Source organism: Hypomesus transpacificus, unplaced genomic scaffold, assembly GCF_021917145.1.
Source record: "Hypomesus transpacificus isolate Combined female unplaced genomic scaffold, fHypTra1 scaffold_118, whole genome shotgun sequence".
NCBI lineage: Eukaryota > Metazoa > Chordata > Actinopteri > Osmeriformes > Osmeridae > Hypomesus > Hypomesus transpacificus.
The window spans coordinates 517420-589508 of record NW_025813701.1 but is presented as its reverse complement, the minus strand read 5'-3'; the positions used below and the strand labels follow the sequence as shown (position 1 = coordinate 589508).

Below are 72089 nucleotides of genomic sequence, written 5' to 3'. Positions count from 1 at the left end.
TATTCTTTGTAAGCGAATACCACTTTGTCAATATTACCCTTAGTATGAACTTGTACTATACGTTCCAAGGCGATACCATGTAAAACATGGCTATGTACTCAGTAAGTAATTTGAAACTGGACTGTAAAAGGAAGCCGTTTGTTTCCATGGTGTTACCAGGCTCTTACCATATTCTTTGTAAGCGTATACCACTTTGTCAATGTTACCCTTAGTATGAACTTGTAATATAAGTTCCAAGGCAGTACCAGGTAAAACATGACTATGTACTCAGTAAGTAATCTGAAACTGGACTGTAAAAGGAAGCCGTGTTTGTTTCCGTGGGGTTACCAGTCTCTTACCATATCCTTTTCAACTGTTCATTCCCTTTTCCATGCAATAAACATAAACTTGGATTATGTTACTAAGAAAAATGTGACACTTCACTCTGTAAATTGTAACATTATTTGAAATTAGAGCACTGTTTCCATGGCATGACATGAACAAATATAAACGTTTAATCACAATTGCCCCAATGATAGCAGTCAAAGCTATGTGCTCTTGTCGACATTTAGTTTTTGGCAGAGGGTCATGCTCCTAGTGCGCCGAACACGATAGCGGTCTCTTTCCAAAACTTGATTAGTTAATTTGAAGTGTGCTATTTTGGAACAACTTATTTTGTACTTAATATATTTAAGTTGTAATTAAATTGTACTAAAGCACAATTTCAAGTGTATTAAGTGTACTTTTACGTGCTGAAGTGGAACAACTTCAAGTATACTTTAAGTACACTTTAAGTATATGGGGAGTCAGATGGCTGAGCGGTGAGGGAGTCGGGTTAGTAATCAGAAGGTTGCCGGATCGATTCCCCGCCAAATGACGTTGTGTCCTTGGGCAAGGCACTTTGCCCTACTTGCCCCGGGAGGAATGTCCCTGTATTTACTGTAAGTCGCTCTGGATGAGAGCGTCTGCTAAATGACTAAATGTAAATGTATATGGACAAAGCCGTATACTTAAAGGGTACTAAGTATACTTGAAGTCGATAGTACATTGATAAAAATTAATAATACCCATCCCTAGTGCTCAGACAGGTGTCTCATGATCTTCCGGATGTTGTAGAGGGTGAATCTACACGACCGGGAGACCGCAGCAATGTGGGCCGTGAGGGAGAGCTCGTCATCCATGGTAAATGGTACGCCATGGATTTACAAATGTAAATGTAAGGGGTAACCCTTCCTTTTACAGTCCCTTAAATACTAGGTATTTACCTAGAATGTAAAGGGTATGTTTTGTGTTTTATTGGGTATTAGGGATTGGTACCAAGGTGGTAAATGCCTAGATAATTTGAAGTATTTAACCATTAACATCCTCTGGTCATTGCTGGGTATGTTTTCTGTATTATTGGGTATTACCAATTGGTACCAAGGTGGTAAATACAGAGATAATTGAAAAGTAGTGTAAAAGTATTTACCCATTAACTAATTACTAACGTGCTGGTTATAACTGGGTAATTTCCACTTGTTCTAATAGGACAGAAGACGAAACTAGCATATAGTATTTACCTGGAAACGTATAAATATTACTATTTAAATACTGCTGGTAGTAAGTTGGTAACTACAGGAGATATATATGGTAAATTATAATGTGTTATTGGGTAAATACCACTGCTACTAAGTAGGTAAAGACGGCCAAGCTCCAGCAGACTTACGAAAAAAATACTCTATTATTACCCTGCCGTTACCTAAGGTGAATGTCGGTGACAGTCCACGTCTAATGAGAATATAAGATAGTACTTTCCAATAAAATACCTTTTTCAGATACATTTATCGATGATGGTCTCATTTACTTGGCTGGTATACCTACCTCCGCGGGAAGAGTTTTCCTCTACTATCATGGTAAATCTTCTTTGATACTGGGTATGTTATTGCGCATGTTTGGACTATTTACTCAGTAAGTAATCTGAAACTGGACTGTAAAAAGAAGCCGTGTTTGTTTCCATGGTGTTACCAGGTTCTTACCATATCCTTTGTAAGCGAATACCACTTTATCAACGTTACCCTTAGTATGAACTTGTACTACACGCTCCAAGGCGATACCAGGTAAAACATGGCTATGTACTCAGTAAGTAATCTGAAACTGGACTGTAAAAGGAAGCCGTGTTTGTTTCCATGGTGTTACCAGGTTCTTACCATATTCTTTGTAAGCGAATACCACTTTGTCAATATTACCCTTAGTATGAACTTGTACTATACGTTCCAAGGCGATACCATGTAAAACATGGCTATGTACTCAGTAAGTAATTTGAAACTGGACTGTAAAAGGAAGCCGTTTGTTTCCATGGTGTTACCAGGCTCTTACCATATTCTTTGTAAGCGTATACCACTTTGTCAATGTTACCCTTAGTATGAACTTGTAATATAAGTTCCAAGGCAGTACCAGGTAAAACATGACTATGTACTCAGTAAGTAATCTGAAACTGGACTGTAAAAGGAAGCCGTGTTTGTTTCCGTGGGGTTACCAGTCTCTTACCATATCCTTTTCAACTGTTCATTCCCTTTTCCATGCAATAAACATAAACTTGGATTATGTTACTAAGAAAAATGTGACACTTCACTCTGTAAATTGTAACATTATTTGAAATTAGAGCACTGTTTCCATGGCATGACATGAACAAATATAAACGTTTAATCACAATTGCCCCAATGATAGCAGTCAAAGCTATGTGCTCTTGTCGACATTTAGTTTTTGGCAGAGGGTCATGCTCCTAGTGCGCCGAACACGATAGCGGTGGATATCATCCTCTGGACTGTGAACTACAAGACAGTTCATAAAAAGAAAATATACATGTTAGCAACGTGGATGAGCAACCAGGCAATGTCGACTGCTACAGTAACATAATAAATATTGTTGTAAGGCCACTTGTGCTAGCTAGCACTAGAGTTAGCTGTCTAGCAATGTGCTAACATTAACTATAGCCTAACTTTATTTTCAAAATACATGTTATTAGCACAAGATCAACATAAATCATTTAATATGCATTGCTATACTTTTTCTTGACAAATAAATGATGTAATTAGGCTGTGTGTTATTTTGTTGCTTACCTAGTAATGCAAGACTGCTGCTGGAGTTAGCTCACGAAACCAACCAACTGTCTAAACCACTCATTGATGACAGAAACTTTTCAGAATAAAACCCGGAACTTCCATACATTAGTTGGCAGGTGATTGGATGAACCATCGGCCTATTATCGTCCATTACCTACCAGTAGAACGATAATTGGTCCAGAACATACTTTGAGGCCAAAACTAGCCATTTAAATCTTTGCTAGCCATTTTAATCTCACGATGCGTGATATCTGCATCCACAGTTTTTCTCGCTAAGAAAACGAAGCTCCTGAGTGCTAATACAACTTAGACTCATTGAACTTCTGTTTTAGTAGTATGACATTTACAAAAATATTACTTTAGAGGGCGGCTCAAGGTGGTAAAAGCTTAATAAGAAGGCTCCAAAGGGAGAGGCTACTGGCAAGGAAAACGATGCCCAGTGTGCAACCACTTCTAAAGAACCAAAACTACCACAGCATCCTTGGCTACCACACAGGATACACTTAGATAAATGTGGCAATCGATTATTATAAAATAGGTAGAATCTTCGATATTTGTAGACTGTTTTATGTTACAGTAGCTGTAGAAAGACAAACCATAGGGGCCAAACTAATTCTGACGTGTTCTATGGTATATTGAATTTTGAGTTTTTATATGGAGGTTTGTATAGATTTAACCTTTGTATTTGTTCATGTTTGTTCAATAATGTTACAATTTTCAGAGTGAAGTGTCATGTTTTTCTTTGAAACATAATCCAAGTTTGTGTTTATTGCATAAAAAGGGAATTTACAGTTGAAAAGGATAGAGCCTGGAAACACCATGGAAACAAACACGGCTTCCTTTTACACTCCAGTTTCAGATTACTTACTGAGTACATAGCCATTTTTTACCTGGTATCACCTTGGAACTTATATTACAAGTTCATACTAAGGGTAACATTGACAAAGTGGCATTCGCTTACAAAGAATACGTTAAGAGCCCGGTAACACCATGGTAACAAACACGGCTTCCTTTAACAGTCCAGTTTCAGATTTACTTACTGAGTACATAGCCATGTTTTACCTGGTATCGCCTTGGAACATATAGTACAAGTTCATACTAAGGGTAACATTGACCAAGTGGTATTCGCTCACAAAGAATATGGTAAGAACCTGGTAACACCATGGAAACAAACACGGCTTCCTTTTACAGTCCAGTTTCAGATTACTTACTGAGTAAATAGTCCAAACATGCGCAAGAACATACCCAGTATCCAAGAAGATTTACCATGATAGTAGAGGAAAACTCTTCCCGCGGAGGTAGGTATACCAGCCAAGTAAATGAGGCCATCATCGATAAATGTATCTGAAAAGGCATTTTATTGGAAAGTACTATCTTATATTCTCATTAGACGTGGACTGTTACCGACATTAACCTTAGGTAACTGCAGGGTAATAGTAGAGTATTTTTTTAGTAAGTCTGCTGGAGCTTGGCCGTCTTTACCTACTTAGTAGCAGAGGTATTTACCCAATAACACATTATAATTGACCATATATATCTCCCGTAGTTACCAACTTACTACCAGCAGTATTTAAATAGTAATATTTATAAGTTTCCAGGTAAATACTGTATGCTAGTTTTGTCTTCTGTCCTATTAGGACAAGTGGAAATTACCCAGTTATAACCAGCACGTTAGTATTTAGTTAATGGTTAAATACTTCAAATTATCTAGGCATTTACAACCTTGTTACCAATCCCTAACACCCAATAAAACACAAAACATACCCTTTACATTCTAGGTAAATACCTAGTACTTAAGGGACAGTAAAAGGAAGGGTTACCCCCCAAGGTTCCTGGCAGAGGATGCGGGGGTCACTGTCGCAGATCCAAGGGTGATTGAGAGGTCTTGGAAGATTAAGGGTTTGGCCGGGATGATGAGAAGTTCTGTTTTGGCGCGGTTCAGCTGGAGGTGGTGCTTGGTCATCCAGTTTAAATTGTGATATGTTCTTTGGCAGTTGTTCTGGCAACATACAATTTGAAGTCTTGAGAATCTGATGAAACCTGAAAGGTTCTAAGATGCCGGATAAGCTTCCTGACTACTCCTCCAATAAAACGCTTGCCTTGGGCATACATACATGGCTTACTTATGATATAGCCTGGAGCTTGGAGATAAGCTCAACAACTTTGGATCTTTTGTTAACAGAAATGGGTATTTCATAAATATGCTCCAGGAAGGAGAACACAGACTGCAGTTGGACAGGGTACTTAAGATTGCAAACCCAATACATCTTGAAGAGCTTGTAAATTGCGCAGGTCAGCCCTTCATCTCCAAGTGGCACAGCAATCTTGTCACTTCTTGCGATGATCAGATACTGCAGGGAAGCTCCACTTGGGTGTCCAATGCACACGATGCAAGCCTGGTGGGCTCTAGATGAATCAGGATTCTCAAGCAATGATGAAATGCTTGTTCCAGGCTGTAACACAAAACATTTGAAATACTACATTAGTAAACCAGCATGGGGAGGAGACCACAGCACAACATTAGGAGGTTCAGTGAACAGTGATGCAACCAAAAAGTCATAAGACACAAACATACTGGCACGAAGTCCATGAGGTAGGAAATGGCTGATTTCACACTGCAGCGACTCCATCCAGCCCCTCGTCCTGATGCAGTTGGTGGAAGAAGATGCGTGAGCACCTGAAGTGCTTTGAAGCAAAGCATGTCTACAAGAAAATATTCGATTCCTAATTAAATATCTACCCTTAAGGCCACGTTTACACATAGCCGGGTATTTACAGAAACAAATATTTCTGCCCCTCAGTTTTCAAAAATAACGTTGTACACACAAGATCGTTTTCAAAAATGTTTCTGTTAACATGAACACACATAAATACGCCCCCAGAGCCATCCTAACTATGCCAAACCTGTAGGCGGCAGTGTAATGTGAACGATAAAGCCATGCAAACCAATCAGAATTCTCAAAATCAACAACAACTACGAATAACACGATCGACAATTGATTCACAAATAAATGTAAAGCGATGCACAAATGTATTTCGTGATTCACAAATGTAACGCAGTTCACAAATAAATGACCCCATTACATTACTACACACAGGACGCTCACATGACGTGATGCATTTATAGTCGCATACTGTGACGTTTGAGAACCTAAAACTCTGCTTAACATAGTGCAAGTGCAAATGCAAAAACTGAGTTTTCAGAAATCTCCACTTTGGCCGGAGTTTTTAGAAATGATAGTTTTCCGGGATAAAACCTCAGTTTTCGTGTAAATGAAAGGCCAAACCGCATGAAAATTCAGTTTTTCCTCCGTGTAAACAGGGCTTAAGTCATCTTGAAAAATGTAATTGGCTTAAGTAATTATCCATTGCATAAGTGCATTGTAGTGAGGTCAGCAAGACCACACGGAGCCAACCTCTTGCCACACCTGAAGAGTGATTCAATCACATCAGACAAACCTAATCAGCCTTTGTGACACCCTCAGTATGCTGATTACCCACCAAACGCCAATGCAAAGGAACCATAGAATTGGGGGGGACCTCCCCAATCTCAGCCCTCCTGCTAGCTTGCAAGCTTCAAATGGCCTGCTTGAGACAACACGTCTCCAGAAACCATTTGCATCCGTTTTGGCGGCAGTTGAACAAAGAACATACCTTAATCAGAATTTTTGAGGAAAGTTCTTCAGACTTCACCTTTACCACGAGAGTACAAGGTGGAGAATTATGAGAGGGATATTTGTGTCATGTTTGTTACTTTGTTGTGTTCACTGAAATCTTGATTCTAGTAACTAATCCTTCTTCCTGAAAGATAACCATGTCATTCTTGGTATCTACACAAAGCTCTCATAATAAAAAAACCATTCAACTATATTTTGTAACTGTACCAAGATGTCCAGAACAATATTTGAATGATCTTTTGAACCAGCCAGAGACCAGATCACACCTTTGGTAGGTGTGAAGGAAGGAGGGGGGAGTTGAGAACCCAGCTTCCCCCAATCAACGTCTGACCCCAGACAGGTCCTCCCTCGAACTCTGAACTGCATAAATATGTGAGATGACCATCAATCTCCGACTCCAGCAAAACCAACCATGGCATGAACGCCATCGGGATTGGCGTTCCAAAGGACGTCCCCAAGCTTCTCCTGAGATTCAACTTTATAGTAATTTATAACACTATCTGGATGTTTCCACAGAAGAACCAAAAACGCAATTATCATTGCGACTTGGGACTGAGATCCCGCAGATTCAGCCACACGACCCGGCAGCGCAGCCGCGCTTTCACTTCCGTTTCTTCAAATGGACCTTTGGCGCAAACCACCCTTAACCTCATTGATCAACCCCTGATCAAACGTAACTATGGCTAACGCTCTTTCCTCCCCGACTTGGCATTGGCGTGAGCTTTGTTTATGATTTGTAAGGATGTAATCATTGACTTACCATTTCTGTCTTTCTTTAAGTTAGTCCATGTCATTCTGTTCATTGGAACCAATAACTCATATCAAACCCATAATCTAACTTGTTCATAAGATCTGTTTACCTTACTTGAATAAATTCATTGTAAAGATATTTTGACGTGCGTGTTCACTGATGTTACGATTGGCTCTACACTTAGAACGAATTCATTCCTAAAGATGAGACTGATTATTACATGTTAAATATAGGATTCCCTAATGTCCTAAACCAATATTAGGGTGGTGCCATGAACTTTATGATAAATTAAGTATTTCTATTTTAACACGACGAGACCCCGCTACAGCATGTTCCCCACATCTTCCTGAATGTGACCCAACATACCATTATTGTTGTTCCCGGTGGTTTAAGGACTTTCCAGATCCTCAGACATCTCAAACGCAGGAACCTTCATTAGCTTAGGGATGATGTTCGTCTCCCATTTGCGAAGGAAAAGATCAACCTTCCCCTCAAACTGTTTATCGAAATTGAAATCAAACTAAGATGTAGAAACATAAATATTCAATCCAATTTATTCATTTGAATTAACAGGCTATATTTACTGAGGTATGCAGGGTTGCTTCAAAGGACAGATAAACTGTAACTATAAAAAAATTCTAATATTAAGAATTAGCTTAACAGGTGTGGCATGTCAATGAATCGTGGATAATGATGAAATATCTCAGCTAATGTTGGAGATTTTGTTGTAATCCATATTCTTCTGTGAGTGCAGGTCCGGTCCATAGCATGCTCGATTGTTGAGAGGTTTTCAGGTGAGGGCTTCATTCTCTTTGCCAGGGCTACCCACTCACATCCTCATCTGTGTTTGCCACAGACGAGGTCAGAGTTACAGTGCCCCCTGATTTGTTCTTCCGCCGATACCTTCTCTGGCTTTCTTCAATATCCCTTCTAAGGTTTCGTAGTTTCATTTCAATGAAGCCGCTTTGTGAGTCTGGATCATAGTAGTGTTCCTTTGCAAGGGTTGAAGGTAGAGCGTGGACATGAGGCGTCAGTCAATAATACCAGCAAAACAATGGCCCTCATTTCTGAAACCATTAACATTTGGTACATCAGTAAAATGTGGGGTGGGAAGGCAAACATAATTTTATTTTTAACTTACATATCCTTCATTGTGTTCCTGGATTTTCACACTCATTTTTTGGAAATGTGGTGACAACATTCTTGGCCAGACGCACCTTGTGATCACTGGATGGGTAACTGAAAATAAGAAAGCAACTACCAAACCATTTCTAAAGACAAATTAAAGAGTTCAGAAGTCCACTCAAACTTTTTTGTGGTAAATTGGCAAAAACCCAGCTGACATTTAAAGTGTTTCCACCAATAACTCTAGTTTTGTAATGGTGTGAGCGTGGGATTTAAAGGTAGCCTCTTTGATTATCGTATAGTAGGCACTGAGACCTTTCCCATTATATCATTATCTCATTTTTCACAGAAGTGGTTTTTGCATCCAAACTCTTCAATTAGTAACATGTATTGCCATCAGTTATGCTCACACTTCCCATTTACTGACTAAAATACTAATTTCAAGTATGATATGAGAAAACATTTCACTCCATTGTCAATACTTTTGTATCTCACACTTAATACAACTGTGTCAACTTACAATCCTTGATTCTCCACAAGATTGCTGACAGCAACCCTCACAAGTAGCATCCAGTTTTTTGTGCATAAGGTGCCAGATTCCTCATATTCTGTGAGTATGTTTGGAGCTTTTGTTTGAATTAGTAATTTGAGTGCCTCCAAAATCCACTGTCATCCAGCCTGTCATGGGCAGGTAGATACTGGGCAGGTAGAGATTGTGTCTGTCCTGGCAGGGGAGCAGGCTGGAGAAAAACACAAGCAAAAACAAAAATGCATGAGCCATCGGTACAGTTAAAAAATCCCCAAACAAACATTTAAAACACAATATTATCAACACGACTGCACAATTACTTGAAAAACTGGGAACAATTACTTGCATTCATTTTCACAGCCTTACTGGACATATCAGTTCAATTTCTGAATCCGCTAGCTCAGAACTCGACCGGAAAAATAACTGGAATTTATCCAGTTATTTGATGTCTGTGTTGCCATCTGTATCAATAAACTCTTTAAAGTCTGCATTATACTTGAGAAATCAATCTAAATCTACTACAGAGGGTAGGCTATCTTGATGTTTGCTTTCATCTAATCATTTTTAAGTTAGGCCCCATTTGCTGATAAAGAAAAGACAAAAAGGTTTTAGTCATTATTCACTACAGTAAAATAACATAAAACCACTCCTACCACTTACCACTTGTTTTGCTAGCTAATCAAACCATATATAGCATGGGTCAAAATGTAAGATTAGATTTATAGATAGTGCCGTATTTGAGTAGTGATACTTACCGAACTGTGTTTTATTTAAACCTTTCAACGCCCATCATTCTCTTGTAGCACTGAACAGAAACATTAAATTATACAGGTGAGGAACTGACAATACAATGACCAATACTCCTATGCATTCAAGTTCACACGAGATTGCTCTGTTCCGATTCCGTTGTGCCTTGTCTATAGGGGAAAAATCTCTCTAATATAGCTAAACTTAAAAGGCATTACACAACAAAACAACTCAATACACAGCAATAAATTGTCATGCTGGTTTGCCGTGAGATGTTTTCCTATAATACATAGCCGAAAAAGGTTGGGGTAAAAACTGATTTAACGCTACACCACTAACGTTGCACCAGCTCTATGGTTATAGTTAGACTAATACGAAAGGGCGCGAACTAGCCAACACCACATACAAAATAGCTAGCTTAAGCTATGACAAAAGAGTAAGTGCTTAAAGGGGCGATTGATTGCAAAACCGATTTTACCTTGTCATAGTTGAATAATGACAGTTCGGTGGGTAAAATGAACATACAGTGAATATCAAAGTCCATTGACACCTCTTTCCTATGTAAATCTCAAAAAGAAAAAATTGGGCAGAAAAATGCTAGCTTTTCAACAAAGCCACCGGTGTGATGTAGGATGGGGGATCGCCCTCTTTGGCTCTGGTCTGTATCTTTGTCACGCCCCAGAATGTACATTCATACCAGCCCGAGGTAGCGTCTATCTCCGATACTAGTTTAGCTGCGCGCTACTCTGTGTAGGCTACTTATAAGGAATTACAAAGAAGAACGTTTTGAATTATAACAAGGATATTGAAAATGGACCACGGTCGTAAATGCTGTGTTCCAGGCTGTACAGGGAAGGCTAACACTCACAGTCTTCCCAAGGAGCCAAACATTCGACAGGCATGGCTGCTGTTGTCTGAGAAGATCCCGGCGAAGTTCGACACTCTATCATTCATTTGCTCTGAACATTTCACCCAAGACAGTTTTGACAACCTTGGACAATTTCAAGCAGGATTTGCTAGGAAGCTGAAACTGGAAAGAGGTGCTGTTCCGACCGTATACTCATTGCAACCGCAAGCTATAAGGACAGTATGATGTTGTGCTAACAGGTATTAGAAATGCTAACGTGTCTTGTATATAGCATACCAGGTAGAATGCTAAATACGTTTCTACACACATCGAATGACTCTTGCTAGACTAGCTGTAGTCGGCATTAGAAGGGAAGCTTCCGAAAAAATAGCCAGAAAACGAACATCAGTCTGGCTTATTGCTAACGCCTGCCTAGATAATCTATTTGAAAGAACTGGAGAAAGGAAGGAGCTAGATACAGGATACGTTAGCATTGCTAGTAACTGTTACTAGTAACACCCAGACTGTAGGCATGTAAACTAGTTTAGCTTGCTAACGCAAGAGCATAGGTAGAATGTGTGATAATTTAGCCTAGTTTATTGGCAATGGGGCTAACGTTGTTTTGTGTTTTGACTGTGTTTCATTCAAAAAAAATTACCCGGGTTTTTGTAAATCTACAATTCAAGATGCATGTTTGTCCAGATCTTTGTCATGTTATTTTTCAACAAGATGTCTAGAGCTAGCTAACTGAAGCAGAGTAAAATCACGATATGGTTTGGTTGCTAAGCTGTAGCCTAACGTTCTACCCACCTAAGTCAATCCAGTTTGCTTCAACAACAGAAGTGGAAACAAGTAATGTTATCATCATTTCAAATGATATGTATTCAATCTGTTGAAAACAGTGTTGTGTAGACACAATAGATTCATTTGCGCGTTTTTATTTCAAGTCTCCACTTTCGGTGTTTCAGTGAGTGCTGCTGTTGGCCGTCTTGCGTTTTTGCTCCCCAGCTTCACTCATTGAAAACCAACCTATAAGCGCGCAGCTTATCTAAATATTAATGAGCATACGGCTTTAGCTTATGGATATTCGGCAGCGTTGCCGCAACGGACCGAATGTGGCTTCGCTCGCATCTTTCTCCGCCGCCATTACGCAACTACAACACAAACTAGCGCACCATCAAAGTCATCGTTCTCAGCTACTCCCTCTGTTCGCTGATTGGCCGGTTGTAAATCAACCTGAAAAATCTGACTTACGTACCTAATGGCCAGACCTAGTACGGAAGCAAAATCAAAATTGAGCGGAAGTAGGTAGGAGGGCAGAGCCAGGTTAGTAAAATGCCACACGTCAACGAATGGATCAAACGGGCGTCAGGTGTACAAGCACTAAAGTGCTAAACTGTAAACCACCAATCACAGGGCTCTCAAGTTTTGAAGTCAAAATTAATTAATTAATTGCTTTTTACCTGACATCTTTGAAAAGCAGCAATGATTAATGCATCCATGGCCAGGATATAATAATAAAATATGACATTATTTTAAAAGTCAAAGGAATCGGGCCTATATACATGCCGCACTGGGTTCGATCCTGCCACCTCTCACATCCCAAGCGCCGCCACTACCAACTACGCCAACAAAAAGCTAGATAACCATTGATGCGGGTGGCCTCTTAGTTACCTGATAAGTGAGTTTCACCAATACACTCCGGCTAAATCTATGAACTACTTGTTCTGAGCAGGTGTTGTCAGTGAACAAACTGTTGGTTAAGAGACTCGTGAAAAACTGAGGCTAATTATCTGGGAAACATTTACAGCAGTCAAGTTGTCATTGTTTGTGTCAAACAAGTTGTGAATTTGTTGTAACATTAACATTTGTTGTAAAACAGGAGATCATGACTGTACTCAGAGTGATGCTCGAGCTCCAGCGGTTTGCTTTGTAGGTGAACAACACTTTCGGAAGACATAGCAGAATCCCGAAAAGTGACAGGTTATGCTTTTTTTCCATTGGTTGTTGCATTAAATCTTACCCAGATACAATGGTGCTATTTTCCGATTGGCTATTGCATAGACCCTTTCTTTTTTTTGATTGGCTGATAAGTGGCAGGCTCGACTAAGAACTCCAGGGGAGACGCGCTTGACTGCCGGTTCCATAGTGAGAGTGGGGCGGCCAGAGGAATTTTGGTTGGGTGCTGCTTAAATATATTATAAATATTTTTTTTCGGCGTGAGAAATACAATGTGTGGCGGGAGGGCATGACTAAAGACCGAAATGAGTGACTGTCACTCTCAATGCGTGACACTTGAGAGCCCTGCAATCAGGTGTAAGCACTATAAAAAAGGCAACAGGTCAGTGTACTTCTCCTCATCAAAAATGGAAGGCAATGTTGCAGGAAGAAGGAGAGGTAGGATGAGAGGGGGAGCCTGTGGAGGAAAAGTGGTAGGGAGAGGGAGACCTGAGGCTGTGGAAGAATAGGGCAAATTTACAGTGTGTAATGACATTCGATCATTGGTTGACCATGTTGTGAACCATGGGGCAACATTGAGAGAGGCTGGACATATAGTTTAGCCCAACCTCAGCATATATACTGTTGCAACAGTAATTTGGACATTTCAACAAGAGCACAGAAAACTACTATTCTCTACTGTCTAAAGTACAATAACATGTAGCCTACTATATGCACTACATGAGTACTTTGTACACATTAAAGGCAGTCCATGATTGAAACAGTGTACTGTATTTCATTTGCTGAATACTTTCATTTGTCTCCACAAATGTATTTGCTGTGTTTAGAGTATGTAGCCTTCTATTCAATTTGAAATATGTTCAGATTTTCTGCACAAAACGCAACCTTTAGGTAGACAATGTGGAGAAATACATTAAATATTTTCAGCAGTATGCAGTACTAGTCTTGTGTGTTGTGTGGTCAACACATTCATGTACTTGTATGTACTCTACTGGAACAATATCTCTGACAAAAACAAGCAGGTTATATCATTAGAAAAGAATAGTTGCTGTAAAAGTGTTTTACATTTTTCACTACAGTGTGTAACTGATTCAAACAGAGTCCAATTTTATGAACCATGTGTGTGGCATACGGTGACAGAAATTAGTTTTTATACATTATTGTATAGTTTTGAACGAAGTGTTAAAAAAAAAATTAAGATTGGAGGAGGTCTGCTACTTGTGTGTCTAGTTGTGTGAATCGTGTGTTGTGTAGGGCTGTCCCCGACTAAGATTTTCTATGGTCGACCAAGACTAGACTAAGCACTTCTGAAAATCGACTAATCAAAATTTGAAACGTTTTTGTTTTCTATAAATGTCACAATGTCTTTCATCAAACCATTTTGTGTGATGTTTTACCTCACTGTTTTAAGAGATAATATGAAAGAAATACATACATAAGGGAGATTGACAACTAGACATACAAATGTACAAACATTTTCCCGATCTGACTCAATGTAGATGCTGGACATTCCAGATTCAGCCGCTATAAAATAAACTATTACTAATAATAAGCCTCATGTCACCAGTCCTGTTGTTACCAAATGCCAATATAATACAAATTGCCTGATGCCGGTTATTATTTATTATTTATTACAATGTACTACAAATAAAATATATTATTTGTTTAACATGCAAATCAGCGCCCTATTCACTGCCTGAAAAAGTGCAGAGTGGGTAACGGTGCAACAGAGAAAGATTGTGTTGTCTTGACCGGAGAAGATAATGGTCATTCAGTTTGGATGTGATTCTTATAAAAGGTATATTCATTTTTCAACCCAGCGCGTGTTAGTATGAGCGAAGTAGGCCAACTTATGGTTTTCAGGTGGTAGGCTACATCATATTCATCGTCAAACTATGAAAAATAAACCGTTGTTGGCAGAGTTTGCATTCCACGTTTTTTGAGTCACCCGGTACTTGTAATGTAAATGTACTGTAAATGAAATGCTGCCTTACCACAGATTTCTTTGCCATTTTGCCTAATAACACAGACAAAGTAGGATATGGCAGAGTATGTAGTTCGGCAGCCAATTGTGCTCGTGCCGTGTGCAAAAAACAAACAAAACAAAGCACAGATTAACGAAAGGGAAAACATTTACACCTTTTCGTTTAAATATATTTTTTGAGTTGCTTTATTTGTCTCAAATAATAAAATCTACAAATTCTGTAGAACATTTTGTTTAATTCAGCAATGGTGACAAGCGGGAATCAGATCTCACACTGCCATAAGGCAGCTCGACTCAAAAAATCTTAGTCGACCAAGAGCATATCGACCAGAAAATCGACTAATCGACTGAATGGGGCAGCCCTAGTGTTGTGTTTTGATAAAGAGAGCCCTGTTTTCAAAAAACTGTAATGCAGCAATGTACAGAGACATCCTTGATGAAAACCTGCTCCAGAGCGCTCTGGACCTCAGACTGCGGCAAAGGTTCATCTTCCGACAGGACAATGACCCTACACAGCCAAGATAACAAAGGAGTTGCTTTGGGAGAATGTGAATGTCCTTGAGTGGGCCAAGCCAGAGCCCAGACTTGAACCCGATTGAAAATCTCTGGAGAGATCTGAAAATGGCTGTGCACCGACGCTCCCCATCCAACCTGATGGAGCTTGAGAGGTCCTGCAAAGAAGAATGCGGGAAACTGACCAAAATAGGTATGCCAAGCTTGTAGCGTCATACTCAAAAAGACTATTATTGCTGCCAAAGGTGCTTCAAAGTATTGCGCAAAGGCTGTGAATACTTATGTACATGTTATATTTTTGTTCTTAATGTTTGCAAATCTATAAAAAAATATTTAAAACTTTTTCACATTGTCATTATGGTGTATTGTGTGTAGAATTGAGGGGGGAAGGGTTTTTGAATCAATTTTGAAATAAAGCTGTAACATAATAAAATGTGGAAAAAGTGAAGCGCTGTGAATACTTTCCGGATGCACCGTATGTCAGGCCAGGCCCGTTTGACAGATTGTTGCATAAGAATACAGTAGTAGAATACAGCATATATCCCATGTTTTTACACAGACAAACCAAAATATACTGGCCCTTGTGTGGTGGCAATCTCTGCTTCCATGGATGAGGAAATCGATACATGCTTTTGAATTTGCTGTCCATTGTACTCCCAATAACATTGTAAAACCAGGGTGGCCGCGAGTCCTTAAGTCTTAAATCACTTTTCCTAAAAATAAGGCCTTAAAAGTATTACATTGTCTTAAATTCAGATTGGATGGGTGTAATTTTTTTTGGTGTCATGTCACTGCAAAAATTCTGGCAATCTGTTCTGCCAGTTAGAATATTTTTTTTGTAGGCTGTATGCGCTGCGTTGTCTATGGTTAGGTCAGAGCGTAGGCTACTGCACAGATTTTGATGACGTAAAGCATCGGCAAAACAGGTAATACAGCAATGATTGATAGCCATTCAACTTTTTATTCAACTAACATGTGGAAATGAAAGTTCAATTACAAATGGCTTGAAAAGAACGAGTATTCTTGGTTAAGGTTGGTGCCTGGAAACATAGATATATATATAAACACTAGATGTCTCGTCCGCGTTGCCGGACAACGGAGTCGTATGTCCGCACATGGCGGCCATCTTGCTACAGGGAACTCGTTCACCCATTACACCGGGTTGGTGCCACATGTACTTAATGTACAATGTAATTTAAATAACCATAACTTGCTCAATTTTCAACCGATTTTTAAACGGTGTGGTTTGTTATCAACGTCAGAGATGTAGCTATGCCACTGCATACTTATGAATAATTATGTAATAAAAAAATAATTGAATAGAAGTATGCAGTGGCATAGCTACATCTCTGACGTTGATAACAAACCAAACCGTTTAAAAATCGGTTGAAAATTGAGCAAGTTATGGTTACTGCACCCGACTACATCAAGTCTCTCCTGCAGCCTTACACCCCCACCCGCCACCTACGGTCTTCTTCAGACAACCGCCTGGTGGTCCCACCACTCAAGACTGCCCAGTCCCAACACAAGCTCTTCTCCTGCCTGGCCCCCCAGTGGTGGAATCAACTCCCCACCTCCATCAGAGACACAGACTGTCTCTCCACCTTCAAGAAAAGGCTCAAGACGCACTTGTTCAGGGAGTACAACGGTACTTAGGAATGGTTTGCTGAACCCAATGCTAGTTTCCTCAAGGATCACATTGACTCTTGCTTAGTGACTTGTTGCTCTTGTTGGTTAGTGGTAGCTGATTTAAACAGCTGTATTCTATTTTTAGTTAATCTTATATTTGTATTTTATTTTACTGTTGCTTGTTTTTTCTACAGGTACACTTGCACTTAAAGATTCTTGTTGTTTAAATTGTAACTTGCTTACATTTTACATTTACATTTTACATTACATTTAGCAGACGCTCTTATCCAGAGCGACTTACAGTAAGTACAGGGACATTCCCCCCGAGGCAAGTAGGGTGAAGGACACAACGTCATTTGGCACGGCGGGGTATCGATCCGGCAACCTTCTGATTACTAGCCTGACTCCCTCACCGCTCAGCCACCTGACTCCCTGTCAGATGGCTGAGCTTGCTTAAGTACAACTACACTTATTTTTTGGTTGTTCACAATGTGTGCTTGTTTTGGCTACCCGCAATGCTTTGGGGCTATCTTGTTGTTATTATCAGTGACCTATGCACTTTGTAAAGCTCTCTCTTGGAAGTCGTTTTGGATAAAAGCGTCTGCTAAATGAATACATGTAAATGTTATTTAAAAAGTACATGTAGCACCAATCCGATGTTATGGGTGAGCGAGTTCCCTGTAGCAAGATGGCCGCCATGTGCGGACTTTCTAGACTCCGCCGTAAGACATCTAGTGTTTATATATATTTATGCCTGGAAATGCTTATGAAGCGAACTGCATATCGGAAGAATGTCAAACTTGGGACAATGGGGATCAGAGCGATGGAATCACACGTGCAGAGCAAAAAACACAGAGACTACGTAAAGACACGCCAGCAGCCTGCAATTGCTAGTTTCTAATCCACCATTTCCACCGCTAGCAACGATGTCAACACTGGATGTCACGATAGGAAATCCAGAGCCAACAATGCCATCTGACCTCTGAGCAATTACACACATATAGTCAATGTTCTTAAACTCAACCGATTATTGTCATTTTACCATACTGTTCATTTTGAACAGACATCAGTGTGTTTATTTGGAAAGATTACTGTATATTTCCACTTTTGATTTATATTTCCATTGTAAGTTTGGTCTTAAATTTCAGTAAGAAGTGGTATTAAAAGCTTTTAAAAAGTCTTAGATTGAACTTTTTTATAGTAGACACCCTGTAGACACCCTGAAAACATCATGATAGTATTTATGGAATATAGGTTTCTCAAAATCTAACATGTTCAAGAGCTCATTAATAGGCAAAAGTTCTCATTGCATACATGCTTATTGACACAGGTGTGCAATTTTTTTTTTGTCCTAGTTCCTCCCTTGAATAGTAACAAATGTTATGTTGTTGAAAATTGCACAGAATTATTGGACAAATATTGGCATTCCTCCCAGTAGAGTAGACTATAGGGAAAAGCTTCATGGACCAAAAGGTAATAGTCCACCTGACTTCCGGAAATGTATTGGTATAGATAAAGAAAAACTGTCAGACTTCTGCTTGTGTTTTGTTTTCTTATTAGAAGATAATACTACGGTGGCCCTGAAGTGCAAAACACACCGACTAACATGACTAACATCCCCCAAATGAAAACACTCCCCCCAAATAGGATGACTTGCTCACGCCCCCCAATACAAAGACAGGCTCCCCCAAATTGGAAACAACATTACAATAACTGAAAACTGAAACGACTTCCGTCACTGAATGAATGGATGCACAGTAACTAACAGGAAATAAGAAATTGATCGACAGAAGTACGAAATGCAATAATGACAGCGCTACATGCACCAGAGGCCTGTTCCATAAAGCGAGTTTACTGAATAAGCCAGACTTATGTCAGTTAGTCGGACTCATTTCTTGTTCATTCGGTCCCATAAAGCTAGCTCAACGTAGTTCGAACTTGGTTAGTATGGCAACTTAGGCTGCGAAACTAGTCTGGTCAGGGTCAGACTAACTGTCAGGCTTAGCGTGACTTGGTGAACCTGACGTTTCCTGTAACACTGACCCAACGGGAAGACGATGATTTACCACGTATATTCTCATTTTCTTATTATCAGTTCAATATGTTCAACATTGATTGAAAATCAACGTTAAAAGTCTACATAGGCTACAACATTTAGCCTAATGCATTAAACAATGATGAACAATGCTTTGATAGGCTACGCACCATAGCCGTTAATGTATGGATGTTAGTTTGTGATTTCAAATGTTTAGGCATCAGGCATAGGCCTATATCTCAATCTAAATTATCAGAGTATAATTATCATAGCAATATAATTAACAGTAGCTACAATTGCAAAACGAACCTAAATCCGCCCTCCATTTCCCCGACAAAAAGTTAGGCTACTGGATAATGTTAATTAATAGTAGGCTATTTATTTTAAACAATGTCAAAAAAGGCAATTTAGATTACTTTAGAGGGTATTTTTTAATCAACGAAGGTCTAAAAAGGTCCTCAACCTACGTAGCTTATCGTTCACGACGTCAATCATGGCGTGTCATTTGACTTTAATTCAAGCGGTGGATGAGGGAACTGTCATTGTACACGATTTAAAGGGAACGTTCTTTCTGGAAGAAGTCATGTGGCCGTGTGCATTGCTTTTGCCGTGGTGGATTGTATGATCCATGTTTTACCTCTCGGGCTGTTAAAAAATAGGGTGTACGCACAATTAGCTTGACTACGTAAATCTGACTTGAATTAGTAGGACTGCGTGAGCTGAAATTGGCCTTTATGGAACCGCTTAAGCCCCGCTTGACTAATTAAACTTATTCAAGTCTGGTTCAGGACTTTAAGTATAGCTTTTTTGAGCTGACTTTATGGATCAGTAGTGATGGGGGAAACGAAGCTTTCCGAAGCAACAAGCTATTTGACACAATATTCTCGAAAAAGTATCGCTTTTTCGAAGCGTTCGATACATCTTCTCCATAGGGACATCTGCTGGTCAGTTTATGGTATGGCGACTGTATCGAGCGAAGGAAGGAATTAAGTGACGTCAAGTCCTCGATCGTCATTGACAACTTGATAAATAAAGGTTGTGACAAATGTTTTGATTTGCAAGTGTCACAAATATGTTATCATATATCTTGTTGTATTATAAACAATGTAACGTCTTTACTACTTTCCGTTTAGAACATTTATTTTTAGGTTTTTACAACATTAATTACACGAGGTGCTCAACTGAGTATGGCTTCGTGTTAAGAGCGCAGTCTCTCACTCAGAGAAAGCGAGATCGCATCTGCTCATCCCGTTTTAGTGGAAGTGTATGCTAAATTAATACATTATTATATGATAATTTAAGCTAGCAGTTAAGGTTTTGGAACATGCTTTTGAAACCGGGAAAGGGATGGCCACATTTGAAAGCTGGTAAAACTAGAGAAATATGTAAGCTATGTGCTTGTGTACAATCTCATATCTGTATCTCTGGCTCTGTCAATGAATATTTTATAGCGTCCGTAAATAGGCCTATCTCTCCTCTCTATAACCTACGAATATTAGTGATTTCTGATGTCTTTTAAGCATTTGAATAGAACGCCGTTTGTCTCAGCTGCTCGTGTGATGTCCGATGCTTCGGACGTCACTTTGACTCTGATCACGTGGTTTTTGCCCATTTGAGGCCACGCTCGACACGTTTGTATCGGTACCAATTGTTTCAAAAGGTCGATACCGCTTTGTGAGCACGGTATCGAGCGTAACATCACTATGGAACAGGCCCCAGGACAGTTTGGATGGTATTGACAACTATCCTGGCCACGTAACTCTGTCATCCTGAATTTAATCGTTTAGGTTGGAAAAAGGAAGAAACATTTGTGTTAACAATTCAGAGTCATGTAATTGCACCAATTACTCTTTATTTTAATCAGGGATATTCCTAAATAATATTAGATATGCTGTTAACGTTTCACAACATTAAAATAAATATGCACACGCTAAAAACGCAGTTGAAGGAAGCAGGACTTTTCAGAAGAAAAAAATAATTATGACAGAAGTACGAAATGCCATAATGACAGAGTTACACGGACCAGGATAGTTGTTTGGCTATAGATGTTTACATTTAACACGCAATTTATGTTAATGAAAGCAATAGGGATGGGCATAATTAATCGACGGTCGATTAATTGATCATTAAGAATTTCGTTGATGACTTTACTTTTTCATCGATAAAACTAATGCGTGTTCTGTTGCGTAGTGTGAGTCTTGAAGGAATGCAATGGAATTCGCTATGTGGCAGCAATTAAACATTTTAACACACAAAGGCAATGTTTGGGGAAAAACGCCACTGGCCGACTCAGTTACCGGCGAGTTTCCATGTAGGCCCTATTTCAAAAGTAAACATGGAAGAGGTCACGGCGAAGTGTAGTGTGAGACCATTTTGATTTAAAATGGACTTTGTTCACTGCCAACACTGCAAAGCTGAGTATAAATACAACTCCACGACTCAAATGTACCACTTGAAGAACGTACATTCGACCCTGGTTAGTGGCGTTGCATCCTGCTCTCGGTGTTTGCACGGAGGAGCTGCAATGCACAACGAGCTACCCAAAGGATCTACAAGTCCATCGAGAGGGATATGCTACCCTTATGAATTGTTGAGGGCGAAGGTTTTTATGAAGCTTTGTTAAATAGCTGGGAAAAAAAAGATTTGAGCACCGGCCTCTAGCAGTCGGCTCCGCTGCTAGGAGTACAGAAAGAGTTGTTCTTGTTGTAATACTGTAATGAATGTGGGTTCGTTCGTGGAGCAGGAAATTACTGCCCAATATGTCAGGCTGAAAGAACACCGGTACAAGCTGGTAACAGTATAACAAGGTCTTTATTGACAAGGGTTCTCTAACAACTCATAAACTGAGGTGGAATACTCCAGGGCACAACACAGGCTACACCGGCATTCAAGGAAGTTGGCTCTCCCCAAACCACACTCCACCCTCCCCAATCTTGTGAAAGCACGGCACTCTAAACGCTGGGTCAAACCCCCAGTAGACACTCCAACGTCACTGCACTCTCAACGCTGGGTCAAACCCCCAGTAGACACTCCAACGTCACGGCACTCTCGAAGCTGGGCCAAACCCCCAGTAGACACCCCCAACGTCACTGCACTCTGAACGCTGGGTCAAACCCCCAGTAGACACTCCAACGTCACTCGTGTATAGGGGAGCCCAACTACCCCCCTTTGGACAGTGCCCTGCTCCTCGTACCCTGTTCTCTCCCACCGCCAGGTAATTTAATAACGCTAATTAAAATAGACAAGACAACAGACAATGATAGCGTACTTAGCCGCCACTTGGCGAGACCCTCCCCCGGGGTCTGAGCTTGGGGCCGCCGTACGCTTCCCGGACTGGATGTTGGCTGGACGATTTCGTCGGCTTAAGTCGATAATCACTTACGGAGCACTCCTACTTTCCCCGCCCTATCGCTGCTAAAGGAGGCAGATATTCCTCCCCTCCTGCCTACAGGAACACTAACCCCTCTCGCTCGCTGACTTAGTCGCCGGCAGTCCTTGTAACTGCGAACGCTCGCCACCCGCCTCCCAAAGTGCTCACGCTCTGACAAGCCTACCTCTGTCTCGGCCCAGTCCCCCTTTTAACCACTCCTCTATTCCCCCTATAATCAGCCACACCTGCAACCACTAATTACATGAGCCCGCAGCTCATTTCCATTACAATACAGATCTCAATGCGGAAACACACTGTGTTTTTTCTGTTTTCACTGCATTTTAATATAGCCTATAAATAGTGTATTTTAATATAATTGTTTTAACGATTGATCAAAAATCGATCGTTAATTCTCCCTCAGTACTGTTAGTTACTGTGCATCCATTCAGCGACAAAAGGGTTGTACCAACCCTTCCTGTTTTGAGTTAATAGGTGAGTTCAACATTGACTGCATGAAACGGACGTTGAGAGTTGTCGCTTGCAGTTGGGGAGGAGTAAAAAAACAGCTCCGTAAAGTTGGACATCCCAGTTTTTAGTGGTTTGCTGCTTTGACGTCAGTCATAGCCAATCAAGCGCTGTTTGCTTACTTTACCGTTGACTAACTGCATGGTAGCGAATGTTATTGTTTTGACAGATTGATTATACAACCAGAACTCAATTAAACTTAGTCTTTCCATTAGGGAAGAGGCAGACTCAAACCCTTTCTTCAACAATAGTGGGCTATCACAGTCTGTCAATAAAGGCAAATATTTAATTCAATTTTACAGTTTGGTCTGGATTTGAGCATTGAAGAAACTGAAGGTGTCAGAATAAAACAAGACACGCTTCAAAGTTGTCGTGCGTGAGTCTGGCCAATCATTAAATAGCTATGTTGTCATTAGAACCCATGCAGTTGCTCTTGAGAAAATGCGCTGGGCTACAGAGCCGGCAGTTCTTGAATCGATCTCCCGGTTCTTTGATGGATACGTCACAGTGACCTAGCCTCAGCGCCGTCTCATGTCGGACAAAAAGCCAGAATTCTCTGCTTCAAGTCAGCCAGCTGCAGCCGCCGGCTGTTGGCGCGCCGCCGGCACTGCATGAAGTCGAACACACCTAATGTAATGTCGTTTTGAGGTAATGTAATGTTGTTTCCCATTTGGGGGAGCGTGTCTTTGTATTGAGGGGAGGTGAGAAAGTCATCATATTTGGGGGGAGTTGACTCTTATTTGGGGTGAGTGTTTTCATTTGGGGGATGTACTCATATTAGTGGGTGTGTTTTGCACTTCAGGGCCACCGTATAATACCCTCATTACAACACTGAGCATCTTCAAAGTTGGTAAGTGATTAGCAATGTTAAAACAACTGGGCTTGAGAATTGATACTCATGTGATTCTACACTAATTAACGCTTTGAACACAATTATATTATGAGTCAGAATTTTAAGAACATTAAAAACGGATGCAGTTGTGTGTTGGTTGTGTGCACGACTTCACTTTCGCGAAGCGCTTCATTTTCAGTTCAGACATGAAAGGTTAAGCATTGCGTCTCGTGTGCAGAGCATAGATCAGGAACTATTCGAAATAAATAAGAACATAGTTAGCAGAGACTAAAAAATGCATCTGGAAAGTCATGAGAACGTAACCAGGTATACTGAAAAAATATTAGAAGCTTACATTTTAGATGGCCAAGCAAGCTATAGATGTAACTAGCTTAGAATTCAGAAGCATAAAGAAAAAAGTAGTTTTACACACTATGCACGATTTGACTAGCCTAGCATCAAGATGCACGCTCAACACAACGCAGAATTCTTACTGTAGCCTACTGGCTAGAATTGCCACAAGTGCTGGATAGCTTGAATATTTCAGTCTTGACATTTAATTCAGTAAAAAAAAATGAGACCGTGCTAGCAACGATTCTTTCAATGATACTCTAGTCCTTCAACCACTCAAAATATTTACAATAGAAATTCTGTGCAATCAATATTAGAATATATGGCCGAAATTGGTCACTGTGATATTTAATTTCCCTTTAATGTAATTTATGTACATTTTTTCAGTGAAACTACACTTATGAGAAACTCAGCAGAAAATTGCCCATTTCAAGACGGCCGTTCTAGTGATGAACACATTTTTTCAAGCCAAACTATAAATGTAAGCTAGCTTTTGTTCTGGCATTTTAACTTTTCCTTTACTAGCTAAATATTTAAGCTTCAGAAAAAAGGCCAACTAGACTATAGAGGGTTTTCACCGACCCGTCATCAAACCGGAAGTCGCCATCTTGGAGGCACTCCGCATCACAACAAAGCACTGGCACTGAAGTATATCCCGAACGTCGTCGAGGAAAATTGTGAATTATTGCCGTGTTTCAGGTTATACAAATAGGACAGATCGTGAAAAACATTTGGTATATTATCGACATCCAAAAGTTATTAAAAACCAGGGAAAGGAATGCCAGAGATTGTCAGAGGAAAGGAGGCGCTTGTGGTTGGCAAAGCTCAACCAAGATCTACGAGGGAAAAATCTGGACAACATACAGATTTGTTCGGCACATTTCTTGTCAGGTATTGTGAAATGTTTATTTCAGCGGCTCAAAACAAATTTTCTATTGTACTGATAATATTTTTTATAGTAAATAGTAAAAACAATTAGGCCTACTGCTTTTACTGTTTTTACTGTGCGCTTATTTTACTGTAAAGCTGACGTTGACATAATATAATTCATATCAAACTTCTGCATGTGTATGGGTTCGGCGAGAAAACCAGGTAGTTGACAATATCGAGATATCCAACTGAAGGCAGAATCACCGGGTCGTCACGGATTCAAGTAGATGGAGCTAACTGGTAGGGATCTGCACCGCCAATAAATCCAATTTTCTCAACATATCGACGGTTTTCTTGCGGTCCAAGGCCTTCCCTGTATGCCTTTGGATCTTGGACACGTTTTAGTGACCTTTTCGGTCGTTTAGACATGGCTACAGTTGTACCAAAGACTGTAGAATTTACGTTATTTTCGTTGTACTCCGTTGAGTTGTTTACATCGAGTGTCTCCAAGATGGCCGCGCATCCGGGTTACAGCCCAGAATGTGACGTCCGTGAAAACCCTCTATAGACCAATTATCACCCTACGTCACACAACTGTCAAGCAGGCTCAACTGCGCATGTGGGTTGCAAAAGACGAACTTCTCCCCGTTCTATTACTCTTGGAGTGTAGTTCAGGTCATCATATATCTCTGGCCACTGGATTGCAGGGCTTGATATTAACTTTTTGAGGCTCTTGGCCTTTGGACAAATACATTTACGTTCACTTGTCTATGCACAAAAGTCACTTGACCCCGATACCCTTAAATAAATAGCCTGTCCAAGTGATCGGGCAAAACTAGCCTGGCTAACGGAGGTCTCAGGCAAATGACGAATGAAACAGACAGATTAAAGAAATCCGAGATTCTGGCTATCTTCACCAGACTCGTATCTACATTAGGCAGTCCTCCCTGACGTTTCTGGTGTAGAATGGAGTGAAATACAACATTGTGCACACTGCCAGTGAGCGAGTCTGACTGAGGCTAACGTCAAAACAGTGTAACTGGGATGTAGTCTCACTCAGATTGCCAGTTTAAACAAATCAGAAAAATTATCGGACCAGCTGACTAAAAGCAGAATTCCCATATCTCTTGAAAGCTGCCCTGCTCGACTTTTTAAATGTAGAATTGACTGTGTAAGTGTAAAATTATGAACTTTGTGACATGACGTGAAGACATGGTTGCCGCTCGACTATGCGGTCTGTACCGGGCGACATTCTCACTCAAATTTCAAGACTTTCGTGACCCAAATCAAAATTCTGATGCGACAGATCATTGGGTAATCGCTTTCTCTCCTAAAGGCATGTCCTCCTCGACGCTTTTGGTCTTTTTGAATCTAACTATTTGTATTATCCGTGTGGTCCTTTTGCCATTTAAAATACTATCCTTTCCCAGTTTTCTGCAGCCACAGTGCGCGCGCATCCCGATTGTATACAAACAAATAATTGGTCTATACCAGTGGCTCCTGGTAACTCCTGGCTGTAGATATAAGCGAACAATGCAAACTGTCTGAGTAAAATTAGCTAGAGCTAGCTGAGCCTCTGGTCTAGTTTCATTCAGTTTTGCCCTGTTACCGATCAAAATGCTAGCTAGCGTTACCTAGTTATCTAGCTCTACATTTTCTTGTCAGATAATTTTTTGACGCTGGAATATATATATATTTTAATGTCTTACCTCTGTGACTGACGATTGAAGGGCAAATAGTTGACAAATCAGTAGCACTGACAATCGAAAGCCAAGTGATCAGATTGCGCAAAATACCTCAGTATATACCATGGTCAGGGTTAATAGTCGATTCTTATTAGCTGCAGGGGTGCCCGTAATCAGGTGTTATTACACGGCTGTTCTTAACGCTGTAGAAAGCTCCATTCACTTGAATGGGGCTTCCCAACGTTCTGCGGTCTGATTGATATCTTCTGATAACAGACCGTTGCTATGAATAACAGACCGCTGTCAAGGAAAGTGGCCTTTTTGCTTCTGATTCACGTCTTTTGTAGCACTCCGCAAGTAGTCACTTTTCAACTCCAGCGTACTCCGTTGCTTAGCTACGTCAGCTGATTTGAAGCCTAAAGAATGTTCAACGTCTATTAAGTTCAACGTCTTTGGCAAACTATTTCTCTGCTGATCAACACTACGAATGGTAACAACGGGCACGACCAACCATCCACATCCCGTTCGAGTCCATCGAAAACTATTTATTAAATGGTTTAAAAATAAAGGACATAGCGGAGCTGTTGTCGGCCACCAGACCATCCGTCGGAGGATGCAAAGCAACGGATTTATGGAGCTAGAAAGCTGACAAAAGTATCTGAATTTGAATATGAAAGATCTGAAATATTTGTGTGTCGAATTTCATAAAACTGAAATATATTGCTGTTGAATATATAATATCTGAATTATTTGTATGCCAAATTTAATACAACTGAATTATTTTGATCCAAAAATAAAACATTCTAAAATTCAGATTGCAGGAATTCAGATTCTTGAAATTCAGATTGCGGAAATTCAAATTCAGATTGCGGAAATTCAGATTTTGTCTGAACCAGGCCAAAGGTGAAACAGCTTGCTTTCACAGGAAAAAGTAGACCATTTAATAAATAGTTCTCGATGGACTCGAACGGGATGTGGATGGTTGGTCGTCCCCGTCCCATTTGAGGCTCCACAGTATCCAGCCGTTCCAGGACTGAAGAGAGGTTTACTATGGCAACCTCATTAATGTGTACGTCTGTGACGGCAGAGTATGCAGCCAAGCTCTCTGTGACTTGTTCTACTCGGTCACGGGCATCAGACTCAGATATATTATTAGTTTCTACCAGCTCAGCTAATTCTATCAGTGTCTGCACAATTTGAGGGAGCGCCATGATCTGTGATGCGTCCTCTAAAGACCCGGCAATTCAATCAATTTCCCGGCACATTTGCCATGTAATGCAATGCGTATGTGCACACCGCCCCCTACCGAACAAGATGGGTAGCTCGGTCAGCAGGGAGCTGAAGAAGAGCGGCTACTGACGTCACTCTACTGCGCCGCTCAGAATGCATTTTCGTTTTCGAATTATGGGCAGTTCTTTGCGGGCAGAACATGAAAATGAAAATGCAATGTCCGCTCAGTAGGCCTACTAATCAGTACTAATTTGATTTATAAGTCAAATAATGCAGCCACATTCTTAAAATGAAAATGCATTTCTGGAAATACATTTGAATTTGAATTGTGGTCACGATTTTGCAGCCACGTTCTTAAAATGAAAATGCATTTCTGGAAATGCATTTGAATTTGAATTGTGGTCACGATTTTGCAGCCACGTTCTTGAAAATGAAAATGCAATTCTGGAAATGCATTTGAATTTGAATTGTGGTCACGATTTTGCAGCCACGTTCTTAAAATGAAAATGCATTTCTGGAAATGCATTTTCATTTTCAAATTTTACATTTCAAATTGAATTTTGGTATCTATTTGCTGGGGCATATTTTGAAAATTAAATTTCAAATGTCTTTTTCGTTTTCATTTTAAATAAGGGAAAGAATGAGCAGTCTTAAAGAAGAAAATGAAAATGCAAATAGGATGATTGAATACTAATTTGATTTATGAGTCAAATAATGCAGCCACATTCTTAAAATGAAAATGCATTTCTGGAAATGCATTTTCATTTGAATTTTGGTCACGATTTGCTTCCATAATAAGCATTTCAGAATCAGAAAGTGTTTTAATCGCCATGAAAGTTTGCACAGACAAGGAATTTACTTTGGCAGGAAGGTATATACATTCAACATATAGGAATCCTAAATATGTGGTCTACCTATACTAAAGGGGAGTCAGATGGCTGATCGGTTAGGGAATCAGGCTATTAAATCAGAAGATTGCCAAATGATGTATCCTTGGGCAAGGCACTTCACCTTACTTTCCTCCAGGGAATCTCCCTGTAGGCCTACTTACTGTAAGTTGCTCTGGATAAGAGCGTCTGCTAAAATGACTGCACAAAGTATGCATGTAACATTTAAAATAAAAACTAAAATGGCCAAAATATATACATACGTGATTAAAAAGTGCCACCGCAAAAGCAAACACTGCAAAACAAACACTGCAAAGAAAAAAACACTGCAAAACAAACACTGCAAAACAAAAGTGCCAAACAAACAAAGTGCAAAAAATGAATTAAAATCTTCTTCCAGTCCCCGCTACGAGTCCTGTCTGTTGGCCCTGACAAGGAAGCACAAAATAAGTTAGTGTTCGATTAACATAATCGCACGTGTAAAAGGGGCTATTCAAGTCATTAAAAAAATCACATCTAAAATAATATACATCATCAATTAAAATACTATGTGATTCTAGATTTGTGTCATAGCCATGTGAAAGATTGGATATGGAAGCTGCAATCATGATTCATTCACCTGGCTTGTTTTGAATGGGCTGCCGGGGTGTGTTTGAGTGTTTCCTCTATGCGGAGCTCCACTTCATCACAGCGTCTGGAATTAGAAGTCATGAACTTATTGTCAGCACCAATGTTAACGTTGAATGTGTGTAAGCCATAGTTTATGGGATCTCCAAACACTTACCACTCTCTTTCGCAACTCCAGCACCTTAAGGCGCTCCTCAAGGTCTTGGAGTTCAGCCTGTGTTTGGGCTACCTGTAGGTCCATCACTGGCACCTCTTCAGTGTGTCTGCCCTGTGGTCGCCTGAACAGGAGAGCCTCTCACTGGTTCTCTTCCAATGTCTCCATCTTCCAGAGCATAACCTGTAATGGGTCTGTAATTAAAGACAAGTAAAACAAGTTTACAAGAGTTTGCATGATTGGCATAAACTGTGGTTCTTCTAGATTTGCTGCAACATTGATGTACATAACAAATGTTACCTTGATTGGTCTTTGCCCAAGATGGTACAGCTGAATGGGGTATACAAAGCATTAGTAAGACAACATTTGTTGTTTTGACAAATATGTTTCCCCCCACGATCAGAACAACTTAAGTATGCCTTACAATTAGGTATGCCTTACAATGGCAATGGTTTGAGTATTTTTTTGAGTGTGTTATATATGCACTTGCCTGGCTGCCAGCTGTTTTCCGGGGCCCCCTATGGGTTCTCCTCCACCAGACCAGAGTTGACACCTAGAGGTATGGCATCTGATGATGCAAACGTTTTAAGTCATACTTTTGCTTCAAAGCATAGCCTTTAAGGTTGCCATGGCTCATACAATTATTGTCACAGTTATAAACGGTCATTCATTACTTTACCATAATTTCCAAGGGACACAGTGCTTGTGATGGTGGTCGGATCACCTGTACAGAAATGAAAGTGGAATGTAGTTTAAGTACATAGTATTAGTATATTGATAATGGAGTAGCATCGCACATATGTGATCGTTTGAAAGCAGGGCCCCACAGCGTAGCGTCGCACATGTGTGATTCTGAACATTCCAACCAACTATTTTCCGATGGGCAAAAACTATATGATATGAAACACTACAGTATGGCTTCAAAATGTACAATTAGTAGGCTAACAAGTAACACTAGCAAGTAGTATCATTGGTACGAGTATTATCATAGGTTGCTAGGTAACGGAAGCTAATTAAAGCTACATAGCTTCCGTGTTGGAAAAATAACTCACGTACTCTGGTGAAAGTGTCTGAAATATTTAGAACTCACGCATCTAAAGGTTAAAACGAATACACTTATCCAAAAGACATGACAGATGTCATGTATAAATTGGAAGAATTAGTGACATGATACTTTTACAGACGCCATTGCTGTGCATGCCATGACCGACTGTGAACGTGATCAGCCACGCGCTAGCGTCTTTGAAAATTCAGGGCTAGCTTAATAAACTATTTTGGGACAAGGTTTTCTAACAGTTCTGAACGTTTATTTTCACAGATTCTTTTGAGGGTGATTTGTGAGACGCTAAACTTTGATAACATGTATGCATTTTCAGTATTTCAAAATAACTTTCTGGAGAGTTTAACCTAGCTAGCGAAATCCTAACGTAAACAATGTGAATCTGATATAACGCTATAAACAACTCAATTTCAAACCTATATGCCCCATCCAATTTCTGAAAATATGTTTATATATTTAAAAGTATGTCTGTAAAGAAACTCACCTTTGAAGTAACTTATTTCCAGGTTTTACTTGTAATCTAATGTCATAATAAATCCTACAACGAAAATGTATTTGTGAGGAATGTTTTTAACGATTGAAAACAGATGCATCATAGACCGCTGTAGTATGTGTTGCCCGGGCAACAGAGGCTAATGTCATGATGCTAATGTTTCAGTGAAATAGTAGACTACTGTTTCTGAAAGTAGATGACGTCAGTAGCGTCAGTGACTTAAGCTCCAAGAGGCCGTGGTTTACGCTGATTTTAGAACAGGTAAGGGGATTAGTTAGGCACGACGCGAAGCGGAGTGCCGAAAACCCCCTTACCTGTTCTAAAATCAGCGTAAACCACGGACTCGCGGGGCTTATTGCTTTTCTAAAACTGTTACTACAAATATTTGATATGGTTTCATCAATAAAAACAATTAGAAACAAAATAGTTTAATAATAAACCGTCATTCTTCCGCTACTACAAAGTATAGTTCCTATATAAATCGTTGCCACGCAACAGCCAGATGGACATCTTTGCCGTCTTTTTCCATTTGAAATATTCGATGCGCAGTAATATGGAGTGTTAAAGAATGTTATGAGGACAACCTGTGAGGTTATGCTGGATTTTACAACGGCATGGAACGCGATATAGCCAATCACAATCAAGGATGGGAACAACCAGTTTTAGAATAGCAAGTTAGCCACTGTTAGCTTCACTTTTGCCACAAAAACATAAAACCTAAACCGTGCAACGGAACATAAATCCCGATAGAACAAACGCAATAGTGACCAAGACTCACCTTTTGACATCGACGTTGTGTATTTGCTGATTGCAATTGCAAGAGTCAAGGCCTCACGTCTGCTTTGGTATGCTCTTTGTCAAAATCTTTTGCGCGTTATTCATGAACGGTTTGACTTATCAATAACATTTGAACGATTTTTTGACGGTATGGTCTGAAGATGATCTTTTATGATTTTCATGAAAATCGGAACAACGGTCTAGGAGGAGTTTGAAAAAGTTGGCATTACTTGAAATACAAATGACGGAAAAACCTTCAGGGTAAAAATGACGCCATAGGGTTCAGTCTAATTGTCTGCATCTTAGGATTCCAATCATACTTCAATTAAGAAAAACAGTCTAACGGTTCCAAAGTTATGGGCGTAAACACACTTCCAACTTTGACCCCTTGGTGGCGCTATAGTGCTTCAGGGATCGACATGAAACTTGGTGACAATAATCAGGAGACCGTTCCAAATCAGTGTGCCAAATTTCAAAACTTCGAAAAGAATCTGTTCTATGGGCTGCCATAGACTCCGAGTCCTAAAACTAACAAAAACAATAGGTGCTGTATTTAATTATTAATCCACATGGTCTCTAACTCATAGTTTACTTAGTAAACATTCACTTTATGAATAGACTAACCATGTTGTACTCTGTTCTTTGATGGTTTCGTGATACTGTGTAATATCATCCAATTTCTTACTGTACCAACTCCCAGACTTTGGTGCAAATAAGCGACCATAGTTATGGATTAATAATTAAATACAGCTTTCCTCTCACACAAACTTGTTTGTAGGCGTTAGTTTCTCAATAAATATAAATAGTGCACTAAATTAGCTAGCTACACTTACCATTACATAAACAGGTCATCACTCACTTCGTAGCACATTGTTTTTGCTACGTTCTGGCTTCTACATTTCTAGCTAGCATAAAAAAATCTTGGCACTTTAAGATACTGAAATGTTAAATATACTACATGCCAGAAAATGGGCCAAGAACTTACACATTCTTACCTTGGCACAGCTCCATCATACAATACAGTACAACTGTTCCTCAACGACGATGCTGCTGTGTTTGAAACTGATGCTAGCTCGCTCTAGTTCTAACTAGCCTACAGTACAGTACCATGAACGTAAAGCCAATCAATTGATGCAACTCTCTCTTTATGACTCTGCATGCAGCTAAATGGTACAAATAGGGGATAGGCCAAGCCCCCACCCCTCGACTCTCGGCTTGAGGCAACAGCCCCGGTGGATGTAGGTGGTATTGCATTTCCGATTTTCTACCCGACTCGTCCGGTCGTTTTTATTCTATTAACTCCAGTCAACATATCTAAAACTATCTCCCCCAATAATTTTTGTTTGATTCTCGAACCTGGCTCATACTACTAGCTTTTTCATAGAATAATTTTTCCAGATTTTTGCTAAGATTGAAACCAATCCGAAATGTGTAAACTAGCAGCCCATTTATTTGCTTACGTCAAGAAAAGTTGCCTGGAAACGTGCTCGCGGATACGAACAATGAACGAGCACAAAAGGGAGCATCAGCAAATTGCTGATTTTCCTGAGCTGAATGAGAACAAGGAGAAAGGATTTGATAATCTACAGCTGCCTGCCTTTATTGTAGCACGTTTTACAAATGGTTGCACATACATGATGGTTGTTTGTAGAGTTAATTTCAGTTATTTTAAAGCAGATTTAACCATTTTGTAATGAACATTATGCTCATGGCATGACAAACGTAATTATAGCCTAATATAATTAGTTATAATATCGTGGCATGTTACGGCGTCATTATATATTGTTAAAATGTTATTCTGAGGCAAAGACAAAGATGAATAAATCATGTTTGATAACGTCAATATTGTTATGGTCGTTATATTGTTAGAACTCTAAGTCAGTTAACACCACAACGATGGCATTAACAATAAGCTAGTAATAGTAAACAACACTCATCATCAATATAATAGTAACAAAGGTATAGGCTTAATTTGCTTTGCAAAGCTAGAACAACAACGGAGCCAGATATTCAGGTTTACAGTTTATTTATCTGACACAATACATAAGCAGTTAAACTATAAACACGAAGCAAAAAGAACAACGTATAGGCCCTGCACGTATAATACTACAGTACTAATAGTATTGATTTTCGTAAAGTTCACATGTAGGCTATCTGCTTCTTGATCGGACTTGTACCATATTCTGACAGTTTTCTGCAATGCCTTAGCTCCAGCTCACAAGCTCGCGACTGGTTGTCGCAAAGTATGACGTATACAGCTAGTTGCAAGCATGCACGAGTTTCGGAGCTAGGAACAAGCTTCTGCGCAAGACCGAACAAGTCGGTCTGAAAAGATGGCGCAGTCCGTTAGGAGCCCTCGCTTGCCTCACTGTGCCACTGAGCACTTTTCATAGAAATGAATGGGGACGCCATCTTGGAAGACAGAAGTAGCTGTCTCTAGTTATATTAACTCTATGGGTTAGGCGGAGCGCTCAGCGTTAAAACAGAAAAACAGATGTAATCGTTTCCGCTTCTCACTTCTGTACACATCTGCAGCGCTAGGTGATCCAAATAACTTATATTGACAGGGAAGTTCAAGGATTTTATAAGTTGTACTACTCTCTACATTAGGCAAAGTGTGACATGGAATAAAGTGATGAGTTCATATAACGTTAAAATAGCCTAACGTTAGACCGTTTCCCAGGAGGTAGCACTAACGCTAGCTCTACGCATTAACTACAACGTTACAGTAGGCTACATAGCTACACAAATAGTGCAAAGTTATCAATGACATATGAATTTTGCTACTATTCAGATATCGCTGAATTAAGAATTGGTCTAGTAAACCCATCCCTAAACATTAGCTTTTTTTTTTATTATTCTGCATGGACCTGTGACAAGCTGATCTGACACTGACATTACCTTTCAACCTGTCTTTGTTTGAAACTGGTGGACAAGAAGATACAACATTCATCCATTCAGTACTTTTATTATTTTTTCTAACAATGTTTTAGAAATCTGAAACACCTGTCAGAACAGCAGTCTACATTAGACCTACAGTCGACACGTTAGACCTACAGTCAGGTGGATTACCTACACAAGTCTAAACTAACTAGCTTACTGTCATGTTAGCTAACACAATCGCTATATCCGGTGCCATTAGCAAAAGCTACATAATACCTTCATAATTATGAATACATGAGGAGGCGTAAAACGTAAATACTTTGTCTAACAGGGTACTCGGGGCTCTGGAAGTCCGTTTGGCAATCCTGTGTACATGGGAAATTGTAATTAAGGGTAGCTCCTTTAAACACCGGCTATAGTAGGTGGCCTTTACTACGCTGTGTTTACCTCAGTAGCGGCCGGCCGGAAGTAGTTACATCTGTTTTGTAGAACCCGGAAGAATGTTGCGCATAACCCCTACTGGTATCCAGAGCCTCAACGCGAAAAAGTTAAACATATTGGCTAGCACTTTTTTAGCAAGGTTAGTTAGCCAAAACTCTAAAATCTTTGGCTATCTGTTGCGTGTGTGCAGTCTTTTTTAAGGTAGTCATAGCAACCCCAGGCATGGAAAATCCATCTTGGCACTCTGATACCGATCAACCAATGGGGTTAAGGTGACACCGTGACATACATTGATTGACAGCTTACCTCATTAGCTTAAGGACAAGGAAATACAGAAATAAATGTACACAGAAATAAATTAATACAGAAATAAATGTACACAGAAATAAATACAAAAATAAATAAATACAGAAATAAATGGCCATGTAAATAAATAAATACGTAATTAATATTTGTTCATACATTTATTTTCATATATTGATATTTTTTATGTATAAATACATTTATTTATACATTTCTTTATTCATTCATTTATTTTTATTTTTGGCAGGTTTGGTCCTCCATACGCATCATCATCAAGACCCCATGTATATGCCAAGATAACATCCAACAATTTCGCCAAATCTGACTGCAGCTTTGTATACCATAAGTAAGTACTGTTACCCTTTCCACCAAAGTGAACCGGGAGCTAGTTCGGAGCTGGTGCTAGAGCCAGTTCGGAGCTGGTTCAAGAACGGAGCTTACTAAGAACCGGTTTGCTTTTCCACAGGCGAGAGCCACCACAGAGCCACGTCATTACGTCACTGTATACGTCTCATATTTCCCAGCAACGCTAGCGCGGTAGCGCCAAACACAACATCAACAATGGCGGACGTTTGTTGCTGTTGTTGCTCATGGTTTTGCGAACCTACATCGGCATCCAAACACGGCGCATCCGACGTTCAACTCGCCATTTGTATAGACCAATTATTACCCTACGTCACACAACTGTCAAGCAGTCTCAACTGCGCATGTCGGTTGTAAAAGACGAACTTCTCCCCGGTCTATTACACTTAGAGTGTCGATCAGGTCATCATATATCTCTGGCCACTGGATTGCAGGGCTTGATATTAACTTTTTAAAGCTCTTGGCCTTAGGACAAATACATTTACGTTTCACTTATCTATGCACAAAATTCACTTGACCCCGATACCCTTAAATAGCCTGACCAAGTGATCGGCCAAAACTAGCCTGGCTAACGGAGGTCGCTTTCTCAGGCAAATGACGAATTAAACAGGCTTGGTTAAAGAAATCCGAGATGCTGGCTATCTTCATCAGGCTCGTTCGTATCTACATTAGGCAGTCCTCCCTGACGTTTCTGGTGTAAAATTGAGTGAATCACAACATTGTGCACACTACCAGTGAGCGAGTCTGATTGAGGCTAACGTCAAAACAGTGTAACGGGGACGCAGTCTCACTCATGGCCAGTTTGAACAAATCAGAAAAACAATCGGACCAGCTGGCTAAAAGCAGAATTCCCATATCTCTTGAAAGCTGTCCTTCTCGACTTTTAAAATGTAAAATTGACTGTAAAACTGTAAAATTATGAACTGTTAAATTATGAACTTAGTGACATGACGAAGACATGGTTGCCACTCGACTATGCGGTCTGTACCGGGCAACATTCCCACTCAAATTTCAAGACTTTCGTGACCCAAATCAAAATTCTGATGCGACAGGTCAATGGGTAATCGCTTTCTCTTTTAATGGCTGTCCTCCTCAACCTTTTTGGTATTTTTAAATTTAACTATTTGTATTATCCGTGTGGTCCTTTTGCGATAAAAAATTCTATCCTTTCCCGGTTTTCTGCAGCCACATTGCGCGCGCATCCCGAATGTTTACATTACAATCGAGAATAATAAAAGTCGGAGCAAATTTACAAATTAGCAGTTTCATCAATGAAATAAGCACATTTTCAGCAACTACACTGCCCACTTCTCGATACATTATCATTCAGATTTTGATTTACAAGTACCGTTTTGCTGAAATATGAAATGTAAAAACTTTGCAATGGCGGCCAAAGTGTTTTGTTGGTCACGGTAACCCCGCCCCAAGCGGTTTTTTGTTGGTTCGTACACTAGACCAGCTCCGAAGTGGTGCTCGTTGCGAACCACGTACGAACCACGTACAAACCACTTTTCCGGTTCCCAGTCTGTCGAAAGAGGAAGAAATGGTTCGCGATTAGGCACCGGCTCCGAACCGGCACCCAAAATGCGTTGGTGGAAAAGGGGTATGTGTCATTGTTGTTTGAGTTAAACAACTTGCTTAATTAATTAAATGTCTGTTAAATGTCAAATCCAACTATACATTTATAAAAGAGAGTTCCAATCAAATCTGAATTATTTTTAAACCTAGAGGTTTAAAAGACAACCTTTGCCTAAACTGACACGCACCAACTCAGAGAACTGAGTTTCAACATCCATTTACACATTTAGTCTCTATTTTTTACTGTACTCTTAAGGCATATTTTTTACTCTACTCTCAAGGCATAACTATGTTTAACTTAATGTCTGCACCTCTCTGTCACCAACTGTCTCTGGAGTGGGGGGTGGGGGCTACTAATAAAGTAAATTGTTAAAACTCAAACTTTAAGAAATTAGTAGCAATTCAGATGTAGAAACACAGTCTATTAATTCTAAATGTAGAATTTGATTAAAGTAACTCCTAGTGGACCATACTAGGCCACACTGAAGAACTCTGGCTTAAGTGAATTTGAATTTCTCATCAGCAATCATATGAATAATTTACACTGCTTAGATGCCAGGCTAAAGGCCGTTATATGGTACTCTGTACTTCACGATTACGGACACATGGGAAGGGCCTACACATATATGGAACGCCCTGAAACGCCCTTTCCGTCGTCTCCGGGGCCGTCGGAGAGCTGTCCCGTGCACCATTGAAATTCCTGTCGATCCGTCATGCCGTGCTGTACAGCGACGGATACCCCTTTGCCGTGATTGGTCCGCTACGACATCATTTCCAAACGACATCATTTCCGACTTCGACAGAAAGGCGTTTTCTCTAAGGTCGTCTTCTTGAAAGACGTCTGTGATGAGAACTTCTTGGAGAGAAAGTTTATTGTGAGCTAGTTTATGCTCTACTCTAGCGAATTCAGAAGCGTGAGTTTGTTGTCTGTGCACTGACTGCCACAGTTTAGTGACCTAAAGTAGTACATTGTAGTTTTGACTGTACATACAGTTTGTATGGATCTTTTTGTTTCCAATTATATCAGTCTTTTTGTTTATAATTTTTCACACTGGATTATCTACACTTGGTGGTGGATAAATGAATTCACAAAACCAGAGCCTTATGCCGTATCGTCTGTCACATGATCAAATAGAGACTTGCCATTGCATAACAACATACATATTACCCAGCAATCATCATTGCTAATCACAAAAATACCAAAGACAATAAGAACGTATTCATTTCATGGAATCGTTTTTTAATACTTTCTATAGTGTATATAAGATAAGCATATCATTTTGTTATAGAGTGCTACTATTTTCCCCACAAATAATACCTACCATGATAGAGATACATTTGCTCTTTCAGGTGGTTATATTGCATTAGACACAGTTTAATATATTATTATGTGACTGTACCTGTTACACTCATCGTCTGACTAGTGACAGCTGGTAGGAGGGTCACACGTGTGATGAGAGGTGGGAGATAAACAACGACGATTTCTAACTTACAAAGACGCAACAAAGCAACGTGTTTTCGACAAAAAAACACTTCTCCACCTACTGTTCTGGCGGTGAATTGTTTTCAGCACCCCTAGCCTTCGGAGAACCATAAAGGCAACAGAAATGCTCTGTCCGTCCTATCCGGCGGCCCGCCCGTCCGTAACGGAGTCTGAGTACCATACGGGCACCTTAAGGTTACACACACATTTTTAGTCTTGGTCTGTGGACCCCCTGAAGTAGCCCTGGCCACCCCATATATACAAGTCTGGTTCCGCCACTAAACAGAAGGTGTGTTGTTTTGTTTGAAGCGTTGATATGCCGGGCAGATTGAGACCTTTAGTTTATTAGTTAGTATATTATTGGCTTTCCGGACAATTTCATAAGAGCTGTTTCATTTAAAAAAACGAAAGTAAATAGAAAGTTCTACTCAACGGCCAATAAAACATAATCAACACAATTAATTTAAATAATAAGGAGAGTAATACAAACAATGGTGCAAATGTGCTACTTTAAATTATTGTGTGTACGATTTGTTAGTATTTCGGCCAGCGTCACAGCTTGGGTTGAAAGGGTATGCCAATTAAGAAAGGCGGTGTTAGGAGGCAAGGCTACTGCAGCTCCCTCTGATTTTTCTGTGTTCCGTTTTGCTGATGTAAGGTTGGCTGGTAAGGCCCATGCCGGCTTTTATTTATGTTTGCTCTTGCTGGCGAATCTTACATTGTTCAATTCGCTGACATTGTGGAAATGATGTGCGGATAAGGAAAGACCATGTTCCCAATTATACACACAGTAATTACAGTATTTCTCCTTTTATCGTCGCATTCAACGCTATAACCTAGTGTTATCAGACTCGCACTGCATCAATTTGACAACATCCTTTTCTCCGCCATTCCCCACGGATGCTGATGTCATGGCGATGCTGTAAATATAGAGCCCTGTTTCGTTTGGATACGAGGCGACACACTGGGAACCGTAGCGGTTTTGTTGAAAGGTAAGGTGTGCAATGCGGATTCAGACGATACTGGGCATCGCACGTCTTTTTTTTTTTTTTGCGGAGCGAGCATCCCTGCTTGCTAGAGCTGCTGCCCTGTCCGTGCTATTTGTATGTGATTATCGTTACCTACATGTTATAGACAAGCCTTTTGTCTCGGGCTATAGATGGGTCAACATCGTTAAAACCCCTGTGATTGTGTCATCACAATCATAACAATGCCGTGAATTGAGACAATTTAACTGAACTGTCATACGTTTGCCCATAGGCCAGATTGCCACAATCATGACAGAATAGTAGGCTATTAGCCTACTGGAGTTAAGTGTATTGTGTGCGTCTGTTTTCAAAATGTTCTCGTATCTTATTATCAACATAAGGGTATCCAGCTTTGTTCCTGGGAAAATAACCAGACTAGACCAAGTGGCCTGTTAGTTGCTAATGTAGATTACAGCAGCCTAAATAATTACATAATAGCAGTGATGGTTCCTTTGCTAGCACAAATCAGTCGACTAAAAGCTATTGCAGTATTTGAACAATACTGTAGCTTTAAGGGGGTGTCGCACAGTAAAACGATAATATCTAAACGCAAAATGCAATGTCCTCATGGGTTGTTTACTGTAGTAGGCTACTTAAACAATGGCTTGTCGAAAACAACGTTGTAGGAGAGGGAAAAGCGTATGCTGGCTGCTAGTTGCAGCTCCAGCCTAATTTAAGGTGACCAGATTTCTGAGACAAATTCCGGGGACATTTTCAGTTCAGACACGTAAACACCTCCAAAACAAATACTGTATTTATCTTTGTAAACGATAAACGGGGACACTGACAAGGACTGGACCCTCAAAGTAGTGTTGCGCCAGTTGGCGTTCTAGAATTTAGTAGGAATATTGCTCTCTGCTCTTTATTATCACCAGCACCTTTTCTAACCGACAGTTCGTATAGCGGTCAAAGTAGCCAACATTCACAATCAGGGTGAACACTCAAAACCCTCCAAACCACAGACCATCACATTACACACATCAAAACAGAACGACCACAACAATAGAACTCCTTTACAATGCTTATCTAACTAAGCTAAAACCTTATAGACAAGTTTTTGAGCCGTTTCCGCTCTACTTCCTGAACTGCTCCCCTATGCAATCAACTTCCGTTCTGGAGGGCTGTTTTTGTTTGTTTTGCTAGCTAGCTCCGTTGTGCCGACAAAGCACTGATATCGCAGTGACAAAGAGGATATACAATTTACAACATGAAGAAAAGTGGTTTGGGAACGACGTGTGCGGTAGTTGGTTGCAAACACTTGAGAAAGCACCTGAACGAGTGGTTAGATAGTGTACTACCACCAGTTTTAAAATCCAGAATCGCCTCTAGAATCGCCTCTAGTCTGTTAGTTATACTACAGTAGTATGCTTATTGTTTGTAGGCTTAACACATTTTGTTCGTGTTCCTTTGTCCTATTGTTGTACTGGATTTAATAATTATACATTGATATGTGGAGTTAATAATTCAAACCTTTCAAAGTGCCTATACACACATCTGTATAAGCCCGGTGTTACGTCCCAACTGGTTCCCAATTTAACTGGTTCCCCAGCTATGCGTGCACCTATCAGTCTGCCTCTATCACCAGATTCGTCACAAATTCACAAACATATTACTGGCGATTTTCAAGTCGGATCTCATATTTGCTGCGGCAAATATGAAAGTAGGCCTATGGGCTAGGTGCGCACTACATTAGATTACCATTCGCAACAAAATAAATGAAGACAAAATAAAACATTTGCAGGCTTGCATCAAGTGGGGTTCGATCGCACTAGAACAAAAATACATACACACGAAAGTACGTTAATTTACACCGCAAGCTATACCAGCCAAGCCCCCACCCCTCGCCTCTCGGCTTGAGGCAACAGCCCCGGTGGGTGTAGGTGGTATTGCATTTCCGATTTTCTACCCGACTCGTCCGGTCGTTTTTATTCTATTAACTCCAGTCAACATATCTAAAACTATCTCCCCCAATAATTTTGGTTTGATTCTCGAACCTGGCTCATACTACTAGCTTTTTCATAGAATAATTTTTCCTGATTTTTGCTAAGTTTGAAACCAATCCGAAATGGGTAAGCTAGCAGCCCATTTATTTGCTTACGTCAAGAAAAGTTGCCTGGAAACGTGTTCGCGGATACGAACAGGGGACGCGCACAAAAGGGAACATCAGCAAATCGCTGATTTACCTGAGCTGAATGAGAACAAGGAGAAAGGGCTTGATAATCTACAGTTGCCTGTCTTTATTGTAGCACGTTTTACAAATGGTTGCACACATACATGACGGTTGTTTGTAGAGTTTATGTCCGTTATTTTAAAGCAGATTTAACCATTTCGTAATGAACAAATTATTATGCTCACGGCATGACAAACGTAATTATAGCATCATATAATTAGTTGTAATATCGTGGCATGTTACGGCGTCATTATTGATTGTTGACATGTTATTCTGGAGCAAAGACGAATATGAATAATATGTCTGATAGCCACAATTTGGTCGTTATATTGTTAAATTTGTCAAAACTACAACGATGGCATTAACAATAAGCTAGTAATAGTAAACAACACTCATCATCATTATAATAGTAACATAGGTAGGCTATACAGGCTTAATTTAGCTTGCTTTGCAAAGCTAGAACAACGACAGAGCCAGATATATAAGTTTACAGTTTATTTATCCAACACAATACAGCAGTCAAACTATAAACACGAAGCAAAAAGAACAACGTATAGGCCCTGCACGTATAATACTACAGTACTAATGGTATTGATCTTCGTAACGTTTACATGCATCTGCTTCTTGATCGGGCTTGTACCACATTCTGACAGTTTTCTGCTATGCCTTAGCTCCAGCTCACAAGCTCGCGAGTGGTTGTCGCAAAGTATGACGTATACAGCTAGTTGCAAGCATGCATGGGTTTCGGAACTAGGTTGGAAGCTATCAGTAACAGGGCAGTCATTTGGAAATCATTGGGAACCTATGAAATATGAAATTAGAAAATTAGCCATTGTAACTGGGAAAAAGTTGGCAGAAAATAAAAGGAAAAAATAATTTGAAATCATAAAAAATATTATGGATTATTCCCCAAAAACTAATCTATTACATCAGGAATCTGTGCACTTATCATCTTTACAAACTCAACTAAATGACATTTATGAAGACAAAGCTAAAGGAGCATTTATTAGATCCAGGCGAAAATGGATGGAGGCAGGTGAAAAAAATACCAGATACTTTTTCGATTTAGAAAAGAGAACTGGCGAGTTGGCGTCTACCTCTAAACTCATGATTGATGATACCCTCTGTGATGACCCAAAGAAAATCTCTGACTTTGTTGGGATTTTTTATGAAAAGTTGTATACATCTTCCCAACTCCTTTCAAATATGGATCCTTTTATTAGCAAAATAAAAAATGCCAGAAGGATAGATGATGGCTTTAAAAATATATGTGAAAAGGATATTACACTAAAAGAGGTACAAGACTGTATTAAGAATCTAAAAGAGAATAAATCTCCTGGTAATGATGGTCTAACTTGTGAATTCTATAAATCCTTTAGTGATCTTTTAGCACCCTTCATTCTGCAGGTGTTTAAAGAATCGATGATTAAAGGGGAACTTACTACCTCAATGAAGCAGAGTTTAATTGTATTAATTCCAAAACCAAATAAGGACAACTTGTATATCGATAATTGGAGACCAATTAGCCTTTTAAATAATGATGCTAAATTATTTGCTCATATATTTGCTAAGAGAATAAAAACAGGTTTAGATTCTATTATTGATGAGGAACAATCTGGGTTCATGCAGGGGCGACATATCTGTAATAATATCAGACTTATTCTAGATATTATAGATTATAGTGATCTAATACCGGATGATAGCTTTATCTTTTTTATTGATTTTTTTAAAGGTTTTGACATGATAGAACACCAATTTATTATGAAAAGCTTGTCTTTTTTTGGTTTTGGTACATACTTTCAGAATGCAATTCAAACCCTTTATAAAGATTGCTCTAGCTCGGTCAAACTCTCTAACGGAAAGTCACAGAGGTTTTCTATAAATCGTGGCATTAGACAAGGTTGTCCAATCTCTCCATGTTTGTTTTTGCTGGCGATGCAGATTATGGCTCTTCACGTTAAGAACTCCAACTTTGTCGGTATAAAATTTAGCGATAAGGAACTGAAACTGTGTCAATTGGCAGATGACACTGCGTTATTCATTAGTTGTGAGGAAGAGATTACTAAGGCTATTGAATGTGTTGAGGAATTCTCTGCTGCATCTGGTCTGGTTATGAATGTTAATAAATCGGCACTATTCCCAATTAAAGAATGCAATCATTTACAGATAGCAAACATTCCTGTCAAAACAGAGGTCACATATTTGGGGGTTAACATATGTAAGGATGAGAAACAAAGATGCCATTTAAATTTTGATTGTAAGATAGAAAAAATTAAGAAAAGATTTAATCTATGGTTGTTAAGAGACTTGTCATTGTATGGTAGAGTGTTATTGTCAAAAGCTGAAGGTATCTCAAGATCTGTCTACGTTTTACTTTCTCTAGATATGCCTCAAACAATCATTAAGGAAATTGACAAGTTACTGTATAACTTTGTATGGAGAAATAAAACACATTACCTCAGTAAAGCAGTTATAAGAAACACTATTGAACAAGGTGGCTTAGCTGTCTTAGATATGAATACGCTAAATAATACTTTTAAAATAAATTGGATCATTAGATATCTTAAGAATCAAAACAGCATATGGCACATCTTCCCAAAATGTATATTTAAAACAATTGGTGGTCTGAAATTCCTTTTGAAATGTAACTTTGATACTACTAAAATCCCCATTAAACTATCCAACTTTCATAAACAAGCACTGTTGGCTTGGTCTCTGGCCTACAAACATAACTTCTCACCTCACAAATATATGATTTGGAATAATAAGGATATTAAATACAAAAATAAATCATTATTTTTACCCAACTGGTTTGATAACAATATCATTTATGTTTTTCAACTGTTAGATGCCAATAACATATTACTTTCTTATAAAGATTTTCTGGACAAATTCAAATTACCTGTAACTCCTAAAGAATATGCTATTGGGTTTGATGCGATACCACTTGGTGTTTTAGCGCTTCTCAGAAATGTTTCACCTACACAATACTCCACGTATGCCACATCTGACATATTTTTAGGTAAGTTTAATATTATGAAAGAAAGGTGTTGTAATAGATATATTCGGAATTTAGTGTGTGCATCATCCCTTTTGAATTCAAGATTTTATTGGGCTTCTGTTTTTGAAGATGTAGACTGGTCGAAAGTTTGGAAGATTTCTAACAAATTTTGCATTACCAACAAAGTTAAAGAAGTGTCCTTTAAAATTGTACACAAGATATATCCAGTGACACACCTTTTGAATAAGAGATTTAAACTGAATATTGATCCTAAATGTGTTTTTTGTGCTACTGAGGATGAAACTATCATTCATTTGTTTTGCAATTGTATTTATACTACATCCTTTTGGTCTGCTTTGGTTCGTCATATTCATAACATAACAGGTCATGTAATAACAATTAATAGCTTTGATATTATTTTTTATTTTATGAATCCAGATGTTGATTCGGATTGTATTTATTTTAGCCAACTACTGATTTTGATGGGTCAATTTCATATTCATAAATGTAAGTGGTCATTGTCAAAGCCAAATTTCACACACTTTATTAATGACTTTAACATGTACACTATGTCTTTATGCAACATTTTAAATACAAAGGCAGGGAAAACATGTGCTATCCTGAAGAAATATAACTTACTTTGACTTAATTATGCATTATCTGGCATTTATTTTTATTTTTGTATCTTCTTTGTTATGAAAGTGGCTAATTATTTGTTGTATTTTTTCTTGCATAATAAAACAATTTAAAAAAAGAGTTTCGGAACTAGGAATAAGCTTCTGCGCAAGACTGGACGAGTCGGTCTGGAAAGATGGCGCGGTCCATTTAGCGCTCTCGCTTGCCTCACTGCGCCACTGAGCACTTTTCATAGAAATGAATGGGGTCGCCATCTTGGAAGACAGAAGTAGCTGTCTCTAGTTATATTAACTCTATGATACCAGCTCTGAAAAGTCAGAGAAATGGTTACGTATTTGTTAACTATGTTGGCCCTCAGGTAACGTTTTGATTTGGCTTCTTTTAAATCAACTGGTTCCCATAGACACTACTCAAATGTAGGCTACTAATCACTCAAAATGTGGTGTCATTAAGGGTCTGTGATATCGTGGTTAATATGGCTATTACCTAGAGACAACTCCAAATAGCCTCTGTGATGAGTAGCCTACATTCGGGTAGTGTCTACTACGGTAACTAGTTGATTCAGAAGAACCAAAACAACATGTTTCCTGAAGGCCAACGTTGTTATACACCTTGTGACTATAATTGTCTTGTGCCTCAGTAGCTCGCCGTGTAATGCAACGAATGTCAACTATGACTGGTTTTTGTTCGTGGAATCGAATCCCACTCGAAAACCCATTGGTGTTTCAAAACCCATTGACACTGTATGACTATGTTTAGCTTGTGTTCTGCTCCTCTCTCTTACCAACCGTCTCTGGAGGAGGGGATCCCTCTCTGAATTGCTCCTCCCAAGGTTTCTTCCATTTTTTCTCCCGGTGGGAGTTTTTCCTTGTCTTCCTTGAGGGTTTAGGTTGGTTGAGGGGCAGTTCTATGGGCGCATGTGAAGCCCTCTGTGACATGCTTGCGTGTAAAAAGGGCTATACAAATAAATTTGATTTGATTCGAATCTTTTATTTTCTTAGCTTCCATTTATTATGGTGTGAATGGCTGTAATGTAGTGCTCACTACATTTGTTCAGAATATACAAAAATGAAATGAATTGATTTGAAAAGATATAGTGAAGAAACGCTCAGCCATAGGCTACACAAATCGCATAGAAACGAATGTTTCCATGTTGGGTTAGCCTACTCGTATTTTGATTGTATTGTCTGGGTTAGCAGCGACGTTATGAATTTTTTAAATGTGGTGTCAGAAGGAGCTTTGATGTCGTGGTAAATACGGCTATTGCCTCCAAACATCCCCAAATACGTAATTAGTAGCCTACATTCGGGTAGTGTCTATGGGAACCAGTTGATTCAGAAAAAGCCAAATCAAAATGTTACCTGAGGGCCAACGTAGTTAACAAATACGTAACCATTTCGCTGACTTTTCAGAGCTGGTATAGCTCGCGGTGTAATTCAACGTCTACTTTCGTGTGTATATATTTATGCTCTAGTGCGATTGAATCCCACTTCATGCGAGCCTGCAAATGTTTTATTTTGTCTCCATTTATTTTGTCGCGAATGGTAGTCTAATGTAATGCGCACGTAGCCCATAGGCCTACTTTCATATTTGCCGCAGCAAATATGAGATCCGGCTTGAAAATCGCCAGTAATATGAGATCCGACTTGAAAATCGCCAGTAATATGTTTGTGAATTTGTGACGAATCTGGTGATAGAGGCAGACTGATAGGTGCATGCACAGCTGGGGAACCAGTTAAATTGGGAACCAGTTGGGACGTAACACCGGCATGAGGTGTGTAGCCAACCGGTACTTGCAGTCATAACCTAACCTGACGTTGTGATACTCATAATTCTAGTCAGAATATGAGTCTGAGAACTCTCCGTTGGGCTTTGACTACGGGGCGTGTTTCAAACGAGCCTGGAAAACAAATGCCTCTTCGCTCAATTGGATAGACCTACAACCAATCAGAGCAACGTAATATGTTGTTTGTTGAAAACAAATTCAACCCAAGCGCTCATAAGTGACATTGTTGATTACGTTACTGTTGATCATCTGTCCATCATCGTATAAAGCCCGCCCTGGCAATTTCATTGGTCCGCCCAGATTCAGTTTTTCTGTAGTTGGTCCCCAATACGAGACCCTCCAGACCCAACTTCCCGACCAAATTTTTTTGGGGGCGGGGAGAAGTTGGGCTGGCAGCCAGGCTAGTCATAACCGGGTTCATAGGAAGAGTAGATAGATACGTAGGCACTTCAGGCAGTGACAAGCCACATAAGTAAGGATAACAGTGTACTGCCTGTCTTGTCCTTCTGAAGTTGTTAAATTTAATAGGCTGAACATCAACATGTAACATCAAGCATAGCCTAGAAATTCCAAACGTATTAGCTTTCAATTTTACGTATGCTTAGGCTACTTTGACCGTGTCCTGGTAATAAATAAAGAACATTATGCTACATGTTTTGCCAGGATAACTGGCAAGACCATTGAATGATCATGATGTTCCTGTGTGTTTATTCCTTTGACAACAACGCGATCAGTCAACCGACTATAACAGTTTTTAACAGCTACGAATTTATAGAAGAACTTCTGTCTGATAGGTATGGCATCCTTAAGAAAAATAATTAGCCTACATTTTCCTGAGAGATTGAAGAGCTAGACAACAAATGTTCTAATTAATCACTGACTAAAGTAATCTTCTGACATTGCCTTTGCTCCATGTTAAAAGCTCCAAAATGTTTTATAACTATAAATCTACTCTAAAATGTATGGCGACGACGTTATCCACAAGTACATGCGACAACGTTGGCAACTTATCCAGTGGTAAATGTCAAACGACAATTATGTCAAAGTAGTTGAACCGCGATCCCAAGCTAGCATAGACATTGCTGTGTTTACACCGGAAGACGCTGTGCAAACCACCTTCGGCAGGAAATGAAGTGCATATGTGTAGAGTTATGGCGGCCCCCTGGTTTTGGAGCGTAAATCAGAATGTTTGTAAACAAAGGTTGCCAAGACACTTCCGGGTGGATAACTGTCATCCTGTCAACAGCAGTTAGTATGGTTGCATAGCATAGTAGTTCATAGTAGTTCATTTAAAAGATTAGATCGAAAAGATTAACGTCATGCCGAAATCTTGTTGTGTTTGGGGATGTAATGTCAAATGTACCCAGGCATGTAAAGGATAAGGCTTTTTCCGTTTTGCCAGGGTTAAATCGAAATCGAACCTACAGAACGTGAGGATGTAAGCACAGATCCAGCTATAGTAGCCTAGTCTACGTTTACCGGGCGGTCTCGCTGCATCTAACGGTAGGCTACCAATGGACAGGCTGGCAACCAACCACTCATGACCGGATTTAAGGAAGACATTTCCTATTTCCGATTTATTTATAAATCGTTTTTGTTGGGTTGCTGTTGGGTAGCATAACGTTGGGTAGCATATTGTGCAAGCTTGGTAGCGTGAGAGTACTAGTCCAGTTGATGTAAATAAACAAACCACACACAGTGGGGTGATCTGGCTGGAGTTTTTCATTTAGTGGCAATTAAATTTCAGGCCTAGGGCCTAGACCTCAGGTCAAACTACAAACATCATAACACACTCAAGGCTCTAATAGGTGTCAAGCCCTATGGCTCAATATAATTTGTTTCCAAAATGTGGGGAGGAAGAATATATCAGACAAGGAGATCAGACGTCTGACTTGTACACTAACATCAATTCAGATCAGGTTATGGCAGACAGGGTTTTTTTGATTGTTGAAGAACTGGCCAAATGTGGTGCCAAACTGGTCATGCCTTCATTCCTTAAGGGGAGAAGGCAGCTAAAATTTAGCTTGGCCAAACACTTATAAAATGGCCATGAAAGCAAAATACAAATATTTCATTGTTTACAGTAATTTGTACAGTACACACACAGTATACACAGTATTTACAGCAAGTACAGTACAGACAGTATTTACAGTAAACACAGTATTTACAGTCATTTGTATTGTATTATTTATAGATATATGTATATTTAGGAGGTTTACTTATTTAAGCCACCAGGTGGTGATCAGTTGACAGCTCCGCCAACTGAGCCAACTCCCACCTCCGGGAGAGCTTCGATCATGTCTCGGGGGGGGCCGGGGACATTGAGTCCGAATGGGCCATGTTCCGGGCCTCCATTGTTGAAGCGGCTGACCGGAGCTGCGGCCGCAGGGCGGTCGGTGCATGTCGCGGCGGTAACCCTCGGACCCGGTGCTGGACTCCGGAGGTGAGGGATGCCGTCAAGCTGAAGAAGGAGGCCTATCGAACTTTATTGGCTGGTAGGACTCCAGAGGCAGCTGATGTGTACCGGCAGGCCAAGCGGAACGCGGCTTTGGCGGTCGCGGAGGCAAAAACCCGGGCATGGGAGGAGTTCGGCGAGGCCATGGAGAATGACTTTCGAACGGCTTCAAAAAGGTTCTGGACCACCATCCGGCGGCTCAGGAGGGGGAAGCAGTGCTCTGTCAACACTGTTATACGGTGGGGATGGTGCGCTGCTGACCTCGACGGGGGACGTCCTGGATCGGTGGAAGGAATACTTCGAAGACCTCCTTAATTCCACCAACACGCTTTCCGACGTGGAGTCTGGGGACATCGGGGGGGGCCCTTCTATCTCTGGGGCTGAGGTCGCCGAGATGGTTGAAAAGCTCCGCGGTGGCAGGGCCCCTGGGGTGGATGAGGTCTGCCCGGAGTTCCTTAAGGCTCTGGATGTTGTAGGGCTGTCTTGGTTGACACGACTCTGCAACATCGCGTGGACATCTGGGACAGTGCCTCTGGACTGGCAGACCGGGGTGGTGGTTCCCCTCTTTAAAAAGGGGACCGGAGGGTGTGCTCCAACTTTAGGGGATCACACTCCTCAGCCTCCCTGGGAAAGTCTATTCAGGGGTCCTGGAGAGGAGGGTCCGTCGGATTGTCGAACCTCGGATTCAGGAGGAGCAATGTGGTTTTCGTCCTGGCCGTGGAACAGTGGACCAGCTTTATACCCTCCGCGGAGTCCTGGAGGGTACATGGGAGTTCGCCCAACCAGTCTACACATGTTTTGTGGATTTGGAAAAGGCGTTCGACCGTGTCCCTCGGGGGCTCATGTGGGGGGTGCTCCGAGAGTACGGGGTACCGGATTTCCTGATCGGGGCTGTCCGGTCCCTGTACGACCGGTGCCAGAGTTTGGTCCGCATTGCCGGTAGTAAGTCAAACTTGTTTCCGGTGAGGGTTGGACTCTGCCAGGGCTGCCCTATGTCACCGATTCTGTTCATTACCTATATGGACAGAATTTCTAGGCGCAGCCAGGGTGTTGAGGGGGTCCGGTTTGGTGACCTCAGGATCGGGTCGCTGCTTTTTGCGGATGATGTGGTCCTGTTGGCTTCATCGGGCCGTGACCTTCAGCTCTCACTGGAGCGGTTCGCAACTGAATGTGAAGCGGCTGGGATGCGAATCAGCACCTCCAAATCTGAGACCATGGTAATCGACCGGAAAAGGGTGGAGTGCCATCTCCGGGTCGGGGAGGAGATCCTGAACCAAGCGGAGGAGTTCAAGTATCTCGGGGTCTTGTTCACGAGTGAGGGAAGAATGGAGCGCGAGGTCGACAGGCGGATCGGTGCGGCGTCCGCAGTGATGCGGGCTCTGCATCGGTCCGTCGTGGTGAAGAAGGAGCTGAGTCGAAAGGCGAAGCTCTCTATTTACCAGTCGATCTACGTTCCTACCCTCACCTATGGTCACGAACTATGGGTAGTGACCGAAAGAACGAGATCGCGAATACAAGCGGCCGAAATGAGCTTTCTCCGCAGGGTGTCCGGGCTCTCCCTTAGAGATAGGGTGAGAAGCTCGGTCATCCGGGAGGGGCTCAGAGTAGAACCGCTGCTCCTCCGCGTCGAGAGGAGCCAGCTGAGGTGGCTCGGGCATCTGATTAGGATGCCTCCTGGACGCCTCCCTGGTGAGGTGTTCCGGGCACGTCCCACTGGGAAGAGGCCCCGGGGAAGACCCAGGACACGCTGGAGGGACTATGTCTCTCGGCTGGCCTGGGAACGCCTTGGGGTCCCCCAGGAAGAGCTGGCGGAAGTGGCCGGGGGGAGGGAAGTCTGGGCCTCCCTGCTTAGGTCGCTGCCCCCGCGACCCGATCCCCGGACAAGCGGCAGATGACGACGACGACGACGACTTATTTAAGCTTAGCAAAGATGTAATTTATGTTCTGTGTACTTATGTTAGGCCTATGTAAATGCTAGGTGCTTGCGTTGTCTTAAGAATGTGCATCGGACAATAAAAGACTTGAACTTAAACTATATGAAAACAATATACATATATGCTATATACAGACGTATACCTACTATATGAAACAATCATTATTTAACTGATAAGACATCTTAATGTTTGCTTTATCCAACATTTACCTTTCTACTGTCAACTCTGCTTGCTCATCGATCCACAAATATTCAAAACTGCTCATCATTACAATGATAAAGTTTCCATAGTCAATAAGATAGATAGGTAGGTACTTTATTAACCGCAGAAGGAAAATTATTGTGTCCAGACAGATAGCTAGAAAGCTCACGCAGTCCAGAAAATCTTCAATCGTTAACTTGGATATTGTAGCTACAGCAGTAGCTAGCGATCTCAGTCACTACGAGTTTGATACACCGTTACAATATTATTTTTATTCGCTAACAATATCAACAGCAACGACATCGGGAACGTCTCGTTTTTCAGTTCATAATCATGAAACGTGTTATAATCATAATAATCATAAAACGTGTTTGTGGTTAAATGACATGGAAAATCCTGTTGGCTTCAATGGCTTGTTAAGGTTGACTATCGCCAGCCGAGATCGACGTTATCCACCCGGAAGTAAGATTTTTGTTGTGACGTCAGGCTGAAATATTCTATACCAGAGCCTGTTTAAGGAGAGCCTGTTTAAGGAGAGCCTGCCCACTCCCTATTAAGCCCCATTGTACCGAATTTTGTTGCAGTTCCACCAGAGTTCCACTGGGAGTGATCGCGGTCAAGTGCAAAATGAATGGGACTCTATGGAGCTAAACGGCTAAAGTTGTCTCTTTCGCCTGATTGTCGTTGATAAATCTCAGATTTGATGGTAGTTTTTGCATGTTCAACATGGATTACAGGTCAAAAGTTGAATGAACAAGTACTTATGTCCTTTCGATTTCTTACTGGATAAGTTGTTGTTGCACATAACACGCTAGCATTCTGCTAACGAATGCTGATTGGTTAGTGAAGGACTGACTACGACCAGAGATCCCGCTTGATGGCATCCAAAGCAGAACCAGAATGTCAGTGCATTAGCAACATTAGCAACAACATTAGCAACCCAAAATTATTTTAGCATGTGTATTGACAGGGAGAGCCAAACCTGTCAGCTGTGTTGTCGATGCCTTGAGAGAAAAGTGGAAGTAACCAGAGCTTGCCGTCAAGCAGTAGCTCTGGTCGTACGATGTGTACGACGTCAATGACATTTTCAAAGGCTTTTTAGAACGGAAAGGCGACTTTAAAAAATCTAACACCCAGCGGTGTGTATATTTTTTGCCCCCCTTTCGAATTCAGAATTCAAATTACTAGACAAAAAATTATGTCCTGAGAAAAGTGGATTTTGAGGGGTATAGCTCCATAGACCTCCATTCATTCTGCACTCGACCGTTAGCGCCCTCATATGGAACTTGAGTGGAACTGCAACCAGAACCCGGAAGTTTCCCGAGAGTGGGAGTTCTCCCTTTATTAGACATTCTCTGGTCGCTACAGTAGTTTATCATACCCTTGTTCTCATAAATCGCAAAAGGAATGTCAAAACAAAGTTTTCTACTTAAAACTGATCACAAGTGGCTGAAATGAAGATTAGTAAAGGTAAAAACCTTTATCCAAATAATAAGAACCAATATCAGTGATAAGAACTTTGTTGATGCACAAGCGTCCTTGCAGCAGGCCTAACCTCTGTGATTGGCTGATAAGTGACTGGTCTGCACAGATGGGTGACAGGTGTAGGTTTTTCCATTATAGATTAGTAAAGGTAACAACCTTTTGCAAGATTGTTCTGCCCGTAATGTGTTCTTAAGTAACTTTAACCTTGAAGTGTTTGTATGCTCATCTGACGTGAGCACCTTGTCATTTAATGACAAGTTGCCAACAACCTCTAAGGAGCAACCCAGTCTAGTGAAACTGAAATGTCATAGTACTCGTTAGTTAACTAGGATCTGTAATGTTAGTTGTTAGGAAGTACAGCTGCGGCTGACACCTGCCAGATACATTGTTGACACGCACATTGTTACAAATTGTACATACATATTATCTATATAATAATTATAGGTTAAATAATATATGACATAGATGATAAGCAATGATACTTATAACACCGTTCGTCAACCGCCTATCACAATGCAATCTTGTCTTGTACTCGATTAGTCAGAGCTAGCTGGCTGAATGAATGAATAAAAGGACACAATCTGTCGCGCTGCATATTTAATAGCCAATCAAAATACTACAAAGACGGGCATTCTAGAACATCTTTGTGCTCTGAGCTCAATTGCCGCCTTGGCTGCTGGCTTGCTTGCTTGAGCCCGTGGCGTGTAGGCTACGCAATTAAACGTTTGGTCATTGTTTTCTTTCTCTCTTTTTTAAATTTGTGTTCTGGGTCTGTTGTTGGTCACAGTGAAAACCGTTGACATTTCCGGGGACATCTCCAGCCGGGGACAGGCCACCAAAAACGGGGAGTGTCTCCAGAAACCGGGGACGACTGTTTACCTTAACCTAATTTGACAATAAATGTTACATCGTTGTTATGGACTACTAGGCTAATGGTAGTTAGTTAGGCCAGCAGGCCTATAGTGGCAAAAAGCAACGATGACAGCCAACGGCGTTTGTTTCTGAAGTATTGTTTTATATATTTTAGTGAATTGCTATAATTCTACATTATTCTACATCTAAGGAGGAAAGTTTGCCTAGCTGAAAGCCATTGGTTGGAACAGGTTTGCTGGAACAGAATTGTCTGGAAAGTAGCGTGCTGCTCCAAAGATTTGAAATTGACATTACACTGGCACTGAGCTGTCTAAGTTACTAAACTCTATTGTGTATATACTCACTATACATTAGCTCTTTCTGTCTATCCCCATCTCTCTCCAGGTTCCCAATGTTGAACATGTCCACCCCCAGCGAGCTCAAGTCACCCTGCATGACTCGAAACGGCATGATCAAACTGCCCCCCCAACCTAACGGCCTGGGCAGCGCCAGCATCACCAAGGGTACACCTGCCGCCAAGAACCGCCTGTGCCAGTCCTCCTCGGTGCCCTCCATCCTGCCCCCATCCTCCTCCATACCCTATCATCACCTTGACCCCCTCAACCCCTTGCCCCCTACTGCTGTCTCGCTCCCGGGGGCCGACCTGGACGGCAGCAGCCCCCTGATGGGGCTCAAGCCCTCCCAGCTGCGCCAACTGCCCCTCACCTTAACCAAGCCCCTGCTCCTGGAGCGCCAGCTGGTCCTGGACGAGAAGCTTCTAAACCGGCTGCTGTGGTACTTCACCACGGCTGAAAAGTGCATACTGGCCCAGGTGTGTAAGACCTGGAGGAATGTGCTATACCAGCCAAAGTTCTGGGATGGTGTGACGCCCATCCTCCATGCCAAGGAGCTGTATGCCATGCTGCCCAGTGGGGAAAAGGAGTTTGTCAGCCTGCAAGCCTTTGCCCTTAGGGGCTTCCAGGCCTTCTGCCTGGTGGGAGTGTCGGATCTGGACATATGCGAGTTCATCGACAACTACCCACTGTCAAAGAAAGGCGTGAAGTCAGTCAGCCTGAAGAGGTCCACTATAACAGATGCAGGTCTCGAGGTGAGTTTAGTGGTGTTCCTGGAAGCCAACGAGGTTGGGTGGGGACTATGTGGAAGAGAACGAAAGAAATGCATTGAAAGTTTGTCCTGAGGTGCTCCTGTAACATTGTACAATATACTATCAATGTTTCGCACCACATCCCTGTGTTGTTCAAGTGTATTATAACCTCGTAACACAGCAGCACAACACTGCAAATAAGACTGTCAGGGTTCATTCAAGTCAGGCTTAAGAGGGGCAGTTGTCTTATACTCAGATGTTTAAGTAAATATGTATAGTCCTGTTTAGATACTTGGTAGGCACTATATTGATTATCTATATACACGTGATTGCTGTTCTGTACAAATTCATACCTAAACATTTAAAATAATTTAGTAACATATGCATACATTTGTATGCCACACATTTTGTCAGCTGGCCACTGACAAATGGGCATGATTAAATTAAACTAAATGTAACCTTTTTACTTGGTGGTAAAACTTAACTTTAAAAAGTTAGGAGAACCTATCTAAAGGAGCACCACAACTAAAATCTTTATGTTCCAGATTTATTTTGCGCGCTGGTTAGCTCTCTGTCACGTTACAACTGAGCGCAGTGACAAGGAGTGACTGATGGCTAATATTAATATTCGATTATAAATCTAAAATCTGCATTGAAGTTTAGAACGTAAAGATGAAGTACAATTGGTTGGATTAAATGATGGACCACTGTATCTGCTCATAGCAGGCAAATACTGTGCAGTAGGCTAATTAGCGAGTCTTTTGTAAAGATATTAAAACAGGTCGCACATAACTATTAATTGCACTCGCACAAATGCTCTCAAATATATTTTGAGGTCGCACACACAATTTTGGGAGAATATGCGCCCATTCTTGTTTATGTACGCAACATCTACATCCATGCACAAATGATAAACCAGAACTTGCCTGCTGTGACTATTTCTGTATAATAGGAATTCTGCTGGGTCACCACCTGTTATGTTAGCCCTTTGGAATGCCATGTCACATGATCCACCTGGTGGTCACTTGATTTAGAGCAAGGTTTTGTGAAAAACAATGGGTCTTTATTTTTTTGATCTACACTGCACCTGTCTACTTGAATGTTATACCTTGTTATGGACATAAACTTTACACTTACTTTCTCTTGAGTGCAGCCTGCTCAACAGTTTGTGTACTAGTGTCTTGTACTAGTGCACAGTGCCGGAGATTTAGTCAGTGATTAACATGCCAGTGAAACACACTAACACAGATTACTTGAATTATAGATTGTGCACAGTGCCTGTGATAAAATTGGTGGCGCACACACACAGATTTCTGGATTTATAGATTGCCTGTGATGCAGCTGGTGATGACAGTTCTTCTCAGTTGCTTTGGTAACTATGTTTCTCAGATCTTGAAATTCACTATCACTGAAGTACTTGTTCAACCTCCTTTATACTATGGTCTGAGTGAATACTCGATTCTGAGTGGCTGCAAGGGTGTTCATTAGGGTGCTAACGGACACCTACTGCGTCATTGCAGAAAAACTGAAAATGTTCACCGTTCGAAATTATTCCGCTGGCTACACAGGAGCCTGTACAAAGTATCTGAAATAAGTAACCATAACAACAGTGACGGAGTCAAAGCCTCCATTTACAATTTTGAAAGACTTTAACAAGCTAACTTGTATTTACAACAATGAGTAACTTCAATATTTATTTTAACCTATTTGAAAAAAAAAATATTTCTGAATGTAGTGTGTCAGTGTCACGTAACCGCTCATCTCACATCCCATTCGCTATTCACCTCGCTAGTCAATCTACTTCAGACAGTCTGCGGCCAACACGACAGTAGCAGCAACTCTACACATGGCCAATAATTTTCTTCTTAAAAATCTTGATTTTTGGGGGGGACAATGACATGGCTCGATAGCTGGTTAGTCTTGTTGTTAAACATACTGTCAAATTATAATCACTGTTTGGAGAAAATGTCAACTTTGATGCGATCATCTCACATCCATTCAAGTCGCTCCACAGGCTGCGGTCATACTGTAGTGTAAGGGGCCCCATTATCGTCCACTCTAAATCTCCATTTATTTTGTCGTGAATGGATGTAATGTGGTGCGCACGTAGCCTATACGTTCATACTTTCATATTCGCCGCAGCAAATATTAGATCCGACTTCAAAATCGCCAGTAACATGTTTGTGAATTTGTGACGAATCTGGTGATGGAGGAAGACTGATACGTGAACGCACAGCTGGGGAACCAGTTAGCGTGGTAACCAGTTGGGCGACAACACCGGTGTTGGTTCTATGAGCTGAGCGGACTATAAATATCAGAGTTGGCTTACGTTGAAAAACGTTAGATTTCTATTGCAAAACGCCTTAAAACATAAATTAATGTTTGTAAAACAAAATGGTTGGCAAGTGACCATGGTATAAGCAGGATAATGCCCTGCGCGTCGGACGGTTCACGCCTCCGCATCGTCCATTATCTATGGCGTGAAATTAGTGCCAGGAGAGCGAGCTCTGTAAAAACGATTTGTAACTTGCAAAAGAATTGTGTCTCTGTAGAAAATGATTTGTGTACTTGCCAAAAAAAGTTGTGTGTCTCCGTAGAAGAAAAAGATTTGTGTACTTGTAAAAAAATAAGTTTTGTGTCTCCGTTGAAGAAAAAGATTTGTGTACTTGTAAAAATAAGTTTTGTGTCTCCGTAGAAGACATTTTTTTTACGTTACTACGACCCTTATCCATTAGTTTATACTATTAAGAGTGTGTTAACTGAATAATCTTTAAATGTTGCATTAAAGCTGCATGCCCATGGATATTTTGAACTACTAAACGTTACCAAATGACTCGCCATTGAAATCATCAGCATTCTAGTTTTGTTCTTTTTTCGCTGACGTTCTTTGTGTGATAGACAGACGAAAAATTTCCAATGATATTAGACACAGAAATGGCTATATTTGATTGGCTTAGATGGTTTTGGGAGCAGTGTTCCCGCCTTCTTCTACGGAGACACAACTTTTTTTTGCAAGTACACTAATCATTTTCTACAGAGACACAACTTTTTTTTGCAAGTACACTAATCATTTTCTACAGAGACACAAATCTTTTTTGCAAGTTACAAATCGTTTTTACAGAGCTCGCTCTCCTGGCACTAATTTCTCGCAATAATTATCAGATGATATTGGACACCTCGTCGGACATTATCCCTTACTTAGCTCTTTGCAAGTTATTTTTATGACATTAACGAAATTACATGCCATATGTGCAAGCGCACAAGACAATATGTATGGTTAGTCCTTTATCAAATGCTTTCCAAAACATAATTAGTTTGCTTGCTGTTTGAACGTTATTTTCCTGATAATTTACAGTATTTATAGATAAACATAATTAAGTGCTGTGGTCTTAACATTTGTCTCCATTTATTGGAGAGAGTAGAAGGAAAAGAGATGGATACATGTGAAAGAGGGGACAAAAAGTTGGACCCCCCACATCATTCAGATGAAAGTGTGTAAATGTACAGTAGCTGTCTTTAGCGTTAGTCTGTGTCCTTAGCTGGGTCTGTAGAAGGTGCACCTGAAATAATTTACGAAACCATAACAAATTGAATGTGTGTGCATCCTATGTATGTTTTCTTTTCTCTGCAGGTGATGTTGGAGCAGATGCAGGGCCTAATGCACTTGGAGCTGTCTGGGTGTAACGACTTTACAGAGGCAGGCCTTTGGTCCAGTCTTAATGCCCGGCTAACTTCCCTTAGTGTTAGCGACTGCATCAACGTAGCAGATGACGCCATTGCTGCCATCTCCCAGCTACTGCCCAACTTATCAGAGCTCAGCTTGCAAGCCTATCATGTCACCGACACAGCTATGGCCTACTTCACAGCTAAACAGGTAAGCTCATTTTTGCATCAACTGCATGCTGATCGCTCACTAAATCAGATATTATGTGACAATCAGGAGTATAAGCTTACACCACCAATAAGCAACGCCAAATCCCATTATATACAAGTTTTAAGTGCTTATTTGCACCAGGCAGAAGATACATTAATGTTAGAACCTTAATGAGGCTTATACCCCAGACAAATTTCTCCATTTAGCAAATCTGGGTAATTTAGGGAAGGTTAAAATGAAATAATGTATCATAAACTGAAAAAGGTTTTACAGCAAAACTGTTAATTGTATAATTATTTGTTTTAGGATGTCCACGGATGAGAACACACACAGGATTTTCCTTGAAATAGAAAAAACATGAGAAAACACGAGTTAGGGTTAGTTAAGGGCTAGTTAAACATTTTTGGGGAAAAAGCTACTCTATCTTCCGAATAAAAGTACCCCCCGGAATAAAAGTACCCCCCGGACAAATCCTCAAAATCTAATAAAAGTACCCCCCGGACAAATCCTCAAAATCTAATAAAAGTACCCCCCGGAATAAAAGTACCCACCAGAAAATTGCCAAATCACCACGCAAACTGTGTCCATATGCGATCAAAATATGTTCCTATCAGTGTAAGTGCGCATCTTTTACTGTCACTTGCAATCAGGAGTAGAAATGGACAGCAAATATACCATTGCTAGGAAAAACTTAAACACTTGTAGTTTGGAAATACATAATCATTATTAGGAATTTTCAAAAAAGAGGCTGTTACAAATATATGGTAGTTTTCCTCAAAAACTTAGTCAACATGACTGCAACATAACATGAAAACCACTGGACATACTTAGTTATTACAAAGTAAAAAAAGAGGGTGTCTAGTTACAAACATACATGTACTATCACTTTTCCTTAAACAGCTTACAGTCAACATGACAACCACTACCAAATAAAGCATTAGGAAAATAATTCAATGCCTGTAGCTTGGAAATACATAGTTACTAATCTGTCAAATAACAAACATGCCATGACAACTGGTATACGGTACCTTAACAAACTTGTAGTAGACATGACTGCCGCGCAGCACAATTGCAGGTGCTGTGATATTTCTAATGACATCATCTCGCAGCACCTCATATTCCGCGTCTTGTGCGGCATACAATCCTGAACTTGCACCAATACTAGTTACACCTTCAAAGTATCTACTGTACTTGAGTAAAATATAAAAAAGTAAATGCCCTGGGATTTCTAATTAACGATGAGAGGGTCGTTGTCTATAGGTTGTGACTGTCATGCTGGTGTGCTGAATGGGAACCGTTAGGTGAGTGTACAGTAGCTAGAGCTAACATCCGAGCCATAATGAGGGTCTGGCTAACATTTAGCTTGCACTGACAACCAGTTGGTAGCTAATGTCGTTGGCTAATGTAAGCTACTTGCCAGTAGCTAGCTAGCTAAGGTAGCTAACTTTTTTACATCAGAGAGTTCAAATTCCGAAAAAAAATAATGGAATTTTCTAAAATTATGTCTCGATTTCCCCCCCCCCAAAATAAACGTACGGTCCAAAATAAGAATGTACCGGGTGGATTTTTCGGGTAAAAAAAATAAACGTACCGGTACGTTTATTCGGAAGATGAGAGTATCAGTAGAGAGATTGGTACTGTAGGGCCCAAAACACTGGCCATAGGCAAGCTTGGTTGGAGCAGATTGGTCTTTAATAATGGCTTAAATTAGCAGGCTGACATATCCTCAAACTAGCTAACAACAATTTGTCAAAATGTCTTTAGATGAGACATAGCATGATGCAATTTATCTCAGTTGTAATGCTGCTCTCAATACCAACTCAAAACAATTACAGGGTAAAATAATATCAAAAGTGTCCAGATAATCATCAACTCGGTTTCTCACTCCCCATCAAGGGCTACACCACTCACACTCTGCGGCTCCACTCGTGCTGGGAGATCACTAACCATGGCGTGGTCAACATGGTGCACAGCCTGCCCAACCTGACTGCGCTCAGCCTCTCTGGCTGCTCCAAGATCACGGACGATGGCGTGGAACTAGTGGCTGAGAACCTACGTAAACTCCGCAGTCTGGACTTGTCTTGGTGCCCTCGCATCACAGACATGGCTCTGGAGTATATTGCCTGCGACCTGCATAAGCTTGAGGAACTGGTGCTTGACAGGTGAGTGCTATGGTAAAGATTTGGTGTGTGGACTAGCACTGGATATAATGAACAAGATGGAGGATGTCTGGGGAAAAGTTTGTATAGACAGGATCCTTGAAAATCTCTCACACAAGAATAATAATAATCTTTGTAAGTTATTAGCTGCTTGAAATATTATATACAGATCTTACCCAGAGGTGAAAGAACATGACTAGTGTAGCTGTACAAGGTTGTGCTGGTGGCATTTAATGAAGAGGTCGTGGGGTTTCTAATTTTTTGTTTGAGACCTGTATGCATGTGTGTATAAGGGAGTCAGATGGCTGAGCGGTGAGGGAGTCGGGCTAGTAATCGGAAGGTTGCCGGATCTATTCCCCGCCCCGCCAAATGACGTTGTGTCCTTGGGCAAGGCACTTCACCCTACTTGCCTCGGGGGGAATGTCCCTGTACTTACTGTAAGTCGCTCTGGATAAGAGCGTCTGCTAAATGACTAAATGTAAATGTATGCTTTTGCTTCGATTATTGTTGTGTCCCCTTTGTTGTTGATCTTAATGTTTTGGATATATCCTTCCACTGCGCATTTTGCAGTCCATTTTGCATTGATCTGTTCTGGAGGATATCGCGGAGATATTACTCCAAAAAAGAATCACTGACACAGACAGTGTTGTGCATGAACGAGTTCAAAAGACGTAGCAACAGTAACTAAGGGGGCGGGGTGCATTAACGTGCGCTAGGACCACTGATTCGCCAAACCTGCTTGCAGTCAGTGTTCTACCACAGTCCCCGACATTAGACTCATCATTCTCTTGATTATAATTTTTTCTAAAGATGATTTGATTTTGTAATGAGTAACAAAGGTTTTAGGGGAAATGTATCGGAGTAAAAGTTTTTTTTGCAAAATGTAGCGAAGTAAAAGTAAACAGAAATATAAGTAGTAAAGTAAAGTACAGATATCCAAAAAAACAAAGTATTCCTACTTCGTTACTATACAACACTGCTCACACTACATTACATTTTATTAATTTAGCGGATGCTTTTATCCAAAGTGACCCACAAAATTGTGCATACAGAGAGTACATCAGAAGATCAAGCATCATTTTTGGTGCTGGGCCTGGTGGCTCTCCGGGTAAAGCGTGTTCCACTTACGGTGCGTTCACACTGCAGCCTTTTTTACTGCTCTGCACCGCCGGCCTTCCCACAGTGCACCACGCTCGGGGGCGTGTCAGACAGATTCATTCAGAGCTGTAGTTCTCTTAAATCACAGTTGTAGTTCGTATAATGTCATGGCAAATATGCAGACAAAATACAACTTTTACACACATTAAGCAACAATCCGACACGCTTTCTAGATCTGACATGATCTTATCTACAGCACACAATAGTTTATCTTTTTCCACACTTTTTTTTGGCAGAGTGAAAGATTAAATGCCACTCGCACTCTATGTAACGGGTCTTCTTCCGATGCAAAAAGATGCATCAGACATAAACGTTGACATGTGTAATCTTTAATTATATTACTCGAAATCTCTGCAAATCAATCGCTAGATTATGACTTGCCACTACACATTCACTGTATGTATAGCGAGTGGCTGCCAGCCAGCATTTCAGCGTTGAATGTCAATCGTTGGCCGGGTGAGCTAGCTAGACTATGCAGCTAGCACAGAAAAAAGTTACGTAATGTGAAGAAACTGAATTCAAGTACAAAATACAAAACACTAGGGACACAAACAACCTCAGCAACCCTGCGCCAGGCATTATTCTTTTTTGTTTACGTCTCTGTAATCGTACATAGACGTATCATACAATACTGGGTATGAAGACACATACGATGAGTTGCTCTTCCATCTTGAAATTGTCAAACCTAGAAATTTTTACCATGACCAACAGTTGCTACGTTACAAGAAACAAGAAACCAACCCGATTGGCCATCGCTGGCGTTTTCACGCTCCTCATTTACATAAAGTTGAGAAAATCCAACTTTCGCCGCCCCGCTCGCCTTCCCACAATGCCCTACCTGCATATATACAGGTAGCAACGCTAGTGCTAAATAACTATTTAGCCGGATCGGCTCCATGACAACGGTTAAGAAGGGCTCGTGAGACTGCTCACCAAAAGAACGAAGGGGAACCCACTTGTCTAGCAGATTAAGACATGTTCGTAGGAACCTAGCAAAAAGTAACCTAAACTTTCCTAGACTTAGCTACGGTACTAATGCTGAAGGCTCGCTGATATCGCGAGACCAAACAATGGTCTCCCGGTCAACTATAATTCAATGACTTAACGATGTTGCTGTTTACCCGGTCAACTACAAATCGATGTTTAATCAATTCATCAGGACAACTATAAATCAATGTACCCTATTTTTCATCGATATTGCAATAGTGATTTAACGTTTATTTAGCATTGAGATTTCAATCTCAACCATCGGTTGATTTAGATGGAAAATCAATATTAATTCAATGTCGTCTTGCTATCTGGGTTGACATCACCTTCATGCGAAGCCATTGTTGTTTTGCATGCTTTGACATGGGCAACGACACGTGACGCTAAGAGAACGTGGACTTCACTATGGGTGGGTAAATGCATTAAAAAAAATATATATTTTTGTTGTGTTTTGTTTTTATCTCCCGTGCCGGGCCCCCCTAGTGGCCGGGGCCCGGGGCAGCAGCCCCTCCTGCCCATTGCACAAACGCGGCCCTGGAAAGACACACTGTGTTAAGTAATTTTTTTCCGTAAGTAGCCGTGTAATAAGCGGGATAATGTATAGAACGCCGGTCATTACCGTGAAAATAAGCCCCTTCATAACGAAGCTACACCCCTCCACTTTACGACGGGGTGCTGTTCGCCCTGTCGGGGCTTATTTTCCCGAAAATGACCGGCGTCCTATACATTATCCCTTACTAATTTGATATCTTAGGATGTAGCCTACCACCTGAAAAACATAAGTTGGCCTAGCCCTACTTCGCTCATGCTAACACGCTAGGTTGAAAAATGAATATGCCTATTTTAAGAATCACATCCAAATCGAATGACATTATCTTCTCCGGCCAAGACTACAAAATCTTTCTCTGTTGCACCGTTCCCCACTCAGCTTCTACGTAAGTTCGCATGCTGCAAGTTCAGGCAATGATAAGCGCGCTTTGATGATTTGCATGTTAAAGAAACAATATTTTTTTATTTGTAGTACATTGTAAGAGATACTAAATACCATCAGAATCCGGTTACAACAGGACTGTTAATACGAGTCTTATTATTAGTAGGCTATTAGTGGCTGAATCTGCAATGTCCAGCAGCCATTGAGTCAGATCGCGAAAATGTTTGTACGTTTTTTCTTTTTCGGGAAAAAAAGCGTTTCAAATTTTGATTCGTCGATTTTCAGACGTTTTAGTCAAGTCTTGGTCGACCAAAGAAAATCTTAGTCGGGGACAGCCCTACAAAATATGACTGATATACAGCTGTTTGAACTTGGACCAAATCTGACAAAGCTCGCCATTGGAGAATTGGCTTATTTTATTATCCAGTTACTGAACATTGCGTAAGCCATGTCTGGGAATGGCTCAATTGGCTGAGATGTTGTGCTGGTAAGCAAAGGGTTGTATGTTCAAAACCAGTCAGGCATAGTCTTTTATTTTTTATTCTGATAAAATGGTTTCTAGGCTTCCGATCAATCCTCCGGTTGTATAACAAAGCAATGCGTGTTTATTTGAGCCCATCACAACACTCCGATCATCTGTTTAGCGAGACTGTAAACCACTGCAAAACAAGCCAGGTTCACCACAGTAGCTAGCTACTTGTAGTCTAGGCATGGTAGTGTCAGGTTCACAACCGAGTTATCTCTAATGAAGTAAATTGATTGTTCAGGTGGACCTGTTGCGCAAAATTCATTTCAGTAGCCTAAGCCAGGACACATCGCCACTGATGCTAGGCATGATTTGAAATTCCTTTCCATGACAAGTTATGGCACCCCACAACCATTTTTTTTTTTACTACGAGTAAGCTATTCTTTACAGCAGCAACCCAGTCATCCCGTTGTCTCTGGTTTTTATAGGAAATGTATAAGCAGTTTCAACTCTGGCTAAATCTAACAACGCTTACCACAGAAGAAACAGCTTTCTTTTTCATACAGTAACTGAACATGACAATATTCAACACTGAGAATAGCTCAATGGGCTGGGATGGTGACCTGAAAAGTATAAGGTCGTGGGTTGGAATCCAGCCATAGTCTTTTGGCCTGTCATAATTTTGATTGTCTGTTTAGTTAAACAGGATGAAATCATTCTGAAATACCATGCACAATTTCATGCCATTTCACCTTGAAATGTAGACCGTTTCTTAAACTTTGTCCCAAAGCTGACCAAAGCTAATATACTGCTCTTTCTATTCATACAATCTCAACAGTTGGTGTGTAGCAGAGAGGATGGAGAGACTGACCAGTAACCTCATGCTCATGAGTTCAAATCCCCATTCAGCCTGTTGTTGGCCAAACATTGAGTAGTTTTGCTCTCTTGTTGTCCAACTCTCGATCTTCTACAGTGTACATGTATATTTTGCCATTTTGCCGAGGAACCCGCATCGCTGCTTGCAGCTATATTTTAAATCTTATCTTTGGCACAATTTTAGGTCAGTCAATTCTGTCTCCCTCTTTGCTAGGAAGAAGTAGATTCACCACAAATTTCCCTTTACCAGCCATATTTGCATAATTTCCTATGCTTGTCCACTTACTTTTTTTTAGGCTATTTACTTCTACCACTTTTTATTTTTGTTTGCATTATTTGTTATTGTACTCCTCCTCAATATATGATGAAGTAACAGTCTACCTTTTTAATTATGAGAATAAAGTCATTTTAACAATTAAGTTATATTAGTGATAGGGCTGTGAAAAATAACGCGTTAACGCGTTATGATTAAATTACAGGATTAATTCATTATTTTTGTCCGTGTTCCAAAAAAACTAAGATGTAACATCCAATAAAACCAAAGTGATATGCACACTCTGCGGCAGGGCTCCAGACTGCGACCAAATGGTCTGGCAGAAGCTGATATCGCTGATTTAGGCCTACCAGTTTTTTAGACGGTCCGAGCATTTTTTACAAGCACTCGCGCATGTGCGACCTACAAATTTTGAATTCATTGGGTGTGCATAATGTCAGCACACGTTAGCAACAACGCATAGATACGACGTTCTAGTAAGACAGCGATATCAGCTTTTCTTCTGCATTAGTACCGTAGCTTAAAGTCTAGGAAAGTTGAGGCTATTTTTCGCTAGGTACCTATAAACCTAGCTAAAAGTTTAGGATATTTTTCGCTAGGTTCCTACGAACATGTCTTAATCTGCCAGATAAGTGGGTGCCCCTTCGTTCTTTTGGTGAGCAGTTTCACGAGCCCTTCTTACCCGGCGTCATGGAGCCTAGCAGCTAAATACTTATTTAGCACTAGCGTTGCTACTGTATCCCTGCCTGTGTTTGAGCTGTTGCGCTCTTATACTTGGCAAGTATCGTGTTGTGGTGTCGGAGTACTGATCGAAAAGTGCATCATACATTTAAGTCATTTAGCTAAGACTTGCATGTACAGTACGTAATGTCACATTAAATAATGTATTTAAACTCAAGCTTATATGGTGCGTCGCAGGGGCGATTCTAGGATCAGACCTTTAGGGGTGCTCAGCCCCCAATGAGAATGTGACATGAATACAGTGCCTTGCAAAAGTGCTAAACGTAAACCCCCTTGCTAATATAAATCCCTAATTTCACTGGATAACAATTAATACATTTATGTATTATTATGCAAAATATTGAATGAAAAAACTAAGGATGTCCCTTTCTTCATGAACTACCAGCATCAAATGATAATAAACAATATATTTAAGAAAATATTGAAAAAATATTAGGAGTGCTTGAGCACACGCAAAGTCAAAGACGCACACTAATGACAAAAATTCGGAAAATCGGTAATATGTAATTAATCATGATTAATCCACAGAAACCTGTGATTAATTTGATTAACATTTTTTATCATTTCACAGCCCTAATTAGTGACCTTTGTTTTACAATGCATCAATACCCTAACCATATAGATACAGTACATTTGGTTTCCATCTCTTTGATACAAATGGGCTGCCTGCTATCTGTGTTTTGTAAAAGTATGGCTGACTGTACTCTTACTAACTGATCTGCTTGTCTCTCCTCTCTCACTTGCTTTACAGGTGTGTACGGATCACAGACACAGGTCTAGGGTACCTCTCCACTATGTCCTCACTAAGGAGCCTCTACTTGCGCTGGTGCTGTCAGGTACTGTACACACACACACTAGTGTTGTCACTGTACCAACATTTCAGTAGTCGGTACCAATACCAGTGAAATTTCACGGTACTCAATACCATCGTTACCAAAGCAAAAAAAGGTTACTGAACAACTCTCATTTGATTACAGTAACAGTCAACTACAATATTTAAGGCTGTAGCCTACTTATGAGAACAACAGAACATAAAAAAACATAACGCCAACTTTTAGTGGAGCCCCTGCTTTCTTTGTTTCTGTTCATGTACAGGTGCAGGACTTCGGTCTGCAGCATTTGTTTGGCATGAGGAGTCTGCGCCTACTTTCTCTTGCAGGTATCCTCTCGATCTCTTTTTTCTCCCTTTCTCCTCAGCAGTCTTTTTTTCCAGTAACTCTACTTGATTAAAGATCTAAAAGATCAGAAATCTAAATTATTCAGAAGCGCAGCACCACTTTTAATCTTAAGTGAAATCTGACATGCTGCTAGGCCAGGGATTCCCAAAGTGTGGTGCACGCGAGCTGCCTCTAGGGGGTGCGCGAGAGGAAACATGTAATGGTGGTCTATTGGTGTAATATGAATTATTATATGGCAACGACAGTACAAGCTTTCTGATTGGCTAATGGGTCCTGCTAGCCGCGTATTGCCCTCCTCGCCCGTCTGACACGGATCCGGACCAATTATCTGTTTGTAAACATTCGGGATGCGCGCGGCATGGTGGCAGAAAACGGGGAAAATATAGCCTTTATAACGGCTAGTTATACGGATTATTCCAATAGTTAGATTTTAAAAGACCAAAAAGGTTGAGGAGGACAACCTTTTTGGGAGAAAGCAATGCCGAAAATGAGCTTCCCTTCTTTGAAAGACCAGCAGCTGCCACTGATTACAATGTATCACATACTGATATTTTTGTCTGTCATAATTTAATTACCAATCCCTCTCTCTCTAATATATATTGATAAAAATCATAGTAATAATAATATATATATGTGTATATATATATATAAATATTTTGCGTGGTGGGGGTGGGGGGGGCCTCGGGGAGGCTTCTGCCCCGGGCCCCAGATTACCTTAACCTGGCCCTGGATGGGTGTAGCTAACCATCTCTCTTGTTATCTCTTCCTCTCTTCATTACCCTCCCCCATAGGCTGTCCCCTCCTGACCACCACTGGCTTATCCGGTCTAATCCAGCTCCAGGACTTGGAGGAATTGGAGCTGACCAACTGTCCTGGGGCAACGGCTGAGCTCTTCAAGTACTACTCCCAGCACCTGCCTCGCTGCATGGTTATCGAGTAGGCCCACCAGCCTCTCCTGCTCCTTTTCCTCCTCCACCTAATGACAACCACACAGACAGCCAAACGACCACCCTTCCTTGTGCGCCTGTGGCTTGTCATCCCCCCTCACCTCTCCCCCCCAACTCAAAAAGACCTATCCACGGACCGCCAGACAGATCATTTTATTGGACACAATTGAATGATATTTTAGAATATCACTCGATTGTGAATGTTTTATCCCTCACCCCAGTAAGTGATGATGGATGATTCTTGAATGGATGGAGCTCTGTCTCCTGTTATGAAACCAGTAGGGAAATGTGGGTATGCCATTCAACGTCAGTGTCTGTAAAACACTGTTTAAATGACATTTACAGAAGAAGAAAAAAAAGGGGATGGAATTGGAACATCCTGTGGATTTACGAGGGATGACAATACGTGAGCATTTATGTTCAGTACAAATACGGATTTCATCATGACACCACCCCACGGATGGGAGAAAAAAGGGAAAAGTGTGATTTGTGGATCACTGTGAACACACCCACATGCATCCATGGGAAATTAAACAGGTAATTCAACAATATGAAATCTAGGTTTGGGGTTCCCATTGTCCTGTGTAAACATTATTTTTCATAAAAGTCTGAAAGGCAAGTAGAGCTCTCTCGGTTTAAGGCAAGATTAAAGCAAGACTGATGGACACAAGAAAGAGAAAGAAAAAAGGAAAGAGAAAGAAAGATTGAATGAATGAAGAAAGAGTGAATGAATGATTGAATGAATGAGGGATTTCGCAAATGTGTCTGACATTTTGGGGCTGTAAGGCTGGGTGTCAACCATGTTTGGACCCGCACACCTCTCTTTCAGGACTACACCTCTTTTCAATTTTCTGTCTGATCCAAAAATATAAAATGTTCAAGTCAAGACATTTTTTATTTTAAGCATTGAAGCTGCACGCTTAACTCGCTTCTTGTCATGCAATTTCTTTTTTGATCTCTGTTTAATGTTATTGTCATTACAATTTTTTTGTAAAGACATATTTGGGGGGGGGGGGGATTTTATTAACTTTTTTGTTGGGGGGGGGGGGGGTCCATATTCGATTTGAGGCTCCGGGCATATCAAGGGAAGACAGACCAGGAAGTTGTTGAAGCTACTGTACCTAGCAAACACTGGGAGTTTGTTTTCTCTGTTCCAACGGCCACCTTCCAGGTTTACAATAGATTATAAAATTGTGATCATCTGATCAGATTCTGTGTTGAAAGCAAAAGGTCAGGAGAGAGGGGGAAATTATCGACTTTGTGGACATAAAAGACTTGGCCACAAACTGTACATACAATAGATTATCTTATTTCAAGCTTGGCCTTTTTCATTCTTCCAAAAGCAACTTTTAGTCCATCTTTGTGTCAAGTTAATATTTAGTGGCTTTTGGCCAGACTTCAATATTTATGAATAATGTTAATTCTCAAATGATGACATGGCAACTAAACCTTTGTTTCCTACGTGTTGTTGTGTGGCTATGATGCTGTTCTCACCAGTTGGACACCATTTTACTTGGATGCACAGGAATGTTTTTTTAGAAGGATGGTTTTACTGGCACCTGGATGGATGGTTTAGTTGGTTTTATTGTCACATGCTTTACAGCTGTAAAGTGTCACAGTACAGTTCATTACAGTGTGCAAACATGCACGCACACACGTGCGCAACGTCTTTCACTTAGTGACGGAAAAAGGTTTTTGATCCCCTGCTGATTTTGTACGTTTGCCCACTGACAAAGAAATGATTAGTCTATAATTTTAATCGTAGCTTTACTTGAACAGTGAGAGACAGAATAACAACAACAAAATCCAGAAAACGAATGTCAAAATATTTATACATTTAATTAGCATTTTAATGAGTGAAATAAGTATTTGTCCCCCTCTCAATCAGAAAGACTTCTGGCTCCCAGGTGTCTTTTATCCAGATAACAAAATGAGTTAATAGCACACTCTTAAAGGGAGTGCTCTTAATCTCAGTTTGTTACCTGTATAAAAGACACCTATCTACAGAAGCAATCAATCAGATTCCAAACTCTCCACCATGGCCAAGACCAAAGAGCTGTCCAAGGATGTCAGTGACAAGATTGTAGACCTACACAAGGCTGGAATGGGATACAAGACCATCGCCAAGCAGATTGGTGAGAAGGTGACAACAGTTGGTGCGATTATTCGCAAATGGAAGAAACACAAAAGAAATGTCAATCTCCCTCGGTCTGGTGCTACATGCAAGATCTCACCTCATGGAGTTGCAATGATCATGAGAATTGTGAGGAATCAGCCCAGAAACATTATGCTTTGAGGGTGTTTTTCTGCTAAGGGGAAAGGACAACTTCACAGCATCAAAGGGACGATGAACGAGGCCATGTTCCTACAAATCTTGGGTGAGAACCTCCTTCACTCTAGCCCGGCTCTGCCCTCCTATGTGCTTCCGCTCAATTTAGACCTAGTACTTCTGTACTAGGCCTAGTACTTCTGTACTAGGTCTGGCCATGAGGTACGTGAGTCAGATGTCTCCGGTTAATTTTCTACCGGTCAATCAGCGAACAGAGGGAGTGGCGCTTGTGTTGTAGTTCCGTAATGGCCGCGGAGAAAGATGCAAGCGAAGCCATTCGATACGTTGTAGCAACGCTGCCGAATATCCAAAAGCTAAAGCCGGAGCAAGAACAAGTTTTACTGAGTTTTGTTGGTGGCCATGATGTTGTGGCCCTCCTCCCCACGGGGTTCGGGAACAGTTTGATTTTCCAGCTACGGCAGTTATCTCTTACAGTGGTGGTGAAGGAATTGGCCAAGGCGAACGCTAGCGATTGGTTATGGCAGATCAGAGTGGCTCTGGGCAGATCCAATAGTTTTAAACTTCAACAGAGTACCCGCCTACAAGGAAGTCAACGCTTGTCAATGGAGCGAGGCCAGACTTCAAATGAAATGTACGAGAGACAGGTTAGGACCAGGCTACCATCCCTCAGCCAGGGCATTGAAAATGGGTCGTGGATGGGTATTCCAGCATGACAATTACCCAAAACACACAGCCAAGGCAACAAAGGTGTGGCTCAAGAAGAACCA

The 72089-nt window shown here is 40.7% G+C and overlaps 1 protein-coding gene across 2 annotated transcripts; it reads left to right on the top strand.

The window, feature by feature from the left end:
• Window positions 1-35678: 35678 nt before the first annotated feature.
• On the top strand, window positions 35679-70026 carry fbxl16 (F-box and leucine-rich repeat protein 16). Of its 2 annotated transcripts, none has more exons than XM_047050543.1 (7): window positions 35679-35710; window positions 54742-55444; window positions 59073-59315; window positions 61212-61477; window positions 67659-67743; window positions 68003-68066; window positions 68877-70026. In XM_047050543.1, the coding sequence occupies exons 2-7, from the start codon at window positions 54749-54751 to the stop codon at window positions 69023-69025; spliced, it is 1503 nt and encodes a 500-aa protein (XP_046906499.1). In that variant the 5' UTR covers window positions 35679-35710; window positions 54742-54748; the 3' UTR covers window positions 69026-70026. The 2 variants fall into 2 exon arrangements, with proteins under 2 accessions (XP_046906499.1, XP_046906498.1); XM_047050542.1 differs by lacking the exon at window positions 35679-35710 and adding an exon at window positions 39434-39780.
• The last annotated feature ends 2063 nt before the right edge of the window (window positions 70027-72089 follow it).

Excerpts from the sequence above, each read along its gene's own strand:
- fbxl16 (XM_047050542.1), top strand. The coding sequence starts at position 39,689 with ATGCTGATGTCATGGCGATGCTGTAAATATAGAGCCCTGTTTCGTTTG. Across the intron at positions 39,781-54,741 it reads CGTAGCGGTTTTGTTGAAAG|GTTCCCAATGTTGAACATGT; the intron begins GTAAGGTGTGCA and ends ATCTCTCTCCAG. Across the intron at positions 55,445-59,072 it reads TAACAGATGCAGGTCTCGAG|GTGATGTTGGAGCAGATGCA; the intron begins GTGAGTTTAGTG and ends TTTTCTCTGCAG.